The sequence below is a fragment of the Canis lupus genome, chromosome 30 (assembly GCF_003254725.2).
Source record: "Canis lupus dingo isolate Sandy chromosome 30, ASM325472v2, whole genome shotgun sequence".
Lineage (NCBI taxonomy): Eukaryota > Metazoa > Chordata > Mammalia > Carnivora > Canidae > Canis > Canis lupus.
In genome coordinates, this window is record NC_064272.1 from 24,915,704 (window position 1) to 24,987,792 (window position 72,089).

The 72,089-nt window shown below is 41.1% G+C and overlaps 1 long non-coding RNA gene and 1 pseudogene across 1 annotated transcript; both read left to right on the plus strand.

Annotated features, from left to right (window-relative positions):
* Window positions 1-16,019: 16,019 nt before the first annotated feature.
* On the plus strand, window positions 16,020-36,227 carry LOC118352857 (uncharacterized). Its single transcript, XR_004810724.2, has 3 exons — window positions 16,020-16,136; window positions 32,985-33,040; window positions 35,737-36,227. It is a non-coding gene; the product is annotated as an uncharacterized LOC118352857 (long non-coding RNA).
* A 7,231-nt stretch (window positions 36,228-43,458) lies between these two features.
* Window positions 43,459-44,472, plus strand: LOC112675455 (glyceraldehyde-3-phosphate dehydrogenase-like; annotated as a pseudogene).
* Window positions 44,473-72,089: the final 27,617 nt, after the last annotated feature.

A 72,089-nucleotide genomic window follows, 5' to 3' on the forward strand; every position in this document is an offset into this window, starting at 1 on the left:
TTATTTGAAGCTATCTTGGCTTTAAAAGAACCTTCCAAAAAATGATTGATGCGATGAATTAAACCCGTAGGTAACCCCTGAAATCTGCTTTGAATAGCAACAAATTCCTAACAATATCTTCAATGCCTGCAGCAACGAAATCTAATCTCTGAACTCCTAAAGGTCAAGATTTGCTGTCTGGTAGCACGGCTCAAGAGTAAATGCTCCCTAATGCTGCGCTAGGCGATTGCTTTGCACTCCAGACAATGTCAATTTTGTCCAAGTAGCTGCAGATGTGTCTAGCATTAAGTCAGAATGGTGTCAAGGGCCCTTCTTGAACACCGGCTGCTTCTCAGAGAAACTGGTCCTAAAGCCCTAGTCTATTACAGTCCATGCCCAAAAGGCAGACATTTAAGGCTTAGAGGAGGATGGAGAATAAAGCTGCATTAGATTTTTTAATGTTTCTCAGTCAGGAGACCCAGGGGAAGAAATTCTCTGGTGATCCAAATGTCCTTCCCTCTCCCCTCCCACCAACATTCTTTTGGATTTCCTGATTAAGGTGCTGCCACTGTATCTATGAAGTCCTACCCTTGAGCTGCTTTCCTGATAAACCATTCATCACTGCTCTGGCCTGTTCTAGCTATGGAAAAGCGATAATAGACTAATGAAACCATTAAATTAAGAAGTGTGTATGTTACAGGAAGTAATGTACCAAGGGAAGGTATGCGGTGGGGGCAGGGAGTAGAGATGGAACCACCCTCTGAAGGAGTACTCAGTATAATGAAGTCTGCAAATGTATCAACTCCCTCCACCCCAGCCCTGCAAAGAGACACACTCCTGCCTCCACAATACACCTCTTTAGTTTAAACCTTTTTTTAAAAAAAAGCAGGAAAACACTGTAACTGATTCAAAAGCATACTTACCCTGGATCTGGATGAAGGTATTTTGGTTTTTAAAAATTGGTAAGACTCAGATGGAAGTATTTTACTCTTTAAAATTGGCAAGGCTGAATGTAAAGCAGGTAATAGTGTCACATCTTACTGAGAAAAACTGTATTCATCTGCCACCATTAGTCTTTCTGCTACCCTGGAATAATCTATTTTTAATTTCTTTCTGTTCTCTTTAACCTTTGTTAGCCTTAAAATAACCAAATGTATACCTGGGACAGGTTGCCGTGAGTTCCTTTTGGCATGCCTTGCCAGTCTATGGAGGAAAACAGTTTTGTTGCTCCTTATGCTAAACAAAAGACTCTTCTTTTTTTTAGAGAGAGAGAACGACACTGGGGAGAGGCAGGGGGAAACGAAGAGAGAGAGAGAAGCTTAAGCAGGCTTCACGCTGAGCGCAGAGCCCAACACAGGCTCCACCCCATAACCCTGAGATCACAATCTGGGCTGAAATCAAGAGTCGGACGCTTAACTGACTGAGCCACCCAGGCACCCCAACAGACTCTTCTTTTTGGCAGAGCATCTCACATTTCACTTGACAGCATCCATGATCCATGATGAGAGAACATGGCACATAATTTTCCAAACTTTCCTGAGTCTCTCCTTAGCAAAAGTAACAAGTGGCAGAGGTCACCACCAAACCACTCGGAACTGTCCTTGTCTAAAACCACTGTCATCCACAGATGAAATATTTGTTCTGTGAAATCAATAAAGGAGACAAGCCTAACGTCTCTGCATCAGGAAACATGATGTTACTGAAAACCCTGAGTTTTATTTTCTTCATTTCATTCCTAATTACATCATGCTTTTGGCCCTTCTTTTCTGCCAATAACTTGCACTGGATGTCAAGTACCACCTGGGAGGAAGGCTAGCTTTAACCCAGGGTGTAAACTACAGAATGCAGGCAGGTATCATTAATGAGAGAAGTAAGCAGGTATAATACAGTAGTGAGTGGTGGGACCTCTGGTGACATATTCAGCTTGAGCCAGGTGTTGCCATATAGAAATGTTTCCTTGCATTGCTGGACTGTCTGATTTTTTTTTTTAAGAGAAGAGAAATATGGATTTAATTGGGAGTGAAATTTCCAGATGGTTAAATATTGGCTAAATTTTTAAAAACATGGTACGGGCAAACAAAATTCAGCCCCCTACCAAATCTAACCCTTGGGATGCCATTTGTGATTTCTGCTTTAAATCTATTTACAGCTCAGCTCAAATGGGGAGTCGTCTGAAGTACTGTTAGGGAGTTCAAGAATGGTGGAGAGCCAGCATGCGAACTGCCTATAATTGGACCAGTTGGGGCAAAATTCAACCTGCATGTCCACACAAGCCTGGAGACTGAGCAAATCCCAGGATTCTACATAGGGGAATGGGTTCAAAAGCCTCTTATTCTAAAAGTAGGAATATGGGGGTAGTTAGTGCCAAAAGAGTTCAAAACTAAGAGACATAGCTAAAGAGGTTAAGAAAAGTGAGTTGTAAGTTCATATAGTCCAAGGTCCAAATGAGGATGCTTTTATGGACTGAATGTTTGTGTCCCCTCAAAATTCATGTGTTGAAGCCCTAATCCCCAATGTGATGGTATCTGAAGGTGTGGCTTTTGGGGGTTAATTGGGTTTGGATGAGTTCATGGGGGTGGAGTCCCCCTGGGATTGGCTGGTGTGGATGCATGCACGTACTTGCTCATCCTCTCTCTTCCTGTGTCTCCCCCACCTCCCCACCATGTGAGGATGCAACAAGAAAGCAAACACCTGTAAACTAGGAAAAGGGCCCTCACTAAGAACTGACCATGCTGTCACCCTAATCTCAAACCTCCAGCCTCAAAACTATGAGAAATAAATGTTTATTGTTTAAGCCACTCAGTCTATGATACTCTGTTATAGCAGCCCAAACTGGTTAAGACATACACTAAGCAGGATTTATCACACTGGCCAATTCCAGACGGCCAAAAGGCTGCTGGGGTGGCTGAGAAGCTAAGAGGAAGTGTGCTAAAGATAGTGGTACTTTGAGTGCAGTGATTTCACTATCCCTGGTCCAGAAGACCCCAAGATTGGAGGCACCTGGGCAGCTCAGTTATTGTCTGCCCTCAGCTCAGGTCATGATCTTCGGGCCCTAGGATCAAGCCCCACATAGGTCAAGTTCCCTGCTCAGTGAGGAGTCTGCTTTTTCCTCTGCCCCTCCCCCTGGCTCATGATTTCTCTCTCTCTAGTTTGCTCTTTCTCAAATAAATAAAATCTTTTTAAAAAAGTAAAAGAGCCTAAGATTTGAGGATTTACCAATTAGTTCTTAACATGGGTGGGCAGGGGTTGCCGTTCTACAATAAAACCATGGGCCCTCAGAAGTACCTTGCCTTGTATCTTTAAGTCATGTGTATAGAGATTCTATAGAATACATCAGAATTTGGACTTGCATCATGCATTTTGAAACAATAATGAACATTCATCACATTGGAAAGAAGAGTTAAAAATATAGATTCTAAATCAAACAACTCAGTACCTGTGATTAGAAAGCAAAACATTGAGTGATACCACGTATAAAGATATATCTGCCCCATACCTGGCCCTTAACATTTAAATACTAGAATTAGGTGACTCTTATTTATTCTTCGGAAATCCACTGAAGTGGACACAGCAGTGCCCTATTCACATTCCCCTCCAGGACCTAGCAATTCTCTCTCCAGCTGCTGAGAGTGGTGGCTACTGATGGCTCACAGCTGAGTCCTCTCCAGGACCTAGCTTAAGCCACAGAGCTGCTCCTGGGGGCACCTTCCATTCAATGGCTCATCAAAGGAGGATAAAAAGTCTTGACCTCCCTTGTTTCAATTGGTACAACTTAGAAGGGCCATCGTAGTTCCAGAGCCCCCATAAGATCACCTGAAGCCTCCGTTCTAACCACCTCACAGTTCAATACTTCCTCTGCCCTATCCTACCTCCTTCACTCTCCATTCTGCACCTAAGTCACAGAATCTGTTTCCTAGAACAGATCCATATACAACATGGATCAAGTTGAAATATACATAGAATAAGAAAATATCAAATATACTGTATGCCAGGCAACTTTTAAATGGCTTTCATATTGATGGAACAAAATTGAAAATTTAGGGAAGCAAAAACGATATATAAATTTTATTAAAAAATATTTCCATTTGTCAATAATATCAGTAAAAAATATATGTTGTTTCTGTTTATCTAGGATGCCTCTTTGTTCACTTGGAGGACTTTCCACTCCATGAGATTTGAGGAGCAGGTGCCAACTGTGGTACCCAAGTCCCTGGAGGCAAGAGTAGGCAAGTGACCCTGGTCTGATCTATCATCTAAAATGATTAGTCCAAGAGAAGGGCATGTGACCTAGGCAGAGCCAAGCGGTCATTCCACGAGATTCAGTGGTACACATCAAAAAAGATAAGCTCCTTCTTCTTATATAATAAGCTATGATAATGTAAGTCTGGAGCTGCTAGTGGCCACTCCCACTTACAGTAGAAGAGAATAAGGCCAACACAAAAAGAGAAACAGAGCCAAGAGATGAAGAGATAAAGAGAACAATACTGTCTATGCCCTTAGATCCAACAGTGCCTGAAGTCAGAACCTTGAACAACCCAGTTATATAAGCCAAAAATATTCCCCTTCATTTCGTTAGCTGTGTTGAGTGGGGATGTCCATCACTTGCAACTAATGGAGTCTTAATTCATTACATTAATCATCCCGAGACACATTAAAATAAAACTAAATGACAATTAGGATCATAACAGCAAAGTAGAGGTCTCTAGCATCAGAAGCCAAGAGCTCTACCAAATCTGAGAAAAGAAATGCAGTCATGAAAAAGAGAGGATTCATTCTGGGAAAGCTCTTGATGAAAAGCTCAAACCTAGAAGGCATACTACTTTAGGCAGAAAATAGAATAAAATATCGGCAGAAATAAAATGGGGTTTGCAGTGTAAAAAAAAAATCACTGATGACCCATGAAATAAAACAAATGGGACAATAAAAATTTCACCTAGTATTCTGGGAGTGGAGGAAAAAAGTGTTGAGTTGAGGGCAGGAGATATGGAAGAGGGAGACCTGACCTGGGGGCTCAGGCTGAGAAGGCTGATGGCGGTGGAGAGCACTCAGGACCAGGCAGGCAGTCTGAAGGAAGGGGCCGTCAGACTCATGTTAGTGGAGGGGCCTTTCATGTCAAGAAGGAAGCAGGTAATGAGGGAGAGGCTCACTGTTTACCCATATCCTGCAACTCATAAGGGGCAGGTTAGCTGTTAGATATTAAGCTTCAGTGCCCCCCACATGAAAAAGCCCTTTAAAGATTTCATGAGGGGCTCTTATAACTTGCTTACATGGTCATAGGTGTTTGTAAAATTTGCAAAACTGAGATATATTAGCCATACATAGTTGGTTACTAAGTTTACGATGCTCTTTCTAATCTGATTTTGCCTCTTTCATATTGCCCCCTGTTTTGTGGTGTTAAAGTGGTCATGAGCTTCTTGGAGATCCAACTAAGAGGAAGTTGAGTTGGGGATCCATTTTGATACATTTAATGTATTATATTTATGTTGCTCAAGATCTCTTCTATGTACAGTTATGCCAGTACAGCTTATCATCCTGGTATAAGAATGTCTTCCAGGAATACTTCTATCACCCACTTTGCTGGCTCATAAAGGTGCAGAGCAAGAGGTGCAAGAGCTACAGGAATGTGTCCTTTGCCAACTGATACCAGACATATGTTGGTACAGGAGAAGAAATGCATTCTGAAATAGAGCCAGAAAGTAGTTACATGGGATATCCTTCCAATCATCAGATATAGAAAATTATGAAGATTCAGCTCTCATCACCACCTAGTCAAAACAGAATTTGCATCTCCTATCAACAATAAGCTCAGTAATACAAGGTACACAATTACTACATATTTTCTAGAATTCTGGTAAGAATCACGTGATTTAGAAGATATAAGACTCCTTGTGTTTATAGGCACAAACCTTTAGTAGTACTACAAATAGCTGGGACTTTCTATGTGACAAGTTGTATGCTATATACATTTTCACAAAAATACTGAATCAAGTCATACATTTTGTGCACCTATAAAATATAGTATGAATGAGAATACCACAAAATTAATATACTATAAAGAGTTTTCACAACAAAATTGTTAATGCAGGATATTATTTCAAAGAAAATATAAGACTAGCCCTTGCACAAGAAAATTTTGAATGTTCTAAAGTCTTGCAGGTCTTCAGTGAAAGACACTGTGTAAAGTTCCTCCCAAATTTAAAAACAATCCTAAAAACATATATGACATTGCCAATAATAATTTGTGAAGCTCAAAAAAAAAGTTTCTCTAAATGGTCAATAAGTGAAAACTTTCTGTCAGCCATATTACAGGGAATTATCTTTGAGGAAATTATTTTCCTCTATAGAAAACTTTGCAGAATTGTCATTTGAGAAGGCAAAGTATTTTCAGTTAGAAAATATTGGGGAGAAAGTATTGGGAGAAATATGCCACGCAAATAATTAATGACGGGTCTAATTAATCTTTCTAGATTATGAGATGATTGTGATATTTTAAATTTTATCATTTATTTTGACTTATCAATCTAAACAGATACACCCATTCATACTTAATTTTGTATCTGTAATTTCGTATTTTTTGTTAAGGACCCCACCTCATTCCCCATACTATATAAAAATCATGCCCCACAAAATCTGTTTCTGGGGTTGGATTTCCTCTGCTGGACAAGAGATAAAGGTTAGAGGGGAAGAAGCCTTCAATGAGCCCCCTTGGTCCCACCCAGTAATCATGGCAAAGGTCTAAATTTTTGGTATTGGTATTCACACCCAGTGGAGTAGATTTTGTGTTTATTCCCAAGACTTCCTCCTTCCCACATCTTTCTACCTGCTTGCTGAAACCACCAGGTGCCTGGGATTAGAGAAACCTATTTTTCTACAATTCAGCTAAAAATGCAAATGTTTGCTTTAATTAAATCTTCAGTGTAAATGAGTTTCATTTCTCACTGTTTGTAAGGTGTGTGGGGGGTGATGGGGAGCCTGGGTAGACAAGAGGATCTGAGGGAGGAGAAGGGAAGTAGAAGACAGAGAGGGCAGAGAGGAGGATGGAGAGTGAGGACCATCCCTACTTGGGGGAGATAGAAGGATACAGACAAGAAAAGCCTGGGAACAGGGAACAAGTCTTGTCCCCTTACCCTCAGCGCAGTGGTACCAAACAGGAGCTGTGCACCGGGGGTCGCCAGCACGGTAACAAGGCTGCATGATTTATGAAGTGATTTTGAGCTCAGCCCCACATCCTATAAAGAAGGTTCATTCCCTGGGGATTCGTTAATCAAGGAGCACTGTACAAACACTGCTTCCTGTGGGATGTTAATAGTGTCTAAAGCAGGAGACAGAGAGAGAGAGAGAGAGAGAGAGAGAAGGGAATCATTGTTTAGGGGAGAGAGAAATTAGATCACAGCTGAAAAATAAAACTTCCCTTGTTATAGAAGATGCCCCTTTGCTACCAAGTGAAAAAGCAACTTTCTTATGTAAGCATTTTGACATCTGAAAAGAAGATTCTGTATTTAAGTCAAGGGAAATACTGCCCTCCAGCTCCTAAGCTTCTTGTGGTCCAGGTGTTCTTGGTAACATGGAGCAGGCTGTTGTACCTGGTTTTCAGTGGTTTATTTCCGTGAGTTTGTGTATGTAGGCTATTATGTATAAAGAAAGATGGGGCTTCTGGGAGATGATGTGCCACCTGGCCCCACTCCCCTGGCCTGGCTTGCAGCCCTAGAGGCGAGGCGTGGGGCCAGAAGTGGAAGGAGCTCTCTCCAGGAAAGGTGCTGTGAGGCTCTGAGCACCAGCAGTGCTGAGGTGAGGAGAGGAGAAATACAGCTGGCTCAGGAGCATCAGTGTATTTTCCTAGGGTGCTGTCAGCAGAGTGGCCCTCAAAAGTAGCTGTGCAGGGAGGATACTGACAAGGAAAAGTTAGAGCAGTGAAATGGGATGGGAAAGAGGACCTGAGGTGATTGAGCTGGTAGGCAGACGCATGAGCTAGATGCCAAGCCGGCCTTGTCATCTCTTTGGTCTTATTCCCCTTGACCCACACCCTAACTCGATCTTATCATTCATAAGACCAGGAGAAATGAGATCCCCAAGGAAAAGAAGACAAGAGGCAGTGTTTCTTTTTTTTTTATTTTATTTTTTTATTTAAGAGGCAGTGTTTCTCCCATGCCTAAAACTGCCTATGCAGTCACTCTGAGAAGAGGGCAGCCCAGAGCCATCTCATCACATTGGTTACAGCTTAGGGAACAATCCAGTAGTGTGAAACAATGGGTGAGGACTCCCAGAGCCTAAATACAGAGAATCCAGAGATAATTTTTAAGAGGGAGATTCCAGGAGTCTATGCAGAAAAATCCAACCTCAGTGTTTTTGACTTAACCCCTAACCTTGGTGGGAAGTGGAGAGAGGGGAAAAGAGCTTCTTGAGCCCTTGTATCCCAGATGTTCACCAAAACCTTAGAACTCATTCTCCAGGACTGGGATTTCCAGTGGGTCTGTGGAGTCAGACAGACCCCCTTGGGGTAACACTGGGGCTGGACGAAGGACAAGTCTCTTCCTTCTGTCCCCCAACCTCCAGCACCTTGGAACACTGTTGTATCAGTCAAGGCTCTTATGGTTGCAAATGTCAGAAACTCGCTGAAACTGACATTAGCCACAAAAATTGGGGCGGGGGGAGAGAGGAGACTATTTCATCTCATTGAGATATCATTATTTATCTCTCTATAAAACAAAGGGGCTCAAATGATTCTGTTTGTCTCTAACTCTGGTGGCTCTCTTCTGTTGGGCCCACATGGTAGTGAAAATGGCTCTAGGAGCTCCATATTTATGTGGACCTTCGAGCCTGCAATCTCTGAAAAAGACAGACTCCTTTTTTCAAAATGCAAGCAAAAGTAGCAAGTGGCTTCTCAATGATCATGTGGCCTTTCCTGAACCGATCACCATATCCCAGAGAATGGGATTGATCAGTTGAAAACAGTAATGAGACCAGCTCCACCTGAAGCACATTAACTGAGAGTGGGGTGATTCTCTAAAGGAAAACTGGGAAGTGTTATCACAATACGAGAGAAGAAAAGCTGGACAGGCAAAACAGACATGCATCATAATTGTTATGCACAAAAGATATATTTTAAATGACCAGAAAGGGCAGGTTTGAAGGAGACATGAGTTACCAAAAATACCATGGATGTATGAAAGAGAGAAGGGCATTCCACAGCTATTTGGTGGCAGCAAAAAAGAGTGATAGTATGGGGCAGCAATGTTCACTCTAGTCTCAGGTCTTTTATGGCCTCCATTGGCAAACAAAACCACTTTCTTCTTCAACCTCCTTTCTGTCCCAACCTCCTCTCTGTCCTCACTGGCTGCATGAGTCCTGGGCTGTCTGCTCTGATCATGACAATCAGGGTATCTTCCATGGCCAATATCATATATAGCTAGGAGTGTCCTGTTCTCAGCTCCCTTAAGCAAGAGGGAACACTACTAGACTCTTCCCTGCCCAGGGGTAGCCATCAACTGGAGAATAGATGGGCACATGACACCAGAGTTGTTCATCTACAGGCTAGCAGGTGACTCTCTGAGGTGTCTTGGAGGCAACAGTAATTAACCAAACCAATCCTACTGTGAAGCTGGGTAAGTACCCTGCTCCTGTGGTAGTCTCTGTTCTTGGTGGCTGTCTGCTTCTGGTTCTAGTTCTAGTCTACATGACTCCTCACATTAACCACTACCCCTTTTTTCTTAAGAGGTTCTTAAGAAGTTTGTCATTTCAATGTAAATCTCTAACACAGAGCAACAAAATTCACCACACCCTAGAAGCAGCAGCTTTGGTTGTCCCAAGTCCTCTCTGGTGACAGGCTAAGTCACAGAGCAGTCCAGAGGGGGAACCACAGTAGTAAATTCTCCATGTTGTTTTTGGGACACAGGGATGCTTGCAGCAGCAGACAACACGACGCATACACAGAGGCAGGCTTTGACACTATCCAAGGCAACTATGCGAACTTCAAACTCTCTCCAGGTCAGGAAAATGGACTAGAATACCAAAGAGAGTGGAAGGGGAAGAAGGTCAGGACATCCAACAGCACACAGCCCTTATTCTGAGACAGTGGCTTGTTAAACATGTTGCAGCTGAAGCAGGATGGAAAGGTGTGTCACACCATCTACCTTTGCCCTGGGAGCTAGGTATGCTTCAGAGAAAGAAAAAAGAGAGAAAGCTCTGGGTAAGAATCAGTATCATATATTAGAAAGACATGGCTCCCAGTTGTATGAATACGAATTTTCCCAACTTGTCAGCTTGTCAAAAATGGAATCTTGATCCCTCTCTGTCAACATCAAACCTTTCCTGCCTAGTTAACATTTATAGGTGTAGACAGGGGAGAGGTGAGTGTATCATTTGATAAGTGCTAGGGGAACACTGCTTTAGAGAGGCACATTAACCCTTTTGCCTGTTCCAGCTCCTACGGGGGAGATAGAACAGGTGGGCTTAATTGGCTCTGAACAAAATCCTTGAAATTCCCTAGAAAGCTATGTAAGCAGATGTCACTCTCTGGCACTAAGTGTTAAAGAGGTGTCTTTATAACAAGCCCAGGGAAAGGTGGGTAGCAGATTTGTTTTAATGAAACTAAGCTTCTACCTTCACTTTACAGACATTTGAGGACACCTTTGCCCAGAAAAAAGACAAGGTACTTAATATAAAAATTTACAATTTAATTTCTAGGAGTAGCACATAAGGGTTGAGGTGAGTTTAAATGGCATGTTGTCAGAACAGTAATTCCATCAAAATTACCCACCACCCCCCACACACACTCCCAAACAGTTCTCTCTCACATTCCCCAATCTTTTTTTTTTTTTAGATTTATTTATTTGAGAGAGAGAGAGAGAGAGAGAGAGAGAGAGAGAGAGAATGAGCAGGATGGGCAGAGAGAGAGGGAGGGAGAAACTCAAGCACACCTCTGCTGAGTGCAGAGCCTGATGTGGGTTAAATCTCATGGACCCCTGGAGCCATGACCCGAGCTGAAACCAAGAGTCAGAGCCAACCAACTGTACCATCCAGGTGCTCCAAATGGGAATTTGGATTTTGTTTTGTTTTGTATGTGTTGTTTTTTGTTTTTGAAAGAGAGAGAGAGAGCTAGTGGAGGAGAGGAGCAGAAGGTGAGGGAAAAGGAGAAGAATCTCAAGCAGGTTCCACACCCAGTGTGCCCAGCATGGAGCCTCAGTCTCACAACCCTGAGATCATGACCTGAGCCAAAATCAAGAGTGTGAAACTTAATCCAATGATAGAAAGAAGCAACCATATGCTGGGTGGCCTGTGAATAACAAGCTCCAGAATCAGGATCTATCACTTCAACAGGTGTGTCCCCAGAGCTTCCCCCCCCTCCCCTTGATTGTCTGGGAGACCTCCTGGCCCTGTCTGTTTTATTTACATTTAGTATGAGTAAGATTCTGTTCCTTGTGAGAAAATGATCTGTCTGACATCCTCTCCCAGACAAGCATGGCTCTTGGGCACTGGCCTTAGTCTAACCTGCAATGTCCCAGATGTCTGGGTTTAGCCAACAATGACCTATGTGTCTGTAAAGCAGTGTATATAGCTGTAGCCATTTTTAAAAATGGAAAACATGTAAAAGAATAAGCTAATAATAGAGCTAATCCAGTATAAACAGTCACCTGGTATAAAGAAGCAGCTGAACCAGTGTCAACAATGTTATCTGTCAAAAACATTAAACCCAAGTCAACAGTTTTAGAAGGCAGAGTGCCGTTCCAGGCCATGAAACTGGCCTTCTGCCTCAGTTTCCCGTATTATACTGACAGTATCACCAAAACTGAGTATTGAACTTTGGCAAGAGGCTCCATTGGGCCCATGCTCACCCCCCTTTTCCACGGATATAGCTCCCAGCTGCAAGATGGTGTCCCACAACTCATTCACTCATTATTTTATTTAACAGGTAATTATTTAATGGCTGCTAGATGGCAGACCCATGGTTGGCATGAAGAGTCAAGGGAGAAGAAACAAAATCTCTACTTTCAAGAGTTCTCTGGAAAGCAAAAGAAACCTACCCTTTAATGAGTCATCACATTATGTGACAAATGCAGCTTTTAAAATATGTTCAAGATGGAGAGCTAACACAGAGATGGGAGAAACCTACAGTATCAGGGAGGATGAATGGAAAGGCTTTCTAGAAAAAATTCGCTTTTGAAAACCAAATGTGAGTTCGTCAGGAAAATAGAGTAAAGTTAGAAGGGGAGAAAGAAAACCACTTGAAAAAGACGGAATAGAGCACCACTCAGGGCCATAATCCTTCAACCTCTGCCCCTGTCCCTCAGGATCACCCACCACCCAGTCTGCTCTGGCTGCTATGCTCTACTTGCCAAAATAGTTCCCCTGGACAGCACCAGAAACTGACCACACCTTCCATCTGTGCACTCAGTGTTTCAGATCCTTGGCTAAGAGTCCTTGCTAGTGTGTGCCTTTCTCCAGGCCTTGCCTATGGTCCTTCAGTTGAGATCCCAACATGTTCTGCTTCTAAATCCACCTAAGTCATGACCCTGAGGATGAAGTGAATGTTTCCTGCTTGGGGGCATGACCAGGAAGCAAACCAGGCCTTGGAGAGTGATAAAATTTCAATGGGTGGCAAAGAAAAAAATATTTGAGGTGGGAGGTAGAGAAAAGGTGTGCTCTGAGAGAGAGTGGTATATTTCTTTCTTTTTTTTTTTTAAGATTTTATTTATTTATTTGTTCATGACAGAGAGAGAGAGAGAGGCAGAGACACAGGCAGAGGGAGAAGCAGGCTCCATGCCGGGAGCCCGACGCGGGACTCCAGCGGGACTCCAGGACCGCGCCCTGGGCCAAAGGCAGGCGCTAAACTGCTGAGCCACCCAGGGATCCCCGAGTGGTATATTTCTCACTGAGCAGGATGAGAAGAAACCTAAGAGGGGGATATCTATATTGGAAAAGACACTATTTCAAACAGAAATTTCCTGGGTAACCTGTCACACAAAGGCATCAAGGGCACCATGTATCCAAACAGTCCTGAGAGTGAGACTTTGTCCCACCATGGGTCAGAGTTGAGCAACATTCTAAAGCTCCAATTTGTCCTAAGTGAACCAATGTGCAGAACTAACGAGGTCATCAATTTTTCTTCCAGCTAATGAACTCGTCAGGAAGGGTGTGATACGGGAAGATGATGAGATGAGCAACCAAATCTGATTAAATAGTTTCATCTTCATCAAAGAATCAGACACAGAGCTGAAGCCCCATTATTCACCAGAAGAGGATAATTACACAGAGTAGCCTGCCATCAGGGCTGCCCCTCCCCTCACCCACATGGCTCTACTCCTCTGGGTACAGGGAGTGGGTCAGACCTGGAAATGGCCACTCATTTTAATTCAACAACTATTTATGGGCAACTTGCTTCATGTCAGGTGTGGACCAGAAACAAAGGATGGAGATCTTATCCTTCTTTTAAGTAGTTCATGGTTGATCTAGCATGGAACAGCAACTAACTGAAATATGCTATGACAGATGCTTTCCCAGTGCTTTGAACCAAACGCCGTGGGGACAGAGGAGAGGAAGAGAGTGGGAGTGGGAGGGGACCAAGGAAGTCTTCTCCTAGGAGGTCACCCTTGAGCTAAGCTTTAAAGATGAGCAGAATTTCACTAGAGAAGAAAGAAGGGAACTGGAAGGACACATTGGACTGAGGAGTGGGCTTGAGTAAAGATAAGGTGGTATGACAACACCCAGCTTGTTTGGAGAAACAGCTCTTTCTTACCCTGCTTCACAGACTATAAGCCATCCAAAGCCATTCATATGAACTTAGAAACAAAATAATCAGTTCTTTTCAAATAATCCAAATTAGATCAGTCATTCTCAGACTTTTTGGTGTTGTGAATTTATTGTTTAACTCAGATTTGTGGTTACCAGAGGAGGGTGGTAGGAAGCGGAATTGGAGGAAGGTGCTTAAAAGATACAAACTTCCAATTATAAGATAAGTAAGTACTAGGGATGTAATGTCTGACATGATGTGATGACTAGAGCCAACCCTGCTGTGTAAGGTACAAGAAAGTTGCTAAGAGAGTAAATCTTAAGAGTGCTCATCACAAGAAGAAGGGTTTTTTTTTTCCTTCCTTCCTTCTTTCTTTCCTTTTTTTTTTTTTTTTTTTTTACTGTATCTATATGAGAAGATGGATGTTATTCCAACCTATTGTGGTAATAATTTCACAATATATGTTAATCAAACTATCATGCTCCTCACCAACCAGAAAAGCAGTCATCAGGGGTTGCAGGTCTTTGGAGTCAGGTTTGCTTATTACTAAGGCCAGATAGGTCTGAAACACGTTGTCGAACTAGAGGGACTGGTTCTGGGCTTTGGCAAATGGTGAGGCTTGGGTAAATGGAAAGGAGGGAGAAGGGTGGCATTGCAGGAAGTGAAAGAAGAATGTATAGTGAGCTTAAGAAAAAGCAAATCAACTTTATAGGAGCAAAGCCTTCTCCCAATCTTTTTATATTAATTCAGCATTCACAATGCTGAATTAATATAAAATCACAATTTTCACAATGTGCAAAGCACTGGCAAGGTGCTGGAAGCTCATCACGTGGGTGCCCCCCAACCCCCCCTCCCCGCTCCAGAGGAGTTACAATCTAAACATGCGCAAAAAAGGAGTAATCAAAGCAGCACTGCATCTCCTGAAGTCATCTCATTCTCTGCTTTGACTTCAACAAGGTGAAGAGTGTTGTCTCTAGGAGACCACTATTAGGAACCACCTTTGCTGCCCTGGTGATGGAAGGAGGACACTGGGGAGGCTGATTACTCTCTTCATTAACCAACTAATACCTTGGTGGACATTAAATGGTGACGTTCCACAGAGATAGTATATCTAGCTAGATAATCAGGGCCTGGGAAGGCAGACAGATAGTCTCCCCACTCTATACTCTCTAGAATTACTTGCCATCTCTTCCCGTCCTTCCGTATTGAATAGCTCTCTTTCCCTTCTCCTTTTCTGCTTAACCATGACTCACGGGACCTAAAAAGGATGAGAGTTACTCAAGGGGCATTTCTTAGGGCAATGCCAGAAAGGATAATAAAATGTCAGATGAAATCATGAGTCACCTTAGTTCTGAAATGCCCTATCCTAGGAGAAAAATGTAATAGACACTACAGTAAGCTGAAACCTATCACGTATACAGAAAAGCACATCCCTTCACCTTGAATCTTCCATCCTCCTCTCCCTCCCCTTCTTCCTCTTTCATACTTTAGTAAAAACTGGCACATGTGGTGGGGCATGGAGAAGTGCACAGGAGTGGAAGGAGAGAGACTCAGGATTCTAAGCACAGCTGGGACATGACTCAAGACAGAGGACCCAGAGGTCAGAAGCTTTGGAGGTGGATGTGGATACATCTTACTCTTTCTGCCTCTGCCCAGAAAGAGCTAATTGTTTGGTCAACATGCTAAATAAACTTCATATAAGTTAGGAGCCTATACAGTAAGTTTCCTTGCCTTTTTCTTTTCCTACTCAAATATGGTTGGTTATTCCACAAGGGATCCACTGGGGTTCTAACTTTTGATCAGAATTATTCTAGAATAATATACATTTTCACAAATGACCTCCTGTGCCTTGAAGAGATCATTTTCTTGATAAGCCCCCTGACTCTCTTTTTGCAAGTCTGGCAGCGTAGTTTATTGGCTTTGTAACATGAAGTTCTTGCCATTAGGGACTGAGCTAAGATCACCAAACTATTTCCCATCCATCCTTAGTTGAGCTTTGAATCACAAAAGTAGTAGAAGGCCCAGCGTGATATCTCTTCCGAAATGAGCAATCCCTTAATTAAACAGAAGTAAATAGAGGTTACAACGTGTTCCTTAATTAAATAGATGTAAATGCCCAATCTCTCTGCTTTCCACACACATCAATTTTGCATCATCTCATTTTCCTGTTTGCCCAGTGGAAATGGGAATTCTGAGGCTCTATTTTGGTCAAAATCTCCCAAGTGTGCCTGCCTGGCTGCGCATTCAATCATGCATATTTACCTACTTGTTTACAGAAATCTGCAGCTAATGTCTACTCTCCCTTTTTTGCGCAGGCTTAGGAACTGCTATGAACCTGACATAAATGAACCATTGAAGAGAAACAGCCCTGCCTTTGCCTAACAAGACATCTTGATTCCTGCCTTGGAAAAAACATACCCGAAGACATAAGGTAAAGGGTGTGGTGTGAGAAGGGGCAACACTGAGCCCTCTGTGTGGCACTAGATGACCTCAGAGTAACAGTATCCTAAGGCTGCTGCCTTTCTTTATGCCTAGTCTCCAGTTTAGGCAAACTCTTTCTGGATTTGGGAATATGATCCATGGAAGCTATGATGATTAATTTTATGTGTTGGGTTTGGCTAGGCTACAGTGCCTAATTGGTCAAATGCTAGTCTAGATGTTGCTGTGGAGGTATTCTATAATTGTCACAAACATTTATGACCAATTGGCTTTAAGTAGAAGAAATTACCCTCCATAATGTGGGTGGGCCTCATCCAATCAAGTGAAGACCTTAGGAGCAAAAAACTGAGGTTTCCTGGAGAAGAAGGAATTCTACTGACCAGATTTTAAGCTGGCCTACCCTACGCTTCTCAGACTTGCCAGCCCCAACAGCTGCCTGAGCCAAGTCCTTAAAATAAATCTCTCTCTCTATATATATGCATCCTATTGGTTCTATTTGTCTGGAAAAACCCTGACTGATATAGAATCCATCTGAATAAGATGAGAAGAACATAATTACAGTTTAGAGAAAGCAGCCCAATCCAATCACAGCTCAAAGTGAGCTCATTGAGAGTGCCCTTTAAGTCACTAAGGAGGAGTAGGGTGGAGAGAAGAGAACCAAGTCCACACCACGTAAAGTGGTGAGCATGTTTAGGCAGCTTTCATCTCCTTGCTAGTTCCAGTGAGGCCAGCAACTGGCCAATCATAAATTGGATGGTTATCAGAGGACAGCAGTGGGTTAACAACCCTTTAACTGAGTCAAACTGTTAATTGGAACAGGATCCATCTCAATTTATTCCTAGAAACAGTTCTGCTTTTCTGAGGCATTAGGAATAAATTGAGGTAGATCCTGTTCCAATTAGAATTTATGATTAAGACCATCATTTCAGGGGACAAGCTAAGCAAAGCCACGCACATTTGAAAATCTGTATGAGTGAGGGGTCTTAAATAAGAAGGTTACTTGTGAGAAGAAAGTCATAATGATCCAACCTCCCTGGTGATTTCTCCCCAGGCCCCGAATTTCCAGTAAGGCAACCGACATTTGAAGGTTAGGTTCAAGGAGTATTTTTCATTGACTCATAGGATTTCAAAGCTAGAATAAACCTTTTATAAATGAGGGAGGCTAAGTTCAGAGCAGAGAAATGACTTGTTCAACAGTGACAACAACCAAGCATGCTCTTTGACCAGCTTCCTCTCCACTTCAGCCTCAAGAGCAAAATGAGTCAAGAGTTGAAACAACTACCTCCGGGTGGCCTCTGCTTTGTTTTTTTAAATCATTACCGAAAAGCCAATGTGCACTTTTCACTTTTGACTGGAGTCAGTGGGTAGAAGGATGATGTGTGGAGCCTGGCTTTCAGTTCCAGTGTCTTCAGCTGAAGGGAAAAATCACACTCATGGCACCTCCCATGCACCAAGCAGTCTGACAGCCATCTAGCCACGTGTATTAGAACACTCACTACTCACCTAGCACTGTGCTAAGTATTTTACAATAAGCCTTTACAACAACCCTCTGAGTAGGGTCCTATTCTTACTCCCTATTCACACAGAGGAAACTGAGGGACAGAGAAGTTAAAAAGCTTATCCAAAGGCACACAGAGAATAAACGGCAGAGCTAAGGCATGAACCTGGGCAATGTGAGGCCAGCAGTCCCCACTGAATCGTGATACTTATCATTGTGATATTATTCTCAACATTATTCAAACTAAGGCTCAGCAAAGTTGAAGAACTGGCCCAAGATCAACGCCTCAGCTCTTTTGCGGGCAATCTGTCCCCAGATACTACTGCTACAGAGCTTTCCAACACTCTCTCTCCTGATGGTCTTCACCATCCCATCTTCCCTCTGACTGCACATGTGACTTTGACAAACTGATTTCCTGAATTAGTTTCTGAATTCATATTCTGGGTAGATTAATCCAGTTCTTCCCTTGTGGAGAGAACAGGTGTCGGGGCCAACATCTTTGTATAATTCAGTCCTGAGGAAAAGACCTATGGGTCACTCCTCATTTCCCATACTTCCTCAAACACAATCACAAGTACAAACTCTGGAACTCCAGCTCATACTCAAGCATTTCTAAACCCTATGGAACCAGCCTAGAAAGCACCATTAACAAGTACCCCCATATGATTCTGTTCCCTCAGGGAAATTTGGGAATTCTGGATAAAAATGACCTTTTGCTACCTCCTTCAGCCCCCAAATGGCACATTAAATGGCAGCACAATGTCAGAGAGACCTGGCTTGGAATATATGGGCTTTATACAAAAAACACTTGATTTGGTCACTGCTCTGTTACTTACCAACTATACATTCTAAGTTATTTAACCTTTTGATACCTCAGTGTTCTTCTCTGTAAAATGGAAATAATAATGGTATCTACTTCATAGCATTGTTCCAAGGAATAAATGAGATAAAGCATATAAAGTACCTAGCACAGTGCCTGTCACAGAGGCAGGGATCAATAATTGTGGGGTGTCTTTTATTATTATTTCTAGTAGTCTAGGAACTTACATTCCAGATAATTCAGTATCTCCAATTTTCAGAGGGGCAATTTCAGCCTTTGGCAGTAGGTACAAGAACCAACTGGTCGGGAAGGGATCAGGAAGATTTAGGTACCCCTAAAATCATACCATACACTCCTTTAGGAGCAGATAAAGCAGTGAAGAGTGCACCCAAACTCCAAGCTGCATGGGCTCTCACTTCTCCCTGGGGCGCAGGGCTCACCTCTGCAGCTCCAGGTCCTATCTGAGCCTGTCACAGTGACCATAGCTCCTACGAGGACTCGGGTCAAGTCCATTGACTTTAAAGAGCTCCTACAGGTCCCAGAAAGCAGAGAGCTGGGAAGGAGTGTTCACTTGTGACTGTCCTGTTAACCTCAAGAGTGGGGAAGCCCTGAGCCTCTCTAGCAGCTCTCAGGTCTGGCTTGGTCAGAAGCACCACCTCTAAGTCAGTTCAAGCCTAACCCCAGACCTAGACCTGTAAGTGGGGTGAGGGTAGGGACTTATCCATTCATTCACTTCCATAAATTTTTTTATTCAGTCCCTGCAATGGATCAGACCTTGTGCTAGCCCTCTGGGTACCTGGTCCTGCCCTTCAGGAGTTTACTGTCTTACAGGTAACACAGACAAATAAGCAAGGGTCACAAAGAGTGGGTGGTGAGTGTGACAAGAGATAACCTGAGACTGCTTAGAAAATTCTTTCCAGTTCTGTCTCAAATCCTCAACACAGCCCACAAAGGACAGGGCCACTTGAGTCCTGGCCAAACCCACAAGCTCCATTTCACACCCCTCTCCCACTTGCCAACTACTAGGCTTCTTAGCCATTCGGTGAACAGACCAAATTCTTATCAGGTTTCGGACCACACTTTGTCCCCACCCAACTCCTCCTATTGTCTAGACTTCCTAACTGTCCCTTCTGCAGGGAAACTACCCTCAATCCCCAGACCAGAAGACTTCCAGTCACATTTATCTTTGTATCCCTAGCATCTGCCAGAAACACACATATTTTGGCTAAATATTGAATAATACATCATTGAGTCCCTTCTCTCTCTTGTGCCATATGTCCAGGCAACAGATGTATCCACACCTCTGCCATCACTTAAAGAACTTTTCTACCTGCTTCAAGATGCCATTCTTTTACAACAAAAATCCGAGTAGATCCTATGAAATTACAGATGTTCTTTTAGCACTAGCCAATTCAAATTCTTATATTTGTGTTTGGGCCTTCTCTAATAGAAATAATAAAGCACTACTTTAATAGGAGAAACATATCCAGTCGTTTTTATATTATTGGTTGTGGTGGACATTTAAAAAAATTATTTATTTATTTGAGAGGAGAGAAAATGTGCGTGCGAGCAGTGGGGAGAGCCAGAGGGGGAGAGAATCCCAAGCAGACACCCCCCCCTCCCCCCCCCGCCGATGACCCTGAGATCATGCCCTGAGCCAAAATCAAGATTGGGATGCTTAACAGACTAAGTCACCCAGGCGCTCTGGTTGTGGTGAAGTTTTTAACAGCAAATCTTTTTTTCCCCATTACCTGCTGGTGAGCTGGAGATGGCTGCTGAATTTCGGGGAATTTTGTGAGCTGATTGTTAGACATTATTAAAAAATATATAAATGTAAACTTAGGTAAACTATATTAAAAGCAAAGGTAATAAACATGCAAAACGCATCACTCCCTATTTATTTAAAGACATTTTACTGCTATCTATAAGTCTTGAGGTTATTTATATCGTATCTGTGTGATAGGTGAACATACTATATAATGGTGTGCACCTACTTCTCCTTTCCTGACTCTGCATTTAGTGACATCACGTTGGTAGCTTGAAATCAACATGGTGGAAGCATTTGCCAAGGAAATCAGCAAATCATACAAAAGAAGGCTTATTAATTTTTTTAGGGAGCCTGTTTTTAAGCATTTACCAGCACATGACTGCCACTAACCAAAGATGAACAAAGTTCTGATTTCCAGAAGTTTGCAATCCAGTGGTGCACAAGCGTTCACACACGCTGTCACACAGTTAAGTGTGATCCAAGGCAGAATGGCATGCATTAAATGGAGAAATGGACAGCAGCCAGGAAGGGGGTGGCTGGGATCTGATTGATTTGCCTTTGAATGTGGGACATAAGATGAAAAGATTCACACAGGAGACCCAGAACATCTGCTTTGCCACCTAATTTTTTTTTCATCCTTATTAATTCTTCAGGAAGATCTTTATGTAGGCACCAAGTTTCAGCCTGTGATCAATTTAAATGCTTCCCTTAAGGCGAGGTGCTTAGCTTTCTCCCTTGTCAGAAGATCAATATGTACAGGTCAGCCTGTTTGAATACATCAGAGGGCTGGGAATGCCTCCAAAGATGGGTGCTGAGAACCAGGCAGTCACCACGGTTAGTAGTAATTTGTCCTGTTCATTCCTGGAGCTCAGTAAAGTGTGTATTGATTTTTCTGCCAAAGATTTACCAATTGGAGGCAGTAACCCCCAAAAGCAAGATAAAATATGAAGAGTATTAAAAATACACTGGACTCATTTGTGTGATTATAAAGGCCAAGAAACTTAAACAATTTAAAAGAGGAGTGAGGAGTTCTGAGCCAACCAAGCTGCTAGTGGAGGAGAGGATGCTACGTTTCGCTCCCCCAGCACATTCGTAATGGGGTTGTCACGGTTGCTTTGTTGAACTTTAAACAGTTTTATTCCAATTTAACCTGTTTGTAGCACTTGTTTAAGAGGAAAAGGTCTGCCATTTTCAGGGTTTTAATTTTATGTACAAACCCATGTGTCCATATACGCATGAGTCAGGGAGTGAAGGGAAATGATACGAAGGGACAGGTGAAAAGGCAGAAAAGGAGGGAAGAAGGGGAAAGAAGAGAGGACGGAGGGAGGCGAGAAAAAGAGGCAGGAGGGCAGGGAGGGCGGGGAGGAGGGAGGCGGCAGAGGGAGAAGCCAGGATGGAGACAGCCGTGGACCAGGTTGGGCAGGAACACCAGCCTCGGCCTGGAGTTGAATCGCAGCGCTGCCACCTGCACAAGTTACTCTTCCAACCTTAGCCTCGGCTTCCTCATCTGTAAAATGGGATGAAAAAGCCTACATACAGGTTTCGGGAGAATTAACCGAGCGCACCTGTGTCAAGTTCAGTAAGTGTGCACGCCGGGGTATCTGGGGGAGGGGGCGGGGGGGGGGAAGGGGTTGGGGGTTGGTTTGCGTGCCTTTTTCAAAGAACACAGCTTCTCCGCTGCGTCCCGCGCCTGGCCTCCCTGGAAGGTCAAGGTCGGGCGCAAGCAGCCGCCCAGCCCCGAGCCAGCCCCAGCCAGCCCGAGCCAGCCCCGGGCGGGCGCCGGCGTCCCCGCGGTTCCAGCCGCCAGGCGGCAGCGCGCAGCGGAGGCCCGGCCCCGCCACCAATGAACTTCCCACAAAGACAGTTTGCTTCACCCGGATCCCAATCCATAACCTTTACTGGTCTCTGTAGAGTCATTACGACCATTAGGCTGTGGACTCAGCACTGCTTTAGCTCTTAAGTTAATACAACCGAGACTTTTTTACTTTCCTATTGGGAAGGAACATGTGCAATTTTAGTGATTTCTTAGATCATTCCATAAGTAAATCAAATATTCTTTCAAGCCCAGTTATCAAAATTGTGTCCTTTGATACCACGTCTTCCATCAAACTGCAGTAATCCAGATCAACACATTTTAAACCTCTGCTATCTCCTAATATCATCCCTACTAGATAGAGTAATTAAATTTGTACTTTTTTTTTACAAGTCGTACTCAATAAATCTGAATAAATTAACAACGCATTACTAAGACTGCTACATTAAATTTGCATAGTGCATTTAATGAATATGCAGCTGCAAGTGAAAAGGTCTGCTACTGCGAACCTTCTACATTAGCATAACTACTTCCAGCATGTTTCTTAAATAATGCACTCATTTGCACATCACTGACTTGGCTAATTCTAACTTCAGTCAGGGTAGCCTTGTAATTAAGACTCTTGCTTTAATTTTTAATGAAGTTTATGTTACATCAATCCTGACAGTAATGAGGGGACATGGAAACAAAAAGGCTGCTAATAATTAAATTCACAAACCAGTTTGAGGGATAATAATTCCTGAGGAGAAATTACATGACTAATTATTAATTAAATATTCATACTATTGCACAGCCATCTCACTTAACTGCTCTTCTTGTTGGTAATAATATTGAGATGTGGACGCCTTTTGCCAACCATTCGGAGTTTAAGGTCTCTGGTTAATTTTAGTGCGCCATTAATCAATATGACACAAAAAATAAAATTGTTTTAATTGGTATCATTTTATTGTGTCTAAATATTACTACAGTTGGTTTAGTTTGTGGAGAATTAATCTAGTTAGTCGGTGCCTGTTTTATGGAAACATAAATCCAGTTTATATCCATAAACATCTAATGGCAGGACAACTTGACCTTTTTTTTCGTAACATTACTGTTTACAGATAATTACACCAACTCTTTAAAAGGTTATTTAATAGCTTTGCATTCATCACAGTAAAATGAAAAACATGCAATATTATTTAACTCCAGCCTGTTCTGAGGAGGTCTCTGAGACCCCCATTTACCCCCGCTGAAAAGTAAGCAATATTAATGTGTGGGTTTTTAGGAAATGTATGAGTGCTTTCTTTGAGTGTGCACAAACAGATTTACATGTTTGGGTCTGGATGTTTGAATGTCTAATTCATAACTGAGATGGGGTCTGCTAAGGAAGAAGATATTTCCCATATGTACAACTTTCCATCGCAGGAGAACACGAGGATGGAGGTTTGCTGATCCTGGATGTCAGAAATGGCAGCAGTTTCCCTACAAAACCCAGTAAACAAACATTACAAAACCAGAGAAATTGCTATGATGAAGCCTAATGGGCTGCAATATTTATTGAAGACATGCTTATTTTTTTCCTTCCATTTTCTAAATGGTATTTAGGTGTCTGCATTAACAACAAAGAAGTCCCCATCCGTGGGCAAATTTAGCAAGGATGAGAAAAGATTTACAATATTTAAATGGATAACATTAATCATTAGATTAAAACAGATCATGGCATTTGTTTCAAGCTCTGATAGATTCCGGACAAGATGCTTCATGGAGACCATTATGCATATTATAAAATTAAATAGACACAGAAAAGGGACCTTTATATCCTGCAGGGGCATTTGGAAATTCTGAGCCAGGGCAAACATTTCATTTCATTTTTCTAATAATTCAAACTAGTTGATTCATCAAAGTGAAACAAGTCTATGACCATAAACCATGGGGCAAGGATTCCCCTCAGCTACTCTTGTCACTTTACTACAAACTGACAGGTTTGTAGGGCATTATTACTGGGCCTGATGTGTATCAATCGCTCCCTTTTACTAAATCTTAAAAATCTTTTTAACTTTTTTTTTAATCTGCTCTCTTAAGCCAACACCTGAAGGCAATTTGAAAAGACCACTCACCATGAAATAGTTTACTGGCGCGGGTCAGCGTAAAGATGTCACAGCAAGTCCTGGGTCCCTGGTCCTGCTTTTTGACTCCTTCATTTGAGGAAAGCCTTCTATGTAAGAAACCCTACTTGAGTGGCAGAAAGTCCTCCAAACTGGGTGAAGACCACAGAAGTGACTAGGCTTGCTGGCAAAACTCTGGGGTACTTGTTGGGGAAGAACCTGCAGAGTCCTGCCTCTTTCTCCTTTCATTGCTAAGCCCATAATGTACCTATCTCCCAGGTGTGGTAGGTTGAAGAAACCATCCAGCATTAAAGAGACCAGCTGACCAGAAGGACCTTATCATCTCCTTACAGGGAAGGAGCCAGAATGCCAGAAAAGGTTAGGACTTGGAAGCCAGACACCCCTAGATTCTAATCTCCGTAGGCCTTAGCGAATAGCTTTATAACCTCACCTAGCCAAATCATTGTTTTCTTTTCTGAATGGGGATGATCATGTCCCCTTGACATGTTTTTGGGAGAATTAGTCACACATACAAGTGCTTAGCACTGTGCCAGGCTTATGAAAGACTGCACAAAATGCCAGTGATCATTATCATTGTTATTTCTTCCAAGCAAGATTGTCAGATTTTATCATTATTTGGAATAATTTGTCTCATGTCTATCAAGACTCAGTTGGTTGTGGGAAGAGGGAAGAGGTAGTCTATGTTAAAAAAAGTCTGCCTACCTAAAGGTCCATTTTGTGATGGAATTCCAGAAAAAAAAGGAGCACACTGTCTCAGAAAATATTTAATGAGCATCATCAGATACCTGTCTTAAAAACCAAGTGCCTGAAGGATAAAGCCTTTTCTCCCACTTTTTTTCATGCTTCTATAATAAATGTCCAAGAAAGGACCACACAGATGTTTACCTGTAGCCATACCAGGTATAGTAGCTGGAGAAAAATTTCTGGTGTCTGGCTCTCTCTGGTCCTTTTCTAGGAAGGCATGGAATGGAGAAACCTCAGATTCTGAGTTAGATAAATCCTAGCTCCTTCCCTTTACTAGCCAGGTGATCTGGCTAACTTGGCTGGCCTTTCCAAGCCTTGAGTGTAACATGAGGAGAGCACCAGGTACCCCTCAGGATGATGTTGATGGTTAAGTAACGTATGTATGAAAAAGCTCAGGTGCACAGTAACTGTTCATACGATCCCTTTTCCTTATCCCAGAATTAAGCCAAAAATTTCCTTATGGGGCATGAAGACTCATTGCTGAAGGAGGTTTATATATGAATTTTAAAGTTCTTGAGTCTGGTTCTGTAATATGACATTTACCATGGGCTTCCCCCCCCCCCCGCCTTGATCAATCATCCCTTGATCTTAGAGGTCCATTTCTGCAGTCCAACAGTTGGCCTAAATTGTTATGAAGATTAAAGAGTTTTTATTTGGGGGCACCGGGGTGGCTCAGTCTGTTGAACATCTGATTCTTGATTTTGGCTCAGGTCATGATCCCAGGGATGGAGTCCCATACTGGGCTCTGTGCTCAGCTGGGAGTCTGCTCTCTCCCTCTCCTTTTGCCCCTCCCCTCACTTGTGTAGGCTCTCTGTCTCTCTAAAGTCAATCTATCAATCAATCAATCTTTAAAAAAAAAGAGTTTATATTTGAGAAACAACAGTGTCTGGTATATAGTGAGTATAAATAAATAAACATTTTGAAACCATGCTCTAACAGTGTAACCCCTAAAAACCTATCCATTCTCATTTGTACCCTTTCCACCTGCTCAATACACTTCATTATCACTAAATGGCAGATGCATGCAATTTCCTACCTCTATGCCTTTGTAAGTGCTGTTTGCTTTGCTTTAATGACTTTCTGTTTCTACTTGACCACCTATCAAACTCTTATTCATACCTCAAAACCTAGCTAAACACTTACTTCTTCCACAAAGGCTTCCCTCGTAGCTCCTTCTCTCTTGTCACTTCTCTATGTGCCCACACTTCTGTTATACTTTGCACACCATACTACAGATAACCTGTTTGCACTTCTCCTACCGGAGAAGGACTGTGCATGATCTTTGTACCTCCAGTTCCTAGTACACTACAAGGCACATGTTGGCACTCCTCAGATTATTCGTTGAAGTCACATTGAATTTATGTGACAAACAGCGATGCCATGATAATATTTATAAACCTTCAATACACTTTTCACAATAATGGAGTATTTAGTGAACAAAGCTTTTTTTTTTTTTCTGTTCTTTTTCTTTTTTTTTAATTAATAGGTGGAAAGTCCATGCTAAGATGAGAATAGATGAGTAGAAATAGGGATGGGAAAAGGTTGGGAGGAAAGTGCTCAGTTACAAATGGCAATTTCCTACAGGATAGGATAAATTCAGAATGAACTATTCATTGGCTTTATCAATGGTTATTTGGTAACAAATATAAAATTCCTGTCTGAATTTTAATTAAAAGAACCACTAAGTATCCCAAGTCAGTTGGCACATGTGTATAATTTTTTGTTCACAGTTATAAAATTGTCTGTCATGATGTTGAGAATTGCCTGAACCCAAAAGGCTATAATGCAGCCTATAATGTTGACATCCTTCCTCCTTCAACACATTTACATGTGGTATTATTTCAGCTTGGTTCACCTCTCCTTGATTTGTCTGTCTCCCTGTAAAGCCTTGTTGAAATTCACACCTTTTATGAAATTTACTGATTTAAATCATTTATATATAACCTACTTCTATCTCCGCCGCCCCCCCCCAACAAAGATTCCTACTCTGCATCCTCTCTCTGATCAATCCTGTCCACCCAGTGCTGTCCTCCTTCCTTTACTCACTATAACAGAAGTATTTGCTCCTTTTATTTTATAATTTTGGTAATACCATTGTAATGATTGTATGATGTATGGACTATCATAGTTTACTTAAATATCCTGTCATTGGTTGAACAGTTGGGTTGTTCTAATTCTTCACTGTTAGGAATGGTACTATAATAAAAAATTTTGGAGCAATGAAACCTTTTTAAACTTTTACTATTTTTTCCCTTAGAATAGAGTCCAAATAGTAGAGATTTTGATATTTTATTTCCCTGGGAAAAAAGCTTTATCTTCCATTAAAACTCAAGCATCTCACACACATTCCTGAATGTATTAGATTTTCTTATCATGAGGGGTGAGTGATAGAAACAGTATCTTCTTAAAGGGTATTTTCTCTACTTTTCCCTTCTTTGTCTCCCTTATCTTATTTTCCCTCAGAATCTACTTAGAAATCAAACCAGAAACACCAAAGTACAAACCTTAGGAGAACAATGCCAGTGCTGCTGCTTCAGCACTATAGTTCCTGGTGAGTCAATTTGCATCTTTACCGGATCCTCTCTTGTGGTAAAACTGTCTCAAGATCCCATCCAGTGCAAAGATCTTTGAATCCCTAAACCTCCACTTACTCTGCTTAGACCCAGCGCCCCTTCAGGTGCACGCCTGCCTCTCTGCTTTCATAATCAGCAATTGAAAAGGTTCAATCCCTTGTAACTGAGTAAGTAAGTAAATAACCAAATAAATATGGGTAAATGCTTCATTATACGCAAGTTTCTTTTCTCCTTATCCCACCTGGAGATATAAATTAAGGTTCCATAAGATTTTCTGGAAAGTTAACAATGCCTACTTTTATAGGTCATGGCATCTCCTTTTATTTTGCAAATGTACTCCCTATACCCCTAAAAGTTTAGGATTAAATTCTCAGGATGCTTCTTCTGCCTGTGGCAGTCTTAGTTGTTCAGGGCCAGAGGAATCAGTCCCCTTTCCCATGTTGCACTTCATAACCATAAAAATAATTCCCAATTGCCTCATATTTTATAATTTGAAAAGCACTTCTACATGTTATACCACTTACTCTTCCACAAATCTATGAGTGCCCATCCTTACCCTATGAAGGAGGAAACAAATTTTAGAGTTACCTGCCTAAGACGTGACAGCCAGACCCCTCAAACTTGGATCCAATGACTGCAGATTCAGTGTTCTGTTGCTGGCATACAGCTACCTGGAAAGCAACCAAATACACTAAATGAACCAGATAAACCTGCATTTATAAACATCAGAAATCTTAAGAAGATATTTTAATTTGGAGAAATCTATGGTTCTTTCCAAGATCAATTTAAAAGCAGCCTCACTATACTCTGTTAAACACGAACCTATATAATAAGAAAGATAATAACATACAGAATTTAACTTTAAAATACCTATTGAAAAAATAATAATAAAATACCTATTGAGAATTCACTATGTCCTACCACTGTTAAACACATTATATATGAATTATTATCTCAATCAGTCCTTATATAACAGCTCTTTGAGGAAGGAGCCAGTACTCTTCCTATTTTACAGATAAGCAAACTGATTTGGAGAGGTTAGTAATTTGCCTGAGTCACACAGCAGACATGGCGGAGGCAGGATTTATACCTGCTGGGGTTCATAGACATGGTTACACATTGCCTCTCCCAATCTCTCATGATGGAAAATCAGATCTCGGGATCAAATGCCTAACTTGAATATTCTCTGATTAAGGTTGTGGATGGGTTGGGAGATGGGATTAGGTACCACATTGCTCCCATCAGGTACCTGGCTCCTTTCTCACTATTCCTACCAGGTCTCTTCAACACCAACAGAGACAGGATAGGTGCCTGGAACCTCCAGGACAAGCCATTTTACTAGTTTTGACCAGCTCTGATGGTTGAAAATGTCTCTTGCTCATATTGGGCTAAACCTTGGCTCCTGCTGGCTTCCACCCATGGATTCTATTTTAGCTTTGAGGCTCCAGAGAGAAAATCTAATATTTCATGTAAGCATAGTACACCCTTTGAGTCTGCTCTTCTTCAGAATAAAAAACTACAGTTCCTTCAGCTATTTCTCCAATGACTTGATTTCAACCTATTCTGATGAACACATGTGTTTTAAACTAAACATGATTCTTTAGATGTGGTCAGCCCAGAGAAGAACAGTATTATGTCCTCCCCTCTTCTAAATACTCTAAATCTGCCAAACATACCGACTAGCTTCCTTGTCCCCATTCTGCTAGGTCATACTGAGTTCATAGACTACACAAACCCTTATACTCATGTCACACGAGACACTAATGAGTTATATATCCCTAGTGCTTGTGCATATGTCTTCTCCGGATCACATGCAAACATAAACTCTCACTTTCCCTGTTTTACTTTATCTTGTGTTGAAGTAGGTTTGGCTCATGAATCCGTAAGCTGCTAAGATTCTCAGACAGTTTCATTCAGGTCATTGTAGAGAAATCTAATTCAGCCTTTGTAATAGCCACATCATGGTCTCTAGAATTAATGAGTCACAGTTTATTTAGTATCCCCTTACAGACAGGAATAAAGACATTTGTCTTGTTTCTCATTTGTTTGGCCTCTGTAAGCAATGTTACAAAAAATGTACTTGTGTATATATCCTCACATATTGGTGTTTTATTTTGAAAAAATAAAGTCAAAAGCAACAGTGCTAGGCCAGAGGGTATATATGCAGTTATAGAAACAAATTAAGAAAAAAGTAGGAGAGTAAGAGAAGTCTTTGAATTTTCACATAATGTACATGCATTGCTTTGATAAGCTGGAAAAAGAGGTTTAAAAAAAACAGTGAAAAATTCTTAAATCTTTTTGTTAATAAGCCTGCCTCAATAATTGTTTCTTTCTCTGCACTCCTGAAGTATTTACTATTTGCAACACTCACTATTTGTTCCACTCCTGAGGTAATCACAAAGGACATGACCACCAACCCTTCTATTGTAATAATGAGCTGTCATTCAAGACTTTCATTGCCATCAGCATCTTCAAGACCAAAGAACTCAGGCTTGGAGTCAAACCCACCAGAGCTCAAATTCCAGCCATTTACCCATGTACCAAGTGCGTGGCCTTGAGGCATTACTTAGAAGCTCTACGTTTCAGCTTCTTCATCTGTAAAATGGGTATAATGGTTTACTTACCAGTTTTCAGAATTAATAACATGTATGTAAAGCCCCTGGAAGAATACTTGGCACATACTACTACTGGTTGGTTAATAATTGCACGTACTACCACTACAGATAGTCAGAGGTAGCATTAATTGAATGCCTGTGTGCTAGGTACTTTGCAAAGCACCTTGCATGAATTATCTTAAACTTAAAGCTGTAACTCACACAGGTAGCCACTCAATTAATTTCAGAATATGGTAGGTAGTGTTATGACCTCTATTTTATAGATGAGAAAAGAGAATCAGAGAGGTAAAGTAAGTACTCTAAGGTCACACAGCTAGTAAGTTAGAATAGGGACTGGAACCCAGTGTGACTATAAAGCCTTCACTGAGTGAATAGCAATGATCATAATTACTACTAATCTTGTTGATTGCCTTAATTCAGCCATGAGACTTAATGAAACCTCAGGGTGTCCACTTGAAGAATGAGTGAGCAAAGGGCCCAGCCCCATTTTAGGCTGTAACCAGCACCCACATCCCAACAGGCTAGAATAGCCTAGGTAAGCATCATACCCCTCCTCTGGCTAGCCACAGAGTGGAGGGGGAGGGGGCCAGAGCCTGACTGTGAACATCTCTGACATGCCAGAAGGTGGCAGTGTGGTGGTGCCTGGAGCGTCCTGACTGACCAGAAGCACACTGGAGCCACTAGCTGGGGTCAGTAAGATGGCTCAGTCACAGAGGAGAGGGGTTTGGGAAGGTTTACTGTGTTCATGAGGGGACCGCAGTCCTCTGGGCTTAGAGTTCAAATCAGAAACAGAGCGATAGCTCAGTGGTGATGACACGGTCATGGCGATGGGTCATAGAGGGACCATAGGTCTGGGGCCACAGTGCCTTAGGGGCTCACCCCACAGAGTCACAGCCTGAGGGGCCCAATATCCCCGCCAAGAGATTTGGTATAGCTAAGCCAATAGCTCCTGGGCATCCACATCTACTACCAAGGGAAATTGGGAATGGAAGGAACCTGTATTCATTTGGTGGATTCAAAGTCTACATCGACCTTAGCCAGGATTCCAGGGAATATACTGACATCTCAAACTTCGGTTTCCATACCCTGTGTTTTGTGTTCTAGCAGAAGATTCTGTCTCTTAAAATCTTCCTCCTGATTCAAAAGAATGTCTCGATTTAAAGTTAAAACCAAACGACATGTCACATATTGCAGGTGAACAGCAAGGACAAGTCTTTTAGGTCTACTTTTCTATGGCCGCTTTGTGTGTCTCTCTGCACCAATTCCTGTACTTTCCTGATCTCTCACTCGCTCAGTCTCACTCTCTCCCTCTTTGCTCTTACAGTTCAGAAAACTGCAGTATGTGAACCTCAGTGCGTGTATCTCTGTAAAGCAACCACTTATATAACTCTTCCAACCATTATCTAAAAATGTCACTGCACTGTGTTGGTGATTTTTTTAGGCTTATGTTTACACTCGGCACTTCAAACGTATCACAGTAAGCCTGTTGAAACTTCTAATGTAAAAGCTCAGAAATTCTAATAAGTACTAGACTACACTCACAAATAAAAACATTCTTCTGAATTCTCTGCTGAAGGATTTGGGGAAAAGAATTAGAACAACAGAGATACTATTGCTCCAATTAAACCAATTTCTGCTCTTTCCAAGGGTCTTCATTAAATGAGAGGGAATAAGTACCAGGTTAGGTGCCAGAGACATGAGCAGAAGTCCTTGTCTGGCCACTTGCTGGCTGTGTGAGTTGGGGTAACTTGGCTGATCTTTCAGAGCCTCCTCTAAAAGGGGGATATCTGGAACTTCAAGCAGTCATCCGGAGGACTGAATGCAAGGACTATTTTGAAAGCAGCAAAGCTGCCTTAGGCCTCCCAACTGAGAGCCTTCTCTTTCTTGTCCTTTGATGGTAATTATGCTTTGATTAGCTTTCAAGATATGGACCTTTGTTACCCCTTTTGAATGGGCCTCTTGGTAGAAGGAGACTCAAAACTAGGACTCTTTCGTGCCTCCACCACTCACTGAGTTGTCTTGGGAAAGCCATCTTTATCTCTGCATCTCCATTTTCTTATCTCAGAGATATGGGGTTTGAGCAGCTGATCATAAATGTCTCTTCTCAGTCTGCGATTTGGGGTTTAACCTTTGAATTTGGTAGCACCCCTTTGTGAATTAGCTGAACCTATGACGAGACAACAGCACTTCTTTTTCTGTACTGGCAGATAATCTAGCTGGTGGGTTCTGATTCTTATGTGTTTTTCTTCCTGCTTTGATCCATGCTTTCCAAGGTATGATCTCATTTCATTCTCATAAGAATCTGGTGAGTTTGGTTAGGCAGGTATTACTGTCTGGCATCATTTTGCAGATGGTTAAAATGAAGTCTCTGGGGGAATGGAGAGATCCGCCTAGATCACTAGGTACTTTGAGAAGTTCTCTGGACTCTGGGAGACCACTGATTGTGCAGGGAACTGGTGGGCCCAGAGAGCCACCTGTCACCACTGCACTGCATCCACATTTGTCAGAGCCACTGTCATCTCTTGCCAGGGGTATTATAATTTATAATAGCTGCATAACCAGACTCCCTACTTGCACCCTTCCCCACAAACAGTTGCTTCTGAACTGCGGGCCAGAGTGCTGCTCTAAAAATATAAGTCAGAGCAGATTCCTCCTCTGCTCAGACCCCCTCCACAGGCTCTCATCCCACTTAGTATCAATCCTTACACTGGCCCCAGGCCCAGCTGTCCACCTGTGTGAACCCCTACACATAACTGCCTCATTCACTCCATTCCAAACTCATTAGTTTTCTTATTGGTCCTTGCACATGTCAGGCACCCCCAGTACCTTTGCACTGCAGCTCCCTTGACCCTGAAATGGCCTCCACAGGTATCTAAGCATTCATCATTCTTTTATTTCCTCCAGGCCTCTGCTCAAATACCACCGAATCAGAAAAGCCTTTCCTGAACACCTGTAAAAAGGTATGTTCCTGATAACCTGTACCTTCTAGGATTTTTTCCGCATAGTACTTATGACCTGCCAGTATATATCATCTACTTTTAAAATGCTTACTGTTTATTGTCTCTTTCTTCTTCTAGAATGTATGCTCTCTGAGGGCAGGGATGTTGGGTGACATGTTGCAAGTGCTTAGAACTGTTCTGGTACACAGTAAGTGCAGGATAAATATTTGTTGAACAGATGAATGAACCAAAACAGGGCTTGAGAAATACCGCCTGAGAAATGTTGAAGAACAAGTGAAAATAATCCATTTGCCAAGCTAAGTAAAGGAACTGGCTATCAGAAAACAGGCGGTTAGCAGAGCCCCAGGGTGGGGCTTTACTCATTCCCCAAAGTTTGCCTGGGTTTACTCAATGGGAGGAATTCATGTGTAGATTGCTGAACCCTGTCAAATTAAGACAAGATTGTATTCAATATGGATGAGGCTCAGAACAGTTCTACGTATTATCATATGCATGTATCTCTGTACTTCTGCCCATGCTTATCCCTCAACCTTCAATGCCCCTCCCCTCTTCATCCGCAGCCCCCAGCCCAGGGAACTCCTGATCAGCCTTTAAAGCTACTTCTAACCTGGATTTTCCTGACCCTCAAGCTGAATTTGCTGGTTCCCTATCTGTACTCACTACCTTGTGTCATATTGGTCTATAATATTCTTTATTCTTCCTTGATAAAGTATGACTGCTAGGATCACACTTTCAGTGCCATAACCAGGACAGGCCCGGCAAACCAGGACAACTGGTCACCCTAAGTGTGAGCACCCTAAGGAATCCTGTATTGCTTTTTTTTTTTTTTTTTGTCTTTCCAGAGTCTAAATGAGATCTGGAGCATCGAAGTAGAAAGCTTGTAGATGGACATTCCTGTTTTTAGGGGCTAGGCAGAGTTCTCTTTGAGCCTCTTGAAGATGATCTCTACAGCTCAGAACAAAGTGAGAAATATCAGTATGAACAAATGCTACAAGAAACAGAAGTTCTTTTCATGCTTACCCAGCAGGCTGGTAACCTGAAGGACACATGCCTTCAAAATGCAAACCAGATACACAGGTGGTTCTCAGTCTTTAGGATCTTGCTGCCTAAAGTGTGGGATGTGGTCCACAAGCAGCAGCACATCTTAAGCCTTGTTAGAAATGCAGAATTTTAGGCCTTCCCCTAAACCCACTGAATCAGAATCTATGTCTTCTGAAGATCCCCAGCTGATTCATATACACAGTAAAGGTTGAGAAGCACTACTTCATGGCAGATCAGAAATGCCTGAGGATCAATGTCAACATAGACTTCACCAGCCTAACGCCTGCACATTTTGATTTGGTAGGAATTTTCATACCTAGCAAAGATCGAGAACTGCTAGAAGTGTCTTTATCCCATTTCCTATGTTTCTCAGAATACCATACTTGGATCACCTGCATCTGGTATTTGCAGAAAATACAGATTTCTGAGTAATACCTGAGAATATGGAATCAGAATCTTGGTTAGGCCCTGAAATCATAGTTTCAATAAATTTCCCAGGGGAATCTTATGTATACCAAAGTTTCTGAACCTCTGCCCTAGGAAAAGAAATGGTGGAGAATGAACAAAGGTGCTCCTATTTTTTTGTTTTGTCTTTTTTAACCTGTCTTCAGTTCCTTCACTAAAGACAAAACTGACATTTTGTAATATTACTCTTTTGAAGAATCATTCTCTTCTATTTTTAGTGCATGTGGCTTAGATATGAGTGGCTCTTCTAGAAGTAGGCACATTCACTGAGCCTGATTGGCGAGATGACTTCCTCCTGCCCACCGTGATTGCTTCAAGGTTGGGCACATGACTCAAAATTAGTCCATTTCTAGAACTACTGGGGAAGAGGCAGTCTTCTCCTGGCTTCCTAAGCTGTTGCATGTGAGTCTTGGGCTGCTGGCAGTCTTGGCTAATGTTTGTGGAAGCCTGCCAACACAGAAGAAAGCTGAGGCAGATGGAGGTCCGGAGAGGTAGCAACGTGGAACACCTGCCCATCACAGAGCCCTGAGAACCTACCTCGTTAATTCAGAGCTGACCAGAGCACATCTTGATTTTAGGTATTAAATGAAAAATGGATTCTGTCGCCAAATAGATTGTGAAATAGCACACTAAACAAATTTCCACAGAATTCACTTCTAAGGACTTCTTAGATTCTTTAACATGACAAAGCACACTGTGAGTTTCTAAGGTGTGTTTTACAAACATGGATTTAAAAAATCATACAGCATCTTATGGTACAGTGTCTCTGGAAAAAAGCACAGGTTAATGGTTTACAAAATGTTCTTACACGTATTTTATTTAATCCTTCCAATGTTTTTGGAGGGTATCACTGTTGGTATAGGTGATGAAAATTAAGGTCAGAGATTTTAGGTGGATTGCCCAAGGCTGCCAGCACACACCATCCTGCCCCCATCCCCTACCATGGCTGACCTCGCCCCACAGGGCTCAACCAGAGTGCGATGGTGGGGGTGAGGCAACCCCCCCCCCCCCCATTGCCTGAACTGTGGTCTTTCCAGTGTTCTCTGCTACCTGAGGTGGCATTTCCTGGAATAAAGATGAGCCAAGGAGAGTTGGTTGGTCTGTGTAGATATAGCAAGATTACAGCAAATTATACATATGTTAATAGATGCAAACGTAATACAAATAAACTCCTGGCCTTTCTTTTTCAGGTGGCTCTTCAGAAAATCTTTGCAGAGACCATTACCCTAGGAAATCAGAAGCCAGAAAGGAAGTTGCTACAGGAAAAATAAAAGGAAGTCCTAGCTTGTCTTTCCAATTTAAATCAAGGTTCCCATGAGATTAAAAAAGGGCAGTGTACAGGCTTGGAGCATCTCTTCTAGCTGGATAACATTAATCCCGCTGATGCTGTGCCAGTACAATCATACAGTCCAAGGGATTAGTTTTAAGGATTAAATTTTGGAACTTTTATCCAAATCAAACTCAAGAATGCCACCCAGATTGATCATGTGCCGGGTCAAAATCCATCTTTCTATCAATGCTTAAAAGATCCCAAATGACAGGGATCCCTGGGTGGCGCAGTGGTTTGGCGCCTGCCTTTGGCCCAGGGCGCGGTCCTGGAGACCCGGGATCGAATCCCACATCAGGCTCCCGGTGCATGGAGCCTGCTTCTCCCTCTGCCTGTGTCTCTGCCTCTCTCTCTCTCTCTCTCCTCTGTGACTATCGTGAATAAATAAATAAAATCTTTAAAAAAAAAAAAAAAAAAAGATCCCAAATGACAAAACGAGAAAGTAAAATGGGGTCTTCTGATTTAAAACCCACAGTCTTTTCACTACTCCATATGAGAAGGATTTAACAGGAAAGGATAAGGTTGAAATACCAGCTTCACTGAGATTTAGCTGTGTGGCCTTGGGCAAGACACACAACCTCTCTGGACCAGTTTAATCAGCCATTGAACGGAGGAAATAATGTCTGTTTGATAGCAGCACTGTGGGCATACATGACACAAGTTATGTGAAACTGCAGTTTGAAAATCATGGCATGGCAATGTTCTTTTTTTTAAATTTTTTATTTATTTATGATAGTCACACACACAGAGAGAGAGAGAGAGAGAGAGGCAGAGATATAGGCAGAGGGAGAAGCAGGCTCCATGCACCGGGAGCCTGACGTGGGACTTGATCCCAGGTCCCCAGGATCACGCCCTGGGCCAAAGGCAGGCGCTAAACCGCTGAGCCACCCAGGGATCCCCATGGCAATGTTCTTTATTTATACCTCTACTACCGTTCTACAACTAATAATAAGGTCATAACAGAAATAAATATGAGAGTATTAGAATTGGAAAGATGAAGATACAATAAAATTGAGACTCTTCCCCCTTGACATTGTCCCTCATCCAGGTGTTAGAAACACAAACATACTTGTCTCTATTATCTATGACTTGATTTAGGAAAATGACGGCAGACACCGGTCAAAGTTGCTCCTCATTGACAAAATGAGCTCACACCTATGATGTTGTTTCATTAATTCCACGAGATTTCCAAGTACACTCTCTGTATCAGGCCCTATGCTGAGAACTAATGAAGCCTTTTGGTCATCACCCACGCCCACATGAAGAGGACCAGGTGAGGCAAGTCTCTGCCAGGCAATGGCATTCCGCACACAGGCGCTTGCCTGCCTTCCTAAGCCCCATGCAGAATCACACAGTAACACAATTTCTTCAAAGAGAGTCCTTTTGGGGGGGAATCCCTGGGTGGCTCAGTGGTTTAGTGCCTGCCTCCAGCTCAGGACATGATCCTGGAGTCCTGGGATCGAGTCCCACATCAGGCTCCCTGCATGGAGCCTGCTTCTCCCTCTGCCTGTGTCTCTGCCCGCCCCCGACTCTGTGTCTCTCATGAATAAATAATAAAATAAAATCTTAAAAAAAAATGAGTCCTTTTTTTACATGGTATCCATTAGGGGGACAGTCCTGGTTTAAAATCTTTTCCCTCATTTTCTGACCATGGGCTACGTTTTATTTTGCGTTTTTTTTTTAATTAAAAAAAATGTTATGCCGAGAATATAGTTATCATAATTCTTGGCACTTTGAGATTTCTTATCTTTTTACAAATTTAATTTGGCATTCAGCATCTGCCTTTTGGCTCTCAGAACCAAGGTACAGGCAGAGGCTCCAAGATGAACTTGGCAATTTAGTTCAACCAACACTTATCGAGTGCCCTTGAATGGGAGGCCCCACAATCTTCACCACATAGGTCAGCAACTGAGGCCAGCCATGCCAAGGGCAGTCAGACAGATGCTCTGAGCTCGGCCAGCCAGGGAGTCTTCTTTGATGGAGATAACATGTAACCTAAAGGAAAACTTCAGCCCTTGTCATTACAGGTCTTTCTTTTCTGCTAGGTCGTGCGTGCTGAGGAACACAGAAATCTTTTTTATTTTAATTGTGAAACATTCCAGTTAAAAAACATCCTCGTGGCTGGCATGTTTAATTGAGCTCCTGAGAGGTTGCGTCGGTGAGACTTCGGATGAATCGCCCGCAGTCCCATTGGTCTCACCAAGAACCCATTGATGTTTCATAAATCCAAGTCGGTACAAATCTAATTGAGTTACCATGCTGAATTAGCTCACATCTAAATGGCATTCATGTCTACAAATGGAATAATTAGAGTCTAGAAAATGGGATATATCAAGTGGCATCCCAAGTGACAACAGAGAGGCATTTGTATTCATTCAATCAACTGCTTAAAAAAAAAAAGCTGCTGTTAAGACTTGACTTGGGCTGGATGATTAGATGTGGTGTATGGGCGCTTTGTTTCTCTTATTTTTTTTTTATATTTATATTTATTTGCAAGAGGACCCTCTACTCATTCTTCAGATATGTGAAAAAAGAAATGTCAGGCCTGAAGTTATTTTTGACCACCTAGTTTAAAAAAGAAAACAAGAAAAGGGAGAGAGGGATAGTCCCATTTTAGCTTACAGATCTGTTTGTTTTCCACAATTGGGAATAGCATCTTTATTTCATTCCTTTTGAGCTGTATTTTTTTTCTTCTGCATTTGCGTCTAAGTACCCTGGTCAAGATGAATTCACATGGGGTTGGGGGGGCGGGGTGGCGGGCAGGTGGATCCTGATGTGAATGCCAGGCCATCCTCTATTTGAAAAGCACTGAAGTACCTAATCATAAAAAATAAAGTTCACATCTTGTCCAGAAAGAATCTCATTAAATGGTTTTATTTCCAAGTTATTTTAGTTGTGAAATTTTAGGATATTTGAATTTAATGCTTCTTTGACTAATAGTTCAACTCAGCAAATATTACAAACAGGAAGAAGGCATTTTGACTATGCAGGCTAATAGTCTCCTTCTAATTCACACTGTAGTCTTCAATCTCATTTACATGCTTAGTTTATTTATTACCCCAATTAAGTTTTGCAAATAGTTTGCAATGAGGTCCCCATGACCTCATAACTCACAATTACTCTTGGGATCTCCTGCCCACTTTGGCACGTTTTGAATAATACTGCAATATCTTCCAGGAAAGGATTGTACTTAGAAAGTGATAGATGGTGATTGAGAGCATCTTGTCCATAAAAGACCGGATCTGAGATGTGTCTTTGGTCTGTTAACTGGTGTATAGTTCACAAACCTAAGCATTTGGAACGTTGGGATATCAGTGCCCCCTGTGGCCATCATTTTTCTCATCTTAACCACTGACAATATCCATTGCCTCTTTTATCAAGGGTGGGATGCTTCAGTGTTAGAAATCCACTGCCTGCTGTAAGGTCAGCCCTTGTGGCACACATGTAGTACATGGTATTCTCTGATGGGGGCCAGAAGGATTTATCTCCCTAACTCAATTTTCACTCTCCCAATTTATGCTGTCCATTAAAAATCTGAACTGGTGAAATCCAAATTAAGTCTCTAGTATAGTTCACAGTATTATTATATCAATGTTAATTTCTTAGTTTTGACAAAGGTACCATGGTTATATAAGACATTAGATTAGGAAAAGCTGGGGTGCCTGGGTGGCTCAGTCAGTTGGGCATCCAACTCTTGGTTTTGGCTCAGGTCATGATCTCATGGATATGGATCAAGCCCCATGTCAGGCTCTGTGCTTAAGTGTGGAGTCTGCTTCAGATTCTCTCTCCTTCTCTCTCTCATTCAAATAAATAAAAAAAATCTAAAAAAAAAAAAAAAGATTAGGGGACAGCCCCAGGGAGGCAGCGGTTTATTGCCACCTGCAGCCCGGGGTGTGATCCTGGAGACCCGGGATCGAGTCCCACATTGGGCTCCCTGCATGGAGCCTGCTTCTTCCTCTGCCTGTGTCTCTGCCTCTCTCTCTCTCTCTCTCTCTGTCTCTGTCTCTATGAATAAATAAAATCTTAAAAAAAATTAGGAAAAGCTGAGTGAGGGGTATCTAAGAACCCTCTGTACTATCATTGCAACTTTTTTACGTATATAAAATTCAAAATAAAGGTTAGAAAAATCTTTCTATCTACAATCCTCAAAACTAGAACTATCTTTATGAGTTCTATTAAAGTCCACTCCAGATCAGACCAACCTATGACTGGAATGTGTCAGGAGGAGAGATTTGTAGAGGGAGGAGGAAAGGGAAGGGAACCTGGTCTCAAGTCCTGGCTCTGGCGTTCACCAGCTAGGGACCTTGGATAAGCCTCTTGATCTCTCTGTACTCTAATTTCCTCATCTGACTGAAGATATCACCCATAATGCCTCCATTATGGCTCAGAAAGGAACAAATGTGAAAAAAAAATGACTCTGCTTTAGGAAGCTAAAAAGCTGTAGATTGTAATTAACACCTCTGATGGAGGTGAGTGTCAAGGGCAAACTGGCATATGAACAATACCTTAAGATGTTATAGAAATTACTAAAAGAGTCTTTGGAGCTCATTAGACCAATCTACTTTTACAGATGAGAATCCCAAAGTGCAGAAAGTGACTTGTCCAAGGGTGATAGTCAGAAATAGAATTCATACTCCTAATTCCCTGGCCAGTGCTCTTTCCACCGGGATGTGATATTTCTCAATGTGTTCAGGACTGGCCCTTGCCAAAGGTCAAGCAAAATGATCTGCTGGATGTCTCCTTTCCAGTTTTGATTGGAAAAACATTCTTCCCCTTCTAATATTTTATTATTGTGTAAGCACAATGAATTTCCAAACCAAAGGGCTTTCCTGTGAAGGATGGTCTAGTTATCAATGCAGAGAAAATTCGTTAAAATAAAAGCAATCAGAGTAACTGCACAGAAATGGAAGTTCAAACAGCCTGATGATACCAAGCAGCATAGAACCTATCCTACAACTGAGATTAAACACCCTGAAATCTAAGCTTGTTTAAAACCAGAAACCCTTCCCAGTTTCTCCATTTGCCCCACAGCATCACTTCCCCACAGTTCTCCAGGTCATTTTTCTCTTTCAGGAGTCTTTTTTTTTTCTTTTTCTGTCACTATCTTAAGTTAATATCTTATCTAGGATCCTCTTGGGAGTAGAATGTAAGTCTGACTCATCTTCATAAACTCCCCAGCACCTCACGGGATGCCTGATGCCTCTTACCCATCAGGTGTTCAAAACTGTTGCAAGAATGTGTCTATACAAAACCTCTTGTGAAACCTTTCAAAAGCTCACATCAGGCTTCCCTGAGGTCCCAAGGAAAGGATTTCACACTTGAAATCATGCAACATTAAAAGACAAATTAAGCTACTTCACTGCAAGATGAGCTAATGGATAGACTATCCTGAAGAAATCAGATCTCAAAACAATCCTCCGAAAAGAATCTCCTCAGCTGCCAGGTTATAGGAGACCACACTCTCAATATTAAATGTTTTCACTGTAGATTACTAGAAATTTCATTAGCATATTTGCATTCTAATCTGTGGATCTATTTATCACCATACTGTGATTTACCTTGTGCTACTTCCCTTATTTGTGTTAACATCTCATATTGGTAATTCAGTCCATGAATGTGTACTTTTTGAAATAATCAAATAATGATATGCAAATCAGCTTAACATTTTGAATGCCATACCCGGCAAAGGTGCAGAGATATGGAAAAGTAACTTGGTTAAAATGTTAAGTAGGCTTTCTTAATTCCGAATGTTGGCAACACACTTGAGGAGTTTGCATCTGTCCAAAATAAGTGCATCCTTCACCTGACCTCTGCAGCAAAGAACTGACATGGGAACAGCAGTTCACTCTACTCAGATTTTCAAGAGAAAGTTTTCTCAGGATCTATGAACCAACAAAGGAAAGCTTCAGGGAAGTGGCTGACAATAATTGAGAGAATTGGGGATCCCTGGGTGGCGCAGCGGTTTGGCGCCTGCCTTTGGCCCAGGGCGTGATCCTGGAGACCTGGGATCGAATCCCACGTCGGGTGCATGGAGCCTGCTTCTCCCTCTGCCTGTGTCTCTGCCTCTCTCTCTCTCTCTCTCTGTGACTATCATAAATAAAAAAATTTAAAAAAAAATAATTGAGAGAATTCCGGTACTGTTTTGTGTATCCATTAACTCCTGGATTCACTTATTCAAGCGATTTATCTGAAAAGTAGAGAGATGGAATCAACAGTCAAAGTGGAAGTCCCAGTTCAAGCTTGGGGAGCCCTACCTTGTCATGTACCATCAATAAAGTATACTGTACCCAGCCAAAAAAAAAAATATATAGTATCTTGTTAAGAGCAAGAGCTATGTATAGAGGACTCAGAAGGAACCAAAGTTTCAGGTTGCATAAGGAAAAAAAAAATGTAGCTCTCTTCGTCAAGGAAAAAAAGTTTCTATTGCTTTTAGCTACACTTAACAGGGACCTAGGTCAAATCACATAATAAACATGGAAATGTATCGGGCAGCCTGGGTGGCTCAGTGGTTTGGCGCTGCCTTCAGCCCAGGGCATGATCCTGGAGTCCCGGGATCGGATCCCACATCAGGCTCCCTGCACGGAGCCTGCATCTCCGCCTCTCTCTCTCTCTATCTCTTCCATGAATAAATACATTAAAAAAATCTTAAAAAAAAAAAAAAAAAGGAAATGTACTGCATGCTAAAGAAGTCTTGAGTTGGCTGGCCCCTCAGTAGCTTGGGGCTGTCATGAAGAGCCCTGGTCCTTCCTATCTTTTCCCTTTGCCCATGTCAGCACATCATCTTTGCCTTCATAGGCCAACAAATATAGGTTCATTTTCACTGGAAGAAGTGAGTCGTTTCTTCTTATGTCTATTTGTAAGACAGGACATCACTTCTAGGAGCCAAAGCAGATTTCCACTCCAGATGCATTGGCTGAAATTCAGACACATGCCTTCTTCTAAACTAATCACTGGCAATGGAAAGGAGATTATCAGGCTTGAGTTAGACTAATAAAGGATTTGCCCTTGAGCTGTGGTCACATTTCTTGAAGAGTAGACACTAAACAAACTTAAGTTTCTGTCTGCAAAAAAGAAGGAGGACCAGACTTTGGTAAGTAGCCTACAGTGGAGTACTCACTCAGTAGAATGGCATAGGAATCATAGCTCTAGGATGCAACTCTTCTGCCTCGACATTTCTGCAGTTGCAGAGAAATCAGTGATCCTAACATTTTACAAGATATCTTATTAATTAGAGATAGAAAGGGAGAAATGAATTCATATTAGTAAAAGTTCTCCAAACTCTGACTTTACATGGGAATCATCAGAAGTTTTTTCACTCAGGGATTGTACATAGAGATGACAATTAGGTAGCTGCTTCTCTGAGAGCTTAGAAACAAAGTCTATACTATGTATGACTAATTGTGGGAGAAAACAAGGAGATTGGGCTTAAGAAGATCCAAAATTCAGTCAAGGTGGCTTGGGTTGCATTCCTTAAAGATGGACCAGGGATGGGTTCATAGTTAATAAGACATAATCTAATCAACAATATTGCATCCTGGGCTCTCTGCTCCTCCCCGTTAAACAGACAGCTGCTGCTTCTGGTGCAGTGCCAGCTGCGTCCCCGAGACATGATGGTGAAGGTCGGAGTGAACGGATTTGGCCGTATTGGGCGCCTGGTCACCAGGGCTGCTTTTAATTCTGGCAAAATGGATATTGTCGCCATCAATGACCCCTTCATTGACCTCAACCTCATGGTATACATGTTCCAGTATGATTCTACCCATGGCAAATTCCACAGCACAGTCAAGGCTGAGAATGGGAAACTTGTCATCAATGGGAAGTCCATCTCTATCTTCCAGGAGCGAGATCCTGCCAACATCAAATGGGGTAATGCTGGTGCTGAGTATGTTGTGGAGTCCACTGGGGTCTTCACCACCATGGAGAAGGCTGGGGCTCACTTGAAGGGTGGGGCCAAGAGGGTCATCATCTCTGCTCCTTCTGCTGATGCCCCCATGTTTGTGATGGGCGTGAACCACAAGAAGTATGACAACTCCCTCAAGATTGTCACAATGCTTCCTGCACCATCAATTGCTTGGCTTCTCTGGCCAAAGTCATCCATGACCACTTTGGCATCATGGAGGGCCTCATGATCACTGTCCATGCCATCACTGCCACCCAGAAGACCGTGGACGGCCCCTCTGGGAAGCTGTGGCATGATGGCTGAGGGGATGCCCAGAACATCATCCCTGCTTTCACTGGCACTGCTAAGGCTATGGGCAAGGTCATCCTTGAAGCTCACTGTATGGCCTTCCGTGTCCCCACCCCCAACATGTCAGTTGTGGATCTGACCGGCCGCCTGGAGAAAGCTGCCAAATATGACAACATCAAGAAGGTGGTGAAGCAGGCATCAGAGGGCCCCCTCAAGGGCATCCTGGGCTACACTGAGGACCAGGTTGTCTCCTGCAACTTCAACAGTGACACTCACTCTTCCACCTTTGACACCAAGGCTGGCATTGCCCTCAATGACCACTTCGTCAAGCTCATTTCCTGGTATGACAATGAATTTGGCTACAGCAACTAGGTGGTGGACCTCATGGTCCACATGGCCTCCAAGGAGTAAGTCTCCTGGACCACCAGCCCCAGCGAGAACAAGAGGAAGAGAGAGGCACTCCCTGCCCCAACTTAATCCCCCAACACACTGAGAATCTCCTGACCTCCAATTTACATCCCAGACCCCGAGGAAGGGGAGGAGCTTGGGGAGCCCTACTTGTCATGTACCATCAATAAAGTATACTGTACCCAGCCAAAAAAAAAAAAAAAAGTATATATATATATATATATATATATATATATATATATATATATATATTGCATCTTGTTAAGAGCAAGAGCTATGTATAGAGGACTCAGAAGAATCCTAAAATATTTTTTTAAAGAATCCTAGAGGCAATCATTGTCAGTGCCTATCCATGGAATGCTCTGGGGTAGCCTTCCTTGGCAAGGTTAGAGTGTCTCATATTATCTTAACTGAAAAGTCTCCCTAATATCAACCATCTTCTGATAAGGGGCCTCTTTTAACCTTTTCTACAGAGAATGAATGTACTGGGCAGGTCTATGAAAGCAATCTGACTTCTAGACAGATAAACTTCTTGCTGTGGTATCAATATTTGTGTACTACACAAATTCATATATTAAAATCCTAACACCCAAGATGATGATATTAGGAAAGTAGAGTCCTTTTGGAGGTGATTAGATCACAAGGGCCCTGCCCTTAGTGCCCTTATAAAAGAAGGCCAAGAAAGCTCCCTGGCCCTTTCCACCATGTGAGGTCACTATAGAAAGATGGCTGTCAAAGAGGAAGCCAGCTCTTTTTTTTTTTTTTTTTTTTTTTTTTTTTTTTTTTTTTAATTTTTTTATTTACTTATGACAGTCAGAGAGAGAGAGAGAGAGGCGCAGAGACACAGGTAGAGGGAGAAGCAGGCTCCATGCACCAGGAGCCCGATGTGGGATTCGATCCCAGGTCTCCAGGATCGTGCCCTGGGCCAAAGGCAGGCGCCAAACCGCTGCGCCACCCAGGGATCCCGAGGAAGCCAGCTCTTATCAAACACTGACTCTGCTGCCACCTTGATCTTAGGCTTCCCAGCTTCTGGAACTATGATAAATAAATGTATATTGCTTATGAACCACCTGTCTATTTTATTCTGTTACAGCAGCCCAAAAGGACTGATGCTTCTCATTGTAAAACAATGAACCGACTTCCTGATAATGTAGCAGATAATTAGGATTTCTGTGTGTATTTGGAAGAGGTCTATACAGACACACCCAAATGCCAGTTGATATCTATGTTTTTCAGTTATTGTCTTTTCTCCCCAAGAGATAGATCAGCTGTACAGCAGTGAATAAAATCAAGCATGTGGATCTGAATGGTGGTGAGTTTACTGAGACACATGTCACCTGCACAGCCTCTCAATTGATTATTCAGTCATTTGGTTTTGATACCCTCTATAATTAGGAATTCTCCAGACTTCCAATTGGTAATTAATGAAAATATTCTGAGTTTTGTTTAATAAGGCAAGACAACAGTTCAATTTTTGTGCCAAATGTTTTCAACTAATTCAATTTGACAGAATCTACTTCACATCATTAAACCTCACTTGGCTAAAAATTCCAGTGTATAATTTTTGTTTACTTTTTTTTAAAGGAACTAGTCAAATAAATATATATCTGTTTTTAGTTTTTTAAACACAAGTGTTTGGTTTTTTTAAAACCCTTTTTCTAGGATCTATAAAGCTTCAGCTCAACCTCCTGCACCTCCTCCATCTCCACCCACAGGCTCAGAGATACTAGTTCACACTGGGACCAGGGAGCATCAAGGAAAAATGCAAGTACTTTCACAGGACTATACTATGGAAAAATAATCTAAGAAGCATTTCAACAAGAATTGCAACCAAAAGTGGTTCTGATTAACTTCCCGGCAACTAATCAAAGCCCTGAGTAATCTGTTTCTGACATAAAGCTGTTTTTTTATAACCATTCAGTTGTTCCTCTTTCACCAGATTGAAACTCCTCAGCTGTGCTTTCCACTTTTTGCAAGATCTGTCCTTATTAAAATACAGTCTGTGGTCTTAATTTATTCAAATTTGCACTCTCTAGCCCCTGGCACACAGGGGGCACTACTTATCAAGTGGCAATGAATAGTTGTTGCTAAAGGTTGTGGGGTTTCCTGTAGGGATAAGGTGTTTCTTGCCATGAACTGCAACACGCAGGAAACCCAATGTCAAGACAGGTTCATTGATTAACATGGAAAATTAACTTTTTCCCAATATCGAAAGTGGATGTGACAAGAAAATAAAGATGTCTGTCCTCCAGTTTGGCTGCAAAGTGAAGCTGCTTGTTTCCCTTTAAAATTTTGCATAAAACCAACATCTCTCTCCTAGATTTAATTGTGTGCTCGAACAGAACCTGAAGTCTTTCTTTTACTATTGTAAATACCATCTCATAAATCTGAAACTAAGGCAAAACAGAGAACCGAAAGCTCAGTGATATTTAAATCAGCAAAATGTAGACCACTCATTCAGCTGTGTTCACGTTTTGTTAAAATGATATGCTTTAAGAACCAATTAGTAGAGTGCATTATGTATGGACATAAATACTGTTACTAACACGCCTGCATGAGAAGACCAGGAGAAAAACCACTTGATGAGAACTCATGAGTAGCAGCCATTACTGAAATCAGCTGATGCTCAGACATCTCTAGCAATAGTGGGTGAGTTTTCATCACCAAGATAGCTTGCTCTCTACAGCCCATCCTGAAGCATCATATCTAATTCTGACAGTTTATAGGTCTACTTCAGTGTATGTGCTTATTGCTCAGAGTGCGGTCCAAGAACCAACAGGATCAACACTACCTGGGAGCCTGATAGGCAGGATCTCAGCTCTTGTTCGTACTCATGGCCGAGCACACCAATGCACACGAACACACCTTATGCCTCTGCCCCAGTCACCACTTCCACTCCCAACATACTGAATCATAATCTTCCTTTTAGAAGATCCTCGAGGGATTCAAATGCATGTTAAAGTTTGACAGGCACTGTTGTATATCACTGTAAAAGTAAATAACTTCTTTAGTGTCCCCCATTTTACTAGGTTCCACCACAAAAAGCACATAACCCAAGTGATTGTTTATCAGTATACAAAACACAGAGAGAGGAAATTTTCCCCAAGGAGGAAGACTGAATAGTATTAACAGTGCTTTAAACTGTAATGAATTCCCAGTCTAATTCACTATGAGGTTTCAATTTATACCACATTTAGAGTACTCCAGGTTCAAGTAATCACTGCAGTAATTAGCTTACTTCCAGTCCTCCAAAATAAACCCACTAATTTTTGCAATCAGCCTTCATTTGGTTAATCACCAGTTTAATTGATTTAATTAGTTTGATCTGCAAAATTAGTCAAGTGTAAATACTGTTTTGTAAACAGAGTTTAGCTCCAAGCTGTAAGATAGGGAATTCTAATTCAAACCTAGAGTTAATAACAAAACCCACACATACAGGATTTGTCATGGAATACAGCACTTGCAAGTTTTCAAGACAGAGGCCCTTGGAGGTTCTGTTGCATGTTTGGGAAATGTGCTATTGTAATTACAGTATTGACTAAACTATGAGGTACCTCCCCCCCAGCTAATTCTAACAGATATCACAATTACCATACAGTGATTGTGTTTTAAAGATTATAAGATGAATTCTTTCCATATCTCTTTGTAAATGAGCTGGCTCAAATAACTCTAATGTTCAGAGGGTTGCTCACATTTGAATTTCATGTTACTTTTAATATGTCAAGCCTTGCCCATTAAGGATATTTTAAACCTTTCCTGAAACAAATTTTAATACAGTAATTAAGTTTTTAAAGCAAACATGTCTACTTATTTTAACAATATGGAATTCAAAAGACGTAGCACACATAGTGTAATACAAAATACTTCTTCACTTTTTAGTAGTTTTTTCATACAAATTTGACAACATAAAAATTCCCTTAAAAACACCCCAAGTGAATTCATTTTTAGTGCTAAACTCGGTAGATTCCCTATAGAGTAAGACCATCTTTCCATTTAAAATTTCTGCCTAGTATATTTTAAATGAGGAAGGGATTAGGTACAAAGGTAATTGTTTATAGACTATTTTCCCAGATTGTTTCTCATTACTGAGCCACTGTCAATGCTACCTCTTTGGAATTTCCCACACCTTTGCTTGATTTTTTTAAATTTAATTAGTATTATGTGAACACTTTGGGATTCAGTTAGTTGTGCTACTAACTGACATGTTTAAACTGGATTAACAACCATTCAGGGAAAAGTGGTGTTATAAATAATTGATCAAATTGTTAAGGATACAAAAGATAATGAACAGGGCTACCTGCTTACAATTTTTACGGTGCACTGAATGCTGAGACAGAGGCTGGGACCAGGGGCAGGGAAGCAGCCTGTGAGTATATGTCCTATTAACTGTCATTTACACTTTTAAAAAATCTGTGTATCAGTTTAGAAAAAGGATACGGTCTTTTCTGTTTGTTTCAAACACAGTGTTGAATTTATCTGTAAAGCGTATATTTATTGGGCCTATACCCTTCATATCGCCTCAGCAATGCTTTCTTCCAGCTCAAGCTTTTTCTGTAATGAGTCAGACAGTAAATATTTTACGCTTTGTAGGAAATCAGTCAGAGTCAATATGGAAATGAATGAATGGGTACGGCTGTATTCCAATAAAACTTTTTATGGCCTCTAAAATTTGAATTTTAGGGACACCTGGGTGGCTCAGTGGTTGAGCATCTGCCTTCGGCTCAGGGCAGTGATCCCAGGGTCCTAGGATGGAGTCCCGCATCAGGCTTCTTGCAGGGAGCCTGCTTCTCCCTCTGCCTGTGTCTCTGCCTCTCTCTCTGTGTCTCTCATGAATAAATAAAAACAAAATCTACAAAAAAAATTGAATTTCATATAATTTTTATGTCATGAAATATTCTTTTGATTTTTTTCAAACACTTATGAAGGTTAAAATAATTTTTAATTCACAGGTTGTCCAAAAACAGATGGCAACCACATTGGGCCATGGTTTCCCCATGCCTACTCCAGTTATTATGGGACAGGCGGCTCCTGAAAGTAGAGACACATTTCCAACTCAGCCACTTCAAAGTCCATTTTAGAACCTGTCATTTACAATTTCTTATCAGTTTCCTAATGATTGCTCCTTGCTTACAGAGTCACTTCACATACTAGATTCAAAAGGCACAGGGGCAACAAGGAATTAAACGTGGGGGCTCAGCTGGTGTTAAAGGAAAAGAAAAAAGATCAGAGACTTATATACAAGCATGAGGTACTTAGTGCATCTTTAAGAGTCTTCAGGGCAGAGTTGGGACCCCTCCACCTCCGGCTGCCTTATGTTCACTTAAACCCTTTTGGTGACATTTTCCCTATTGAATATTGTTCTAAATTATTTTTACTTTTACTTGGTTTCATTTGAAGCAAAAATACCGTAGTTGTGGGAAGGGGAATTGGTTGAAAATCAAAGTGTAATTCTTCTATTCGTATTCTTCTGTAGAATGACTCTGAGCCCCCAAATCTCTTCCGGAAGGTTTTGCAGATATACAGTTGGGTATTATTACTCATTTCCTATTATCCCTGGCAAGGCACCTGGAACCGTCACCAACGGGGTTTGATAACTATGTTTCAATAAGCACTTAATTTTCTACATATTCCCCATAGGGAAAAGATGAGGAGCCTGAAATGTATTCATTTCAAATTGTTCCACTAATATTGCTAGAGAATTCCAAAAGACAAAAAAGAGCATTAAAAAAAAATGAGTCTGATTTAACCTATACCATTAAGCAGCCACGAAGTTTGCTTGGAAATTCTTACTGCATCTCAGTGGGTGCATGACTCTGGGGAGGTCATTCAATCCCTCTGAGTTGCAACATCTTTTCTGTAAAGTGGGTTCACAGAATGTGCCTTGCTGAATTTGGGACATTGCACTGATGACCTTGGAGCATTCTCACATAGGAAAACTGCATGTGGAAGTGCTTTGTAAAGGGGACAGTGATTCCATTAAAGAGGTTCCATTACAACACATGTGCTGATCTTCTTCTAAGCTTAGGAGGCAGAAGTGAGTAAGTGGAGGCAGAGGAGGCTTAGGGCTAAAAAAGCAGTGCAAGCAAACGCTGTGTAAGTTGGAACACCCACATTTCCTGGTGTGTGGTGGCCAGGACAGTCTTGAAAGAGGAAAGAACTATGCAGAAGGAGGGAAAAACATTTATGGGGTGAGAAGGGCAGTGTTCTTTCATCACTTGACATCTGATGACAACCTTCTGCTTCCTCTTCCTCTTCCCCTTCCTCTTCTCCCCCTTCTCCTCCTTCTCCTTCCCCTTCTTTTTTAATGAAGGCTTCCTGCTACAGCTTGGGATATTTGTCCGAAATTTCTGCAGGATTTGTACAATACGCACTCACTCCTGACTACTACTTCTTCTTCTCTGCAGGATTTGTACAATACGCACTCACTCCTGACTACTACTTCTTCTTCTCCTTCTCCTTCTCCTTCTCCTTCTCCTTCTTCTTCTCCTTCTCCTTCTCCTTCTCCTTCTTTCTCCTTCTCCTTCTTCTTCTTCTTTTTTTCACTAGGAGTGAAAGCCCAACTTCTTGTTGGGCTTGGCAGGGCTACCTGAAGAAGGAAATAAACCAAAACCGAGCTGAATGCTTTGAAAATCTCTTATTGCTTCACCAGGCGTGTTTAGATCTATTAAGATGTGCAATTGTTCTATCTTATTACAACTTTCCTAAAGTTTTTAGTTATAACTAAGTACCCATAAAACCTTCAGATTGTTTGTGTGCTATCTATATTTCCTAACAAAGGAAAAGATGTAAACTGCAGACTTTAAGCAACTTGGATATTAAAACATTCTCAGGGTATTTGTGTGAAATTGGTAAAGGATTCTGTGGGGAAAGAAGAAAACTGCCTCCTAGATGAAACTGCCCACCTGGGAGTTCCAAGTGCAAATAGCAGTAGGATTCCAGAGTCTTAACTATTTTTGATGCAAAAAAGTCCCAAAATTATATGCCAGAGTACATCCAGGTTAATACATATGTTTGGCCAAGCTACCCAGGGCCCTGCTAAATTCCCCATTGTTTTTACAGTCAGTATACTTTTCAGATCTTGGGTGCTAATTTGTATCACTCACAAAAACAACTGTGAAAGCTATTTGGTGCTTGCAATGCAATTACCGCTAAAGAGGTTTTGGGGTATTCTCATTAAACTGAGTCCCAGATGTTTTTGCCCTCGTGATTTGTGTTGATCTGTTCTTTGTCGGTTCTAATTATCAATCAAGATGAATGAATTAGTCATCCACTTGGTGAAAAGCCTATTCCTGCATATGATCAGGACCCAAGCTAAAAGAGCCTTCTGAGATTTCTAACCTGGGAACAGGCCATTTCCTGTGCTTGCATGCACAGATGGGTGAACAAATAGCATTGTGCTTTAATGCATATGTTTGAGGTATACATGCGATTTACGATATATGTGAGTATGCGTAAAAACATCCACACACAGATATATACACACATTTCTGGACTGACTATAGATCTATATGTAGCTCCTTCCTCTTCTAGTACAGTATTTTTGATGTGAAGACTTTCATATTAATAACCTTTCCAGGGGGAAATCTCTAATTGCTGAGCCAGGAAAAAAAAAAAAAACTGTGCCCTAGGTGGCTGATTACAATATTTTAGTATGTTTGCTTCCCTTGGAGTTTCCACCAGTCTGTTCTTAACAGAGACACAAACTACCCAGTGGGCACTCAGTACACCTCATAGAAGATTAGGACACCTTGTGAATAGGCATTAAACCATGGTCTTTACCTCCATAGCCCTACTGTTCCCTGGGTGAGCATGCTGGCAAGCATTCTCAAAAGCAATGTTTGCGGTATCAGACTGGCACGAAGCCACCGCAAATGAAGTATGAGCCTCTTTTTATGGCTGTTTCCGATGCTCTTGGGAACAAATTGGCCATCTAACAAAGATTCTTTGAACTGGGAATTCAAATGGCTTTGCGTAGGAAGAAAGGTCTGTCTGGGAGGCAGAGGGAGGGGGAAATACCACCAAGCAGCAGGTACAGTCATTTGTTAGCAAATTCCGATGCTTCCATTCATCAGTGCATAACATTACAAAGGGGAGAAGAGTCTTTATTTCTCCAGTAACAGCAGGCAACATCACCTATCCTGTCTAAAGGAAATGCATGTGTGTGTGTTGAAAAGGGAGAAATTAAGTCTGCTTCATCAAAGACAGATGATAAGCATTTTCATTCAGTTCATTTGAGTCTGAGTATGCATACATTACAATATACATACGTTTTAAGTTATGGATGTTATATAAGTATGTATATATGCATATATATATATATATATATATATTAAAAGGACTGTTTTTCACAAAAGGTCTGTCCTCCAGTTATCTAGGTGAGCTAACAAAAAAAGTGTCATTAATGTACACTGACATAAATTTTAAAAATCACTGTTTTTAACATTTGGAAGATAGCTCTGGGGAAATCTTGAAATCATACAAGCACGTCCTTGGTAGATTGGTTAGATGTTAATTTGCCTTTAGGAATGAAGGAAGCAGGCTGCACTTCTGAATGCAGGTCACTCACTAGTAAGCCATTTTTTAGCATGTAAAAAAATTTAATTTTCTTTTGTTTTAAATCAGCTAAGGGGCAAATCCTTTCCCTTGAATCAGTGAGAGCCTCTATAACTGTCACAAAACATTTTCCTAATGTTCCTTTAAAAAGTCCAGGGAACTTTGACAATGGCATCAAGAAGTCTTTAAAAGGTTTATAACCTCTGACCCAGTTATCCCCCTTTATTGGAACCTACTGCAAAGGAATTAGCCTAAATACCTAGAAAGTGTTTATGTCCAAAGGTGTCAGTTACAGTATTAATAATAACAGGGGAAACTGGAAATAGAGTCCCTTATTTAGACTCATTTAGGTTAAGTAAACTATCATATATCCGATGAATTATCATGCATTCATTGAATGTATTTACAAATACATTAAGTATATTTACAAACTTATATTTGTAAATATATTTACAAATATGTTTATTTTTTATTTTTATTTATTTATGATAGACATAGAGAGAGAGAGAGAGAGAGGCAGAGACACAGGCAGAGGGAGAAGCAGGCTCCATGCCAGGAGCCCGATGTGGGACTCGATTCCGGGACTCCAGGATCGCACCCTGGGCCAAAGGCAGGCACTAAACCGCTGAGCCACCCAGGGATCCCCTTTAAATATATTTACAAATACTTATTTATATATTTATATATAATTATTACATGTGAAGTACACTGGCAGAAACAGCAAACCAGGTGAGCTTAGCCCCTGCCTGTCCTGGAGAAAGCCAACTGGAAGCTTTTTATATTATCATCGCTTGGTTAAGGCCAAAAGACCTTTTGAAGAAGTCTATGGATAACTTTTTAATTTATATTTAAAATCACATGGCCATATTTTGCGATAAAATAAAAAGCATATTCTTAACTCAAAGTCTGAATTTCAGCTCAAGCTTGGGTCAAACTTAAATAAGTTACCTACCTCTTTGACTCCTTGGTGGAAGTGTCCTAAAGATAACATCTGCAAGGGGCCGGATCCTTGCTCCACCATTTGGGAGGCTGTCTACACTAACAGCTCTTTTTCATTCCATCGTGGCCTCTTGATTATAGCCACTGCCTCATCTCCTCTTGTGTTCACTACCTTCATAGTTCCCTTCTCCCAGATGCATTTACAGTGAGCTCTCTCCAGCTTGCTGCATGTCACCTGATTGTCAGATGGGCAATGGTCGGATAGAAGCTCAAAGTATAGGAGATCATACAACCCACCCTGATAAGTAGTTGAACTGCTCCTTCCTCCACCCTGCCCCCAGAATAAAAAAAAGTCATATCAGTGAGAAAATATATGAAGGCAAAATAAATAATAGCGTGTGTGTAGTGTGTGATTTAAGTTTTTCAGAAACTATTTTTCAGAACAAGATTGGCAACAGTCAGGAAAAATTTTAATTTTATATGATAAACCATTCACAGTAAAAGCAAAACATATGCTTTTTCCATTGAGCTAAATTTTACTTTCAGATTTTAAAAAATAATTCAGAATTTAAATGTAAAGGAAAAGGAATTTTTAAAAACAATGTAATTGTGACTCCACAGTTCACCAACTGCTGTGTTTCCTACTACAAATCACAGCTCATCTTAAAAGACTTAACTTTGTGTTAAATAAGAGGCGAGAGTTAATTTAGGAAGCGATTACAGTGGAGGCGTCTTAGAGCAACAGTGATTGTGGCACAATTAGTCTTCAATTTGTAATTGAGAGTAACTCCCAGAGGACTAACTCACTGATGAATTTCAAATAAGCAGACTTCAAAACTAAGAAGAAAAATGGCTAATTATAGGCTAAGAGGGAAAAGAAGGTGGGGAAAGAAAAGAAGCTGAATCTATAGGATTCAAGTGGTGTTTTCTTCAAACCTGGGATCGCCAGGAGGATGTGCAATCACATACTGCTGGGAGAGCCACACACAGAATAGGAATGGGGCAAAAGGGCCAATGCGAGGTTTACAGACTCTCTCTGCTGTTCACCAATCATAGAAGAGGCTGTGGTCTGAAAATGGACAGGTGCCAGGTTTTATGGCAGTCACTGACCTAAAAGGCATTGACAGCATACAGCAAGGGATACAGAAAGAGGCTTTGCTTTGCCCATCCTGGACTTGAAGAGGCCCCCATATTTCTTGCTATGGGCTAGGTCAAGGGGGCCACCAGCCTCCTACAGCAGCCAACACATGCTCAGAGGTGGGAGATCTGAAGTTTCCCTACCCAGCAGCCTCCAGATAAAGATGCACATGCTATGCGCATATAGCCTTGGTCAAGGCTTCTATTGGTTAGTTGTCTTTTGACGGCCAAGCAGGGGACCAATTTCCAATTCATTGTTTGATGTGTCCAGAATTTTATAGGGTTGGGAAGGTGTCCTTGCACCTGACTCAGCAGCAGACAAAAGAAGGCAATTTCTGCTCTTGGGAATGTGCCCAAGAATGAAAATCTTATTGCTCCCTCTTCTTCCTTCCCTGGCTTGGGAAAAACTCCAATTACTCCAGACATGGGTGGCCTTATTAGGAAAATCCTGGACATCACATTCAACCCTGTGGTGCCTACCAACCAGAGAAGGTGCAAGACCCAGCTAATTGGGACATCTATAGAAGCCTCTAGAATTATACCCAGAGCTTCAGTAACTATGACCTTGAGACAGTCTCCTTATCTTTGGTAAATCCAAATAAACAAACATCTGCCCTCCACTTAAGAATCTTATTTTGCTCAGAGATAACTTCCCTACTCCTAGAAAAAAAAAAAAGGCAAGTACTTCTTGCTGTAGCCTTGGGATCTCTATAGGTCTGTACTTAGTTCTAATGTCCCAGGATACTGGGCTATTTTGCTTCTAGTGACAGTGGCCCTATTTCACTGGGGATGGGGTTTACCCCAAAGAGCTAGGGATTAGCATGTGATTCAGTTGTCTAGGGTTTCCTATCCCCTTGGTTGCATGATTGTTTCGGGGTTAAGAACACAATCTTAGCAAGCCCAAATTCTCTCCATGAGACTTTTAAATATGAGTATTGGGAAAGAGACAGTATCTTCATTGCTGGGGTCATGAGACAAAAGCACGGGATAAGCCCAGACCCATTGGGAGCGATTTTTTTCTCTCATATGAAAAGACCTGTCTATGGGTAAATAAAGCAAACCCAAAAGAATTAGATGGGAGAAATGAAGACAGACAAAATCCTGATAATCTCACAGAGACTCAGGATATACCTATGCCTGAAACCAGAGTACGATACGTTGCTGTTTGGCTCAGGTTAGTTTGCGATTATGTCACTTATAACACTGAGAGTCTAGGTTTAAAGCAAAGGGAGAATGGGATCCATGCCAGATACTGTATTAGGCCCAATTTGTATAGTTATATAATCCAGTGGGTCATATATTCCTACAGAAGTCACATGCAGCTAAGAGAAGGGGAATAATGGAGGTCCTTAACCAAATTTTCTTGTTCTGTAACCCAGGCTTAGGAAAAGTGATCCTTCTGATGGACTGTGTGCTCCCTGTGAACAGGAACCACATTCATTTTGTGTTTTGTAGTTCTCCCAAAACCTGGTGGATACTCAGAAATTTGGCTGAGTTGGTTTTACTTCTAACAGATGAAAGAATGACGTGACAATTAACTACAATAACTCTATTTACTTTTACTGAGTTCTCTCCATGTGAGGGTGGTTCAGAATTTGGGGGAATGTCCTAGATCGGGTTCCTCTGAAAGCAATCCCTGAAACAAGGACTTGGGTGCAGGCAGTCTGTCTGGGAGGAGAAAGTAGAAAGGGGGAAAACCCGACAAAGGGTAGGCTCATGTGGCTAGTGAACACTGAGGCAATTGGGCTCAGCTCCACTGCAGAGCTCTGAGGAACAGTCCACCACAGCTGTGATGAAACCAGACAAGCTGAGGAAAATGGCATGGTGATCATGCAGCAGCTCTAAACAGTCAATATTCCTAATAAAATTTGGAGTTGAGATACCTAGAAAGTTATATGGCATTATGGGTGGTATTCTTGGAAAAAAGGACATTAGGATATTGAAAGGCCTTATAAAGGCCAGGTGTAGTGTCTCCCTGGCCTGCTTCAGATTCCACAGTAAATCTTGGGAGGTGTACTCATGAGCATGTATGACTGTGCTCTTTTTGAGTTGTTCAAACAGTACTGGCCCACAAGATTTATAAGGGCAGGAACTGCTACATTTGGCTCACTGGTATATCCCATTGCAGAACACAGATCCTAACACATAGTACACATTGATAAAATATCTGTTGAATGGATTAAACAGTAGTAAGAATTTTAAAAGAAGTATGATGGGCACTATGTATTATTTTTAAGAGATTTGGAGTTAGCTGGTCATTTATGCCACATCATTATTTCAGGTACACATTTTTAAGGCCTGAGCTTTATGAACATTGCACATCATTTGAGTCAGGTAGATCATAAGCACCATAAAAGAGAATACTAAGTTTCTGGACAGCAGGGAAGTAACATTGGACTTAAGTGATCATGTAGACAAGTGGATGGGAAAGTGGGAGTTTTCACAGGAAATTTCTCAGTCACAGAATACATATAGCCATGATTCACTCTTAAAGATTATTGGAGTCCATTAAGAAGAAAATGTTGGGAAAAGCTGCCAAAAACAACTCTCTGCTTCCTATGTTTGTGCAAAATATTTTTATCCCAGAGAGAAACAGTAATAGAAGAAAATATCCATGTGTTCGTTTATTCATTCACTTAATCAATGAGCATTGAGTCCTGCTATGTAGCTTGCATTATGCTTCTGAGGGTGCAACAATGAGCAAAACAGACACAATCTCTGTCCTCAGGGAACTTATAGTCTGGTGTGGAAATAAAATTAAATATTCATGTAAATCAGTATGTAATAATACACTGTCATGGTGGCTGCAAAGGCAATTACAAGATTTTATAAGAAAGGATGAAAAGAGACATTTTTGCATGGGGTTCAGGGTAGGTCACTGCAGAAGGGACATTTACAAAGAGATCTAAAACATGAACAGGAGTGAGCTAGGCCACAGGGAAGGGGATTAAGTCTCAAGGAGAACATATGCAGAGATCCTGATGGGGGAAGGAATTGCCAAACTCGGTGAATTCAAAGAGGACCAGTGTGGCTGGAACACAGTAAGTGAAAGAGTGCAAAACATAAAACCAGGAAAGTGAGTGGGTGGCCTTGGGGACTGCTAAAGACCTTGAGTTTGCCCTAAAAGTAGTGAGAAGCCACTGAGGAAGTGTGAGCGGAGAAGTGCAATGCCCTTGACCGTCTGCTTATCTTGAAAGCTAGCTGGAGAGGAAGTGGGGAGGTCAGTGAGTGAACGGTCTCCATAGTTCAAAACATGCCCATGGCTAGGACTTGAACTGAGGCCAAGGAGATACAGTGGACATGTTTGGGACACGGTGAAGTACAGAAATGACAAGACTGACTGGATATGGAAATGAAGAAGAGGAAGAATGTAAGGATGACTCCTTAGATTTCTGGGTCAAGTAGCAGGAGGTTGGAGGTGTCAGTAACTGAGATGGGGAGACAAGGGGATTAGCAGGTTAAGGATTAGCCAGGGCTCAGTTTGGATATACTAAGTGCGAAATGACAAGTTGGGATGTCTCATGAAGTTGGGTTGAGACTACAGTTAAATACCAAGGAAAGGAAAGTGAGCAAATTCACCCATCAGGATTCTTCCGGCAGTTTCACGCTTATTATAATTATTTATCGGCTTTTATGAGAATTCTGAAATGTACTAGGTTTCTAAAAACCAAGAATGGAAATAACTGCATGTAGATTTTTAAAAATGGTTTGACTTCTCCGATTGACTTATGTTCTCATTCATTTGGGGAATATAAGTAATAGTGAAAGGGAATATAAGGGAAGGCAGAAGAAATGTGTGGGAAATATCAGAAAGGGAGACAGAACATAAAGACTCCTAACTCTGGGAAAAGCTAAACTAGGGGTGGTAGAAGGGGAGGAGGGCGAGGGGTGGGTGTGAATGGGTGATGGGCACTGAGGGGGGCACTTGACAGGATGAGCGCTGGGTGTTATTCTGTATGTTGGCAAATTGAACACCAATAAAAAATAAATTTATTAAAAAAATGGTTTGACTTCATACTGTTTGATGACTACAGCAAGGCTCAGTCAACGATTTCCAGCACTCTCACTTATAATGTGAATCCTTTAAATGTGAATAATTAACCACTATCTCCTTTATTTTCCCCTGAGTGGCATTCGATGCACAATTTATTCTCCTTGGAGCTCCACCAAGTTTCTAGTATTGAGATGCTCACAATATAGTGACAGAAGAAAACTGGAAAAAATGCACCAACATTAACAACAGTTATCAGTAGACGGTCAGATAATGAATGGCTTTTAGGTTCATTTTTTAAATTTCCATGTGTTTCATTTGAAAAAAATGATTAATTATATGATATTGCCTTGAGGTGCTGTGCATTTATCTAGTTTATGTTCTGACTTGAAAATAAAACACAGAATTATTAGAAACGCTAATTAGAATCTGGAACTATTACATTTAGCAGCATATTTGTTGAATGAATGGGTTGTTTCATAAAGAAATGGCAGCTTGAGATTGCCTGATTGATTGATTGATTGATTTTGTAGTAGTAAATTGCTGCATTAATAACTTCCCACTACTTTGTTTTTAAGCACTAGCACACATTCTTATTCTTTCTTCCCAAGGAATTATAAGAAGGTTTTAGAAAGAAAACACCATGGAGGTTTTGTGTATGTCTGTTTACACATACATGTACACTGACATATGTATATGTATACAGATCCATGTATATGTATATTAATGTGTATGTGTAAATAATATATATAAATATATTAGTTTCTGCATAGTCACTTGCAATCTGAAATGCAAAATAGTATTTTACAATGTTTATAGTAAAGATTTATGGCCATGTTTACACCATGTCACAAAATCCAGTAAATTTATATAAAAACACAACAAAAATTATTGCTAGGCATTCTTCAAGCAAAGCAAATGACTAGCAAATGCCCCTCCTTCTTATCCAACTGATCTCACCTACAGTGTGTGGGTTTCTACCCATCAGCATGACCCATCTGTGACAGCCCAATTAATAAGTTCACATCTGTAAAGGGGTTGAGTCTACATAACATCTTCCCAGATGTTCTTTCATTCGATCCTTTCCAAAGCCTGTGAGCCAATCTGTAATGCTGACTCACCATCTTTCTGAGCTCCACTGATTACAAAATGGGGATGATGCTATATCTACCCCACAAAGTGGCCACCAAAGAGGGCAGTATAGTGGTCCTTGAAGTAAAAGAGACCTAGGGTCTGAGCCCCAGCTCTCACACATGAGGACAAGCAAAGTACAACACCTCCGAAGTTCCCAGTTCTTTTACCAATAAAGAAGGGGTTATTTCGGGGATAATGATACTAATAGTACCGGCCTCAAAGAGAAGAGATGGCCTATGCCTAACTTAGAGCAAGTGACTGGTAAATAAGTATCACTCTGCTTGATCCGTAGTACCTTGAATATGCATAAGTTATTAACACGGCAGCATCTTTTCACTATTTTATTGGTGGAGACACTGAAATGCTAAAAGGTTAAATGACTTACTGAGTGATCACATGGCTAACGATTGGTAGCAGTCTCAGAAGAATCCTCGTGTCTTACGCTGACCTGTCCCTTCCGGTGCCCAGGCCCAGAGCTATGTAACATGCCCACATGTGAGTTCTGAACAAATACTTGGTGAGATTGTGGTTAACTTTCCAATTGATTCCAATATCTCCCCCGCCAAAGTCAAAACTGGTAACACTTGAGACTCTTCCCTTCTCACTCCACCTCTCAATAAAGGGGCAAGGGGGAATTCACTAGATTTTCCTTCCCTGAAATGCTGATGAGGGGTACTGGTTATTGGTCATTCTTAAGCAAAATGAGTATCCTAGGGCAGCCCTGGTGGCTCAGCAGTTTAGTGGCGCCTTCAGCCCGGGGTGTGATCCTGGGGTCCCGGGATCGAGTCCCACATGGGGCTCCCTGCATGGAGCCTGCTCCTCCCTCTGCCTGTGTCTCTGCCTCTCTCTCTCTCTCTCTCTCTCTGTCTGTCTCTCATGAAAAAATAAATAAAATCTTAAAAAAAAAAAGAGTATCCTAGAAATAGGTTGCTCCTATTACTGAAAATAAGGTATAATTTCTTCCATATCTCTCACTGCCATTAATAAAAAAGGGAGGGCTTGTCATTTGCCTTTGCTTCTTAATCTATATTTGATGAAACAAGGACATATTTTAGAATTAAAAAAACAAATCCTATAGACAATGGCTTAGAAATAATATTGAAGAAGTACAAAAACACCGCCAATTACTTGTGCTAACAACAATTAGAAAATAAAACACTGAACATTTATACTGCCAGACCATTTGCAAAGCACCCTTTGAAGGTATCGTGGACTATATGTTGCCGCCAGTGTTTTATAGATGAGAATTCTGACACTCTGAAAGGTTAGGTAACTTGCCCAAAGACACATTCCAAAAGGGACAGGGCTGATATTTGAACTTGGATCAGTTGACTTTGAATTTAATATTCATTTCATTTTATCACAACTGCCTTTTGAATGTGACCAGAATTCGTGCCACTGATGTGGGGGAACAGTCGGATCCATCTTGCATAGGATATTCACACACTGGAAACAGTCTGATGTGCTAAAAAGAGGATCAATAGAACCAGACCCCATTCTACCTGCCATCAAATGCCATTAAATATGTGGCACATAAGCACCGAAAGCCTTGTTTTTCTTCTGCTGGACTAAACCATCTCAAAGGCCTATGAATTTCTAAAGCTGTATGGTTCTGTTCATTTGTTTAATTTTAACATTTAGCTACTATGCTTTATTGTATAGTCCTGTAGGTTCTGAGAAGAGTAATTTGGAAAAAAGCAGATTAACTCGGTCAGGATATTATATGAAGTTTTCTATTGAGTCTCTATTAAAAGTCAACACTAAATGGCATGTGTATGGGAAGATTGGTATTCTATTACTGGAAGGTAGGTAGATTGGTACCTTTGGGGGCGGGGCAATCTTGACAATGTCTTTTTTTAAGATTTTATTTATTTCTTCATGAGAGACACACAGAGAGAGGCAGAGACATAGGTAGAGGGAGAAGCAGGCTCCCTGCAGGGAGCCCGATGCAGAACTCAATCCCGTGACCCCGGGATCACAACCTGAGCCAAAGGTGGACGCTCAATCACTGAGCTACCCAGGTGCCCCAATCTTGGCAATTTCTATAAAAATCTGACCCAGATAATCCATCTCTGGGAATTCATCCTACAGCTATAAAAATACCCTGTGGCCATTTTCACCCATGCACAAAGAAAGAGTTTCTCTGTAGCACTTTATATGACTGCAAAGGATTAAAAGCAACTGAAGTATCCACTAATAGAGGACTGGTTAAATAAATTAAGATAGACCCATAGTACATAATACTATGGCAGCTATTAAGAAAAGTGAATCAGATGGTATAATCTAATGTGGAAAGCTTACAAGATATATTGCTAACTTTTCAGATACTGAACAGTGTGGACAGTATACTTCTGCTTATGGGGTGTGCCATATGTGCTTGCATGTACATGGAATACCTCTGGAAGGACATAGTAACCACAGTAACCACAGTCAGCTCTGGAAACAGGAACTGAGGAGGACTGAGGAGGTGAGAGACAGACTTCCTGTTTGGGAGTGTTTTGTTTGTGTATGTGTGTATGTATGTATGTGTGTATTTATACAGACCATGCATATGTATTGCTAATTGGATGTGTGGAGGATGGGTGCTTGGATGGCTGGATGAACAGACAAATGCATAGAGGAAGAGATAAAACAAAGCCAACAGAGAACTATGGCTATTACATGAAATCAGAGCAAAAACAACTTGCTCAGACTATATGTTCAACCTCTAGCCAAGACTGCATTTACTTGGCACAACCACATGCCTTAAAAATCAGCAGTAAAAACAGCAGTAACTACCCTGTGAGTGTTTTATGTACATCACTTCAATTAATCTACACTTCATTACCACAGAGCAACACATTATTGCACATAAACCTATACCTCCCTCATAGATGGAGACACTGAGGTTCAGAGAGGGAGAACTCACTCAAGGACACTGAGCTAAAAATAGACAGCATCAAGTTTTGAATCTAGGCTTGCTGATTACAAAGCCACTAACTCTATCACTGACCAAAACTGATGATGACATTGCACACGATGTGTGCACTTCGTACAAAGTGGACTTTGCCCATCGGCAAACTGCAGGCAAATGTGTCTGACAGCATTCTCTCCAAAAATTTTTTTAACCAAGTAAAAGTATTTGCTTCATCCCGACTTTATTTGGAAGGCCAGGACAGTTGTGCTTGGTCCCTAAATGGCCAGATCCACAACACACGAAATAAATTCCTTCAGTGAAGCTCGCCGTGTTCCTCATTAATTCGCCTTCGATTTCACCTCGTGGGAAAGACTGGGGCCCGGTAGACTAGTGGGCCGTCTCTAATGTGGAGGTCCAAGCTGGTCCCGACAGGGCGCCAAGGACCTACAGTGCTGGAAGCAGTCACTGCCAGCCGGACAGCAACTCATCATTATTTCCTGGAAAGGCCCCTTGAGACCTTGAGCATAAAAGAGCCCATTTCCAACCAGAGGATCCTCTCTGGTCTGTGCTATGCCCACAGGGATGTCGCAGCAGTTGCAATATCAAGACGCTACTGACACAGGCCTGAGATGACTTTGATAACAGCAGTAACAAAAAAAGCCCTCAGCTGTCTCTAGGAATGCAAGCAGCCACCTCACCTCACTAGCACAATTATGGGGCTCACCTGAGCTCCCCACGTGCAACAACACTGAGGGCTCTACTCCCGCCTCCCTGCTTTCTGTGTTCTGGACACCCTAAATTGCTTTGTCTGAGAATTAGCAAGCTGCTCCAGATAAACATTGTTCTCTAGGGTTGGTTACTTTTAACATAAGCCACCAAAAATCTGTCTGAATGGTACTCCAGGCAAGTAACTCAGTATAATGCTTTAAAAAAAAAATTTTTTTTTTTTTGGCTTAGCAACAGTACATGTACTTGTGAAGCAACTGTGAATATTCAAATACTGTAATTGGAGATGATTTACATTGTTTTGAATTAACTAAAATTCCATTGTTAAGCACAAATACTGCTCCACTAAATCATCATGCTTTTAATAGGTCCACGTGAGCAGGTTACCGAGCGCATTAGGATTTATAACGCTCCTGGGGAGCTGACCACTGTATTATGCTTCCTGCTGCTAGGTAATATGCATGACACATTTCTGGACACTAATTCATTTATTTAATAGTAACAGTATGCAAAAACAGAGTTCAAAATGAGGCTGACAAAGGAGGTATAAAAGTTTTATTAATCCATAGCTAATCAAAGGCCAGTGGAAGGCATATAATGGTGGCATTTACAGACCATATCGAATGTGAATAAATTAACTTTTTGTTTCCTAAAATCTTACTAATAGGATGTATTCGACTTGAAACATTTATACTTTTAATTACAAAGGAAGGCAATTTGGAGCAGGTTTCCAGCTGTACTTTCCTTAAAAGCTACAACTTCACATCAAGGATCAACACAAATCCTGTCATCAGCTGTTGTGTCAAATATGATCAATTACAACACAGGCTGCTTCATACTAAAAACTGCACTGTTGTTTATTTTATTGCTGCTTTAATTGCATGCTGTCAATCATTAGAAAATGATTTTCTCTGAAAAATGAAGAGTATCTACTTGGTTTTTCTCCCATCACTCTGATCACTACACAAAGCATATAAGCAGGTGGCATACTGCCTCTTGGAGAAAACCTTTTTTGCAGTTTGATGGCTCAGTTTTGCAACAAATCAGAGCAAGGCAAGAAAGAGATTTTGAAGTACAAGCAAAGGAGAACATCAGGGAAGACCAAGAAACAACTCAAGTGTGTGGGAGAATCATTTCCTTGACTTATCCCAGTAGCATATTTGGGAGAATATTTGCTCATCACTTCTAAATAGAAACAAAAAAATAAAGACGCCTAAAAGATAATCCTTTATCCATTCTAGAATTCTACCCACATTCTATTGCTCAGATTATTTTGTAGCAATCACTAGTTCTTACATAATAACCTTATATGAGTATTGTTTTCATACTGAAGGTAAGAAAGAGATCATAGAACTATCCATGGCCCAAGGTTCCTGAATGTATTTTGCAGAGCATAAGCTCAAGAGCTTCTGGTTATTAGGAGGGCTTATATTAAAGAAGGGTTCCATGGTCAAATGAGTTTGGGGTATGCTGGATTAAATAAAGCTGTGTAAACATGTATCTTCACTTTAGGTTTTCTCACAGCCTTTAATACACTAAGGGACACTGTAAAAATCCAAAAGGAGGATATGGTTTGAAGTGTTTCCCAAATCTATTTGATTGTGGAATTTTTACTGGGAAGGAAAAGGAGACACCAATCTAAAATTGAAGGCTTATGATTCACACTGATAATTAGGACATATACCACTGGATCTTAAATCTTTCCTGGAGGGTTTCCAAATTCTGTCCTCATCACCTCTTTCTCTCTTTCTGCTATGTATCAAGAGAAGCCCACCCCCCTCTCCACTTCAGGAACTTTACAGTCAGCATCAAAATGCATACCCATCTACCTTAGCGCACACACATACAATCTTCTATCACCAGTATCTTAACTTCTAACCCAGGAATTCCTGTAAATACCTATTAGTCAACTTGGGAGAAGTAACAATTTTTAATACAGTACAGAAGATGTACATTATGTTTTATTTTATATACGGGGATACTCTCAGAGCAATAGGCCTGAAAGGGTGTGTAAATATTTCATGGTCATTGTAAAAGTTACAACAATCTCTATCACTCTTTAATCAGGCACTCATGGGTATCAGACAAAAAATAAATAGTCTGTGCCACCCCTAAGATTACTGTTGTATTTTGGCACCAGGATATGACTCATTAAAAAAAGCATTGGGATGTTACTAAAACACTAATAGTTAGTTAAGCAAGCTTAATAAGGTCACAGAAGATGAGACAATATTAGGACACCAATTGTATTTCTCCACACTAATGATGAACAACTGGAAATATTTTAAAACAGTACTATTCACAGTAGCATTAAAAAGTGGAGATAGGGCAGCCCAGGTGGCTCAGTGGTTTAGCGCTGCCTTTAGCCCTGGGTCTGATCCTGGAGACCCGGAATCAAGTCCCACGTTGGGCTCCTACATGGAGCCTGCTTCTCCCTCTGCCTGTGTCTCTGCCTGTCTCTCTCTCTCTCTCTCTCTCTCTGTGTCTCTCATGAATGAATAAATAAATAAATCTTTAAAAAAAGTGGAGATAAATCTAACAAAATAAGTACAAGACCTGCAAGCCAGGAAGTACCAAATGTCAACAGAAGAGGTGATAAAAAGGCCAAAATAAAGAAAAAGTTGTATTATGTTCATAAAATGCAAGATTAAGATCTTAATTCTCCCCAAATTGATCTTTATGATCATCAAAATCCCAGTCAAAACATCAACAAGTATTTTGCTAGATATCAACAAGCTGATACCAAAATTTATATGGAAAAGCAGAGGATCTAGAATGGCCAAAATGATTTTGAAAAGAAAAATAAAATTGGAAGACATTCACTAATTGATCTCAAGACTTACTCCAAAGCTACAAGAATCAAGTCAGTGTAGTACTGACATAAGGATAGACATGTAGATGAATGGAAAATCCTGAAATCAGCTCATAGAGATATGGTCAATTGATAATCAACAGAGGTGCTAAGGTAATGCAATAGAGAAAGTCTTTTCAATAATGGTGCTGGGATGATTAGATGTAATTAGGTGTCAAAAAGCGAACCTTGATCTTTTTTCTTACTATGTATAAAAATTAACTTGAGATGGGTCACCTGGTCGGCTCAGTTGGTTAAGCATCTGCCTAAGGGTTCTGGGATCAAGCAAAGCAGGGAGCCTGCTTCTCCCCTCCCTCTGCTGTTACTCCTGCTTGTGATCTCTCTCTTTCCCTCTCAAATAAATAAATAAAATCTTTAAAAAATTAACTTGAGATGAATCATAGACATACATGTGAAACCTAAAACTACAGAACTTCTAGAAGAAATATATGACCTTAGGTTAGGTAAACATTTCTTAGGACACAAAAAGCGCAAATCATAAGAAAAAAAAATCAGTAAATTAGATGATCAATATTAAAAACATTTGTTCTCCTAAACAGTTATGAAAATGAAATGGTAAGCTACAGACTAAGAAAAATATTTGCAAAAGAAATACCTGATAAGGGATTTGTATTCAGAATATATACAGAACTCTTGTAAATCAATAATAATAAAATAAACGAATCAACTTTTTAGATGGGCAAAAATGTGGACAGATACCTCACCAAAATATGATGGCAAATAAACACAGAAGTCATTAGAAAATACATATTTAAAGCACAATGAGGTGCCACTACATGCATACCAGAATGGCTGAGCATTAACAAGTCTGAAAACATGAGGGGTTGCTGAGATGGAGCAGCTCTAACTCTATTACATTACTGTTTGGAATGCAAAATGGTACAGTCACTTTGGAAATCAGTTGGAGGTTTCCTATAAAGAAACCATGACCAAGCAACTCAGCAATCCCATTCCCAGGTATTTACCTAAGAGAAATGCAAACATATGCCCACACAAAAAACCGTATGTTAATGTTTATAGCAGTTTTATACATAATTTCCACAAAGTGAAACACCTCAAATATCTTTTAAAAAGGTCAACGGATAAATAAATTATGGTACATCAATACAAGAGAATGGTATTCAGCCCTGAAGAGGTGCTGATGGATGCGACAACATGAACAAATCTCAGAAGTACTCTCACTGAAAGGTACCAGACACAAAATAGTTCATACTGTATGATTCTGTTTATATAATCATCTTGAAAAGGCAAAACTATAGGTACAGAAATCAGATCAGTGATTTCCAGAGACTGTGAGTTATGAAAGAGGATTGACCAGAAAGGGGTACAGGGTAAAGTTTAGAGATGACAGAAATATTCTGTATCTTGATTTTGATGGTAATAGGACTAAGACATTTATGAAAACTCACTGAGTTTTTTAAATTAAGTGTATGAAAACTCAAAGAGTAGATTCTTCTATATGTAAGTTGTACCTCAATAAAACTGATTTTTAAAATAGATCACAGGACACCTGGATGGCTCAGCAGTTAAGCATCTGCTTTTGACTTGGGTCATGATCCTGGGATTGAGTCCCATATCAGGCTCCCTGTGGGGAGCCTGCTTTTCCCTCTGCCTATGTCTCTGTCTCTCTCTCTGTGTCTCTCATGAATAAATAAAGTCTTAAAAAAATAAAATAGGTCATAAATTCACACCTGCTTTGGCTTATCTTACATTTTATCTAATATATCCAAATTATCGTTCTACAACTTAGTAGTATTAAGCATTTTATATACAACTTTTTTTTTTTTTTTTTTTTTCTTTCATTTTTTTTTATTGGTGTTCAATTTACTAACATACAGAATAACACCCAGTGCCCGTCACCCATTCACTCCCACCCCCCGCCCTCCTCCCCTTCTACCGCCCCTAGTTCGTTTCCCAGAGTTAGCAGTCTTTACGTTCTGTCTCCCTTTCTGATATTTCCCACACATTTCTTCTCCCTTCCCTTATTTTCCCTTTCACTATTATTTATATTCCCCAAATGAATGAGAACATATAATGTTTGTTCTTCTCCGACTGACTTACTTCACTCAGCATAATACCCTCCAGTTCCATCCACGTTGAAGCAAATGGTGGGTATTTGTCATTTCTAATAGCTGAGTAATATTCCATTGTATACATAAACCACATCTTCTTTATCCATTCATCTTTCGTTGGACACCGAGGTTCCTTCCACAGTTTGGCTATCGTGGCCATTGCTGCTAGAAACATCGGGGTGCAGGTGTCCCGGCGTTTCATTGCATTTGTATCTTTGGGGTAAATCCCCAACAGTGCAATTGCTGGGTCGTAGGGCAGGTCTATTTTTAACTGTTTGAGGAACCTCCACACAGTTTTCCAGAGTGGCTGCACCAGTTCACATTCCCACCAACAGTGTAAGAGGGTTCCCTTTTCTCCGCATCCTCTCCAACATTTGTTGTTTCCTGCCTTGTTAATTTTCCCCATTCTCACTGGTGTGAGGTGGTATCTCATTGTAGTTTTGATTTGTATTTCCCTGATGGCAAGTGATGCAGAGCATTTTCTCATATGCATGTTGGCCATGTCTATGTCTTCCTCTGTGAGATTTCTGTTCATGTCTTTTGCCCATTTCATGATTGGATTGTTTGTTTCTTTGGTGTTGAGTTTAATAAGTTCTTTATAGATCTTGGAAACTAGCCCTTTATCTGATATGTCATTTGCAAATATCTTCTCCCATTCTGTAGGTTGTCTTTGAGTTTTGTTGACTGTATCCTTTGCTGTGCAAAAGCTTCTTATCTTGATGAAGTCCCAATAGTTCATTTTTGCTTTTGTTTCTTTTGCCTTCGTGGATGTATCTTGCAAGAAGTTACTATGGCCGAGTTCAAAAAGGGTGTTGCCTGTGTTCTTCTCTAGGATTTTGATGGAATCTTGTCTCACATTTAGATCTTTCGTCCATTTTGAGTTTATCTTTGTGTATGGTGAAAGAGAGTGATCTAGTTTCATTCTTCTGCATGTGGATGTCCAATTTTCCCAGCACCATTTATTGAAGAGACTGTCTTTCTTCCAATGGATAGTCTTTCCTCCTTTATCGAATATTAGTTGCCCATAAAGTTCAGGGTCCACTTCTGGATTCTCTATTCTGTTCCACTGATCTATGTGTCTGTTTTTGTGCCAGTACCACACTGTCTTGATGACCACAGCTTTGTAGTACAACCTGAAATCTGGCATTGTGATGCCCCCAGATATGGTTTTCTTTTTTAAAATTCCCCTGGCTATTCGGGGTCTTTTCTGATTCCACACAAATCTTAAAATAATTTGTTCTAACTCTCTGAAGAAAGTCCATGGTATTTTGATAGGGATTGCATTAAACGTGTATATTGCCCTGGGTAACATTGACATTTTCACAATATTAATTCTGCCAATCCATGAGCATGGAATATTTTTCCATCTCTTTGTGTCTTCCTCAATTTCTTTCAGAAGTGTTCTATAGTTTTGAGGGTATAGATCCTTTACATCTTTGGTGAGGTTTATTCCTAGGTATCTTATGCTTTTGGGTGCAATTGTAAATGGGATTGACTCCTTAATTTCTCTTTCTTCAGTCTCATTGTTAGTGTATAGAAATGCCACTGACTTCTGGGCATTGATTTTGTATCCTGCCACGCTACCGAATTGCTGTATGAGTTCTAGCAATCTTGGGGTGGAGACTTTTGGGTTTTCTATGTAGAGTATCATGTCATCGGCGAAGAGGGAGAGTTTGACTTCTTCTTTGCCAATTTGAATGCCTTTAATGTCTTTTTGTTGTCTGATTGCTGAGGCTAGGACTTCCAGTACTATGTTGAATAGCAGTGGTGAGAGTGGACATCCCTGTCTTGTTCCTGATCTTAGGGGAAAGGCTCCCAGTGCTTCCCCATTGAGAATGATATTTGCTGTGGGCTTTTCATAGATGGCTTTTAAGATGTCGAGGAATGTTCCCTCTATCCCTACACTCTGAAGAGTTTTGATCAGGAATGGATGCTGTATTTTGTCAAATGCTTTCTCTGCATCCAATGAGAGGATCATATGGTTCTTGGTTTTTCTCTTGCTGATATGATGAATCACATTGATTGTTTTACGGGTGTTGAACCAGCCTTGTGTCCCAGGGATAAATCCTACTTGGTCATGGTGAATAATTTTCTTAATGTACTGTTGGATCCTATTGGCCAGTATCTTGTTGAGAATTTTTGCATCCATGTTCATCAGGGATATTGGTCTGTAATTCTCCTTTTTGGCGGGGTCTTTGTCTGGCTTTGGAATTAAGGTGATGCTCGCTTCATAGAACGAATTTGGAAGTACTCCATCTCTTTCTATCTTTCCAAACAGCTTTAGGAGAATAGGTATGATTTCTTCTTTAAACGTTTGATAAAATTCTCCTGGGAAGCCATCTGGCCCTGGACTCTTGTGTCTTGGGAGGTTTTTGATGACTGCTTCAATTTCCTCCCTGGTTATTGGCCTGTTCAGGTTTTCTATTTCTTCCTGTTCCAGTTTTGGTAGTTTGTGGCTTTCCAGGAATGCGTCCATTTCTTCTAGATTGCCTAATTTATTGGCGTATAGCTGTTCATAATATGTTTTTAAAATCGTTTGTATTTCCTTGGTGTTGGTAGTGATCTCTCCTTTCTCATTCATGATTTTATTAATTTGAGTCTTCTCTCTCTTCTTTTTAATAAGGCTGGCTAATGGTTTATCTATCTTATTAATTCTTTCAAAGAACCAACTCCTGGTTCTGTTGATCTGTTCCACAGTTCTTCTGGTCTCGATTTCGTTGAGTTCTGCTCGAATCTTTATTAGCTCCCTTCTTCTCTTGGGTGTAGGATCTATTTGCTGTTTTTTCTCTAGCTCCTTTATGTGTAAGGTTAGCTTTTGTATTTGAGTTCTTTCCAGTTTTTGAATGGATGCTTGTATTGCGATGTATTTCCCCCTTAGGACTGCTTTTGCTGCATCCCAAAGATTTTGAACGGTTGTATCTTCATTCTCATTAGTTTCCATGAATCTTTTTAATTCTTCCTTAATTTCCTGGTTGACCCTTTTATCTTTTAGCAGGATGGTCCTTAACCTCCATGTGTTTGAGGTCCTTCCAAACTTCTTGTTGTGATTTAGTTCTAATTTCAAGGCATTATGGTCCGAGAATATGCAGGGGACAATCCCAATCTTTTGGTATCGGTTCAGACCCGATTTGTGACCCAATATGTGGTCTATTCTGGAGAAAGTTCCATGTGCGCTTGAGAAGAATGTGTATTCAGTTGAGTTTGGATGTAAAGTTCTGTAGATATCTGTGAAATCCATCTGGTCCAGTGTATCATTTAAAGCTCTCGTTTCTTTGGAGATGTTTTGCTGAGAAGACCTAT